The following is a 72,089-nucleotide window of genomic DNA, read 5'->3' as shown; positions in this document are numbered from 1 at the left end:
TATTATGTTCAAATTAAAGATACTTCTCCACACTATATGATGTCAAATATAGAAATTTTTTTATTCCCTTAATTACAGTTTACCACTTTCTGTATATGATACACTATTATGGGCACAAGTAATACATGAGTAAACAAAATAAACTGAAACTTCTGTCCTGTGGAGCTTGTATCCTTGTAGGCATGTTGCTAGTTAACAACAAAATATTCCCAGTCCTTCTCTCCCACAAAATAACATCTGTATTATAATGGAGGTTGAACATCCCCAAAACGGATGCTGACTTTTGTGATGGTAATTCCAGTAGTTCTGAGGAAGCACTTTTAGAAGCAGGTGTCATGGTGAGAAGTGGAGGGGATGCTACACTGAATATGATTATTCTCTGAAGAGATCTCATCCCATATTGAGAGTAAACTCTATTGCCTATAGTTAGTCTCTTTGCATTACTTCATTGAATCTAACACACCACAAATACAATATGGTTGCTCCTGTCTGTAATCCCAAGTACAAAGTAAGCAGAAGTAGGAAGTTTGTGGTCACCCAGAAAAGCAAGAGCTTATCTGAAAAATGAACTAAAACAAAAAGGGCTAGGTGCATGGCTCAAGTGGTAGAGTGCTTGCCTAGCAATTTCAAGGCCCTTAGTACATATGTTTATACTTTCTCTTAAGGAATCAGGAAGCTACAGTGGCACTTGTATTACTGAGTCTCATGAGCCCCTTCAAATCAGTTGAGTCTTCCTTGAAACAGGAACCAAGATGAAGTTAAAAGTGGGAGAAAATATTGTTCATAGTATCTATAAAAGAAAAGAGTATGACTGAGCAAGTTTAAGCAAGAAAACTGCGGAAAAAATGCAGGTCTAACATCTGTGAAAAGAAAATGAGGAAAAGGAGGTTTGAGCTTTAGGTAGCAGTGTTGCCCAAGTGAGTGTTTGACCTGCCTAACAATGAGCTCTGAAGATAAAATTGCCAGAAAAAAGTCCCACAGAGGGAGAACCACTAGGCTCTGGCTTCATTGTCCTAGGTAGTCACTGCTGTGGCTGCTGGGAGCAGCAGAGTCACAGTTTAAACACTGCAACATTTTGCAAAGGTTTAGTAAGTTTTTGAGGGCTGTCAGCTAAACGCACAACTTGTACTTACTTGCAAAGTTGTATCTTATAACCAGGTTCTCACAATGCATGCCCAAATGCCAAATCTGTCACATTTATCCTGTGTTTCTTGGATTTCTTTTTTGGGAACAAGTCCTGTATCTCAATCTAATTGCTTTCCTTTTCAGTAGCTGATACTTACAACCCTATCTGTACCATTGTTTTTGCATTTCTTTCTTCTCTTAAACCATTCAAATCTTGAGGAAATGTATACACTTCTCTTAATTCTTGCTTTCTAAACTTTGTTAGAAAGGAATACATGCAAATTTTTGTTTATATTTTTTCCATTATAAGCATTTTTCTTTATCTGTACAAACATGCAATTATAACAATACCAAGTGCAAGTGGTAACAGAAGTTTTAGGATATTTAAATAATCTAAAAGTAGAAATATTTAGTTCATAGTCCTTAACAGAGTATCATTATCTTTTAAACTGCATATCCTTTTATTTTTCTTTGTTGGTGATTCCCATCTAGCTCTGTACCAATGTAAGCTCATTTTATGTTTTCATCACTTGTAATCCCATCTTTAATGAAAAGCAAATCGTAATGTCCTCTCTACAGGACCTCATTCTCAGAAGTATAACTAAAACTTCATTATCAGAGTACTCTTCTTTCAGGCAGTGGTGACAAGATGGTAATTCGATTCTACAGAGCAAATTAGTCTTTTGAATTGGTACCAAAATTATCATTTCCCTAATTTCTTCATTTCTAAAATTCCACAGTTTAATTGAATTTTTCTTCAATATTGATATAATTTTGAAAAAAAATTGGGGGGGAGCAGTGTGCAGTACTATTGTCTTCTTCTGTTATTGACAGGGCTTGCCAATTCTTGTTTTTTCATCACAACTACACTCTTATTTACCTAAGAAAGCCTCCTGGATTTTTTTCTGATCCCCATTTTTATCACTCTTTCATTAGGCTGTCTTTTATTCTTACAAGTTTCTAGGATCTAAATGTGTGGCCCTACTCCCCAATGGATATGTTAAAATTAACTGTAAGGTGATGGGGTTAAGAAGTGGGGCCTTAGAAAGGTGAGTCATGAGGATTGAGCCCTTATGAATAGAATTCGTATCCTTATAAAAGAAGCCTGTAGGAGCTGGCAAGCCCCTTTGCCCTTGCCATGTGAGGACATAGCAAGGAGGCAGAGAATGAGCCCTCACAAGACAAATCTACTGGTATCTTGATTTTGGACTCACGAGCCTCCAGAATTTCTGTTGTTTATAATATACCCTAAGGCGTTTTATTAAAGCAGCCCAAACAAACCTATCTTCCTCATGATTTAATGCATTGCTTTTTTTTGTGTGTGTGTTACTGGGATTTGAACTCAGGGCCTCATTCTTGCTTGGCAGGCACTCTACTACTGGACCAACTCCACCAGCCCAGCATTTTTTTTTTTTAAAAATTTATTAAGTTGTTTTGTTATGCATTTCTTTAATCTTTCTGATGGTAATGAAACAATTACATTTTAACCCTGTGTTAGGTTTTTATATTTTAGAGAATGCTCTTTTTTATGGTTACTTTCAACTTCAAGATGAAATGTTTGCTAAGGACACAGAAATGACTGTTTACTTGGTTATAGTGTTTATCTGGAATTGTCTTACATAGGCTGAATACAAACAAACCAGGTCTTAAAAAACTATATTGTTTTCTCTTTTTCTTTTTCTCTTTTCTTATTTGGTTATCACATGTATTCCTTCATTCTATTAATATATGGTCTATTTCTGAAGTTTACTGTGCTTTCCAAAGTGGTTTCTTTTTCAGAGTAGATTAAAATGGGTTACTTGTAAGCACAACACCAGCCTAACTGAAGTATTCACAAAACATGGGTGCAATGGACATATTAATGCTTGCTTCTTAACATTGAAACTCAGTGATATTGATTAAAGTACCAGTGATATTGATTAAGTACAATCAACTAATTATATAATCAATAGATAAATCACAGCACAGTCATGGATTCTCTAAGTAATGTTTTGATTAGTTTGGTCTATTGAGTGATACAGCTATGCCAATAAATAACTCATACACTTCCACAGCAGATTCGGGGCATTTCAATGTAGTGTTACTATAGAGATGGATACAGTTCAATATGAAATTCTGCAGACCCAAAAGTGATTGGGAAAGTCAGAGCTGGTCAAATTGAGATATGGTATCATTGCAGCAAACATTAGACGATTCTGGAAATAAATTACAGAGAATAAATGCATAGCTTCTATTTTAATACAAACATGAAATTACTTTTTTGTATTAATCTATTATTTTATTCTATATAATATTGGTAAGCAAATAAAATCCATTATAAGAAAAGAAATTAAAAATTAAAGTCTGAATGTTATCAGATCTGAAAAATGTGGTCACTTAGTGAAAAACAGAGTCTTCATTATTATAAAGTTCTGCTTTAAATTCTGAATATAAAAGTTATTTCACCTCTAGAAAGTAAAATTTTCATGTATAAAATATAAATAATTGTACCACCAGTTACAAGTGCAGAAAAAATATCTGTTACAATTAGTGACAAATATTAAATTCTCATGAATGAATATTACAAAACAAGAAAAATAAGGAGACAACATAAAAATCTCCTAATTATAAAGGAATAATTATATTAAACTCATAATAATTAAATAAAATATCATTTGTAATTATCATTTTATGTTTCTATTAACCTTATTTTGGCTAAAAAATTTGCACATAAAAGTTATTCCATGACCTATTTTAGTCCAAGAAATATTTAGTGTAATAGCATAATATAAAACTCAATTGAGAAGTAAACCTAAAGTAAGAGATTCCCTGGTAACTTTTAATTTGATGTGTGTCTTTGAAACCTCCCATGTCTCTTTCCTTTCTCCAGCTAGACAGTTATATCTTAATATACCTGCCAGCCTTTGTAGGCTGATGGATATACAGAAGACCTAACTGATGAAAATACTTTAAAATTGAAATGAATGGCGCATACGGTATTAGACAGAGTTGACTCTGCGAAGGAACATGCAGTGTGCATACCATTCTTCTAGCAGGCTGCTTTCTCTGCTCAGAGCTCTCTGTTGTGATTCACTTGTCTAGTATTTACAGCACAGTGTAAGCAATGAATTGTGCAATACAGAGTGCTGTTGTCTAAAATGGTATAAAGCTCTCAGCTGTCTTTGCAGATATAATGATGTACTAATAAAAACTCAAGAAGGCCCATTGTCTTTGTAGTTTCATTATCTTGTTGCCTGATAGTACTTGACTCAGAGGTGAAAATACTGGCACAGAACAGCAGTTTAGTAGAGTGAGGCAGTAGTTTGCTTTGCTTCTTCTGGAATGGAAGTCTTAGCATAGTCTTAGAAGCCCAGAAAGATACAAAGTTACCCCACAAGTTTCTGCACACTAAATGATTAATCATTTATTACGCCATTTATCATAAAAAGCTAAGATGTTATGACTGTACTCAAAATTAAGCTATGCGTTAAACTTTTGTATTTAACCATATTTGAGAGCAACTCATAAAACCACAAACAGATGATGAGGACAGGCCACCCCAAAACCTGCAAAGACAACGATTGTATTTTATCAGCTCATACTTGAATCTTCTTTCAAAAAACAGATTTTTATTACTACAGACTCTCTTTCTGCCAAAAGTACTTTAAATTTGGATGATGAATATGAAATTCAATGATACCACCTCAGCATGGAGTAGCAGAAAACTACCACTAGTCTTACCGAACTAGACAGGTTTAGTTTAATCAAATTTCAAACCCAAACACACAAACATCTTATTAGAAAAATAAGATTTTTTAAAGTGATATGTTTGTTGCCATGATTTGTTTGCCTGGATGAATTACATACTTATTTTGAATATTATTGGCATAAGAAATCTTATATAATTGAAAGAGCAAGGGCATTAGGATCCATCAGAACTAGGCAGGAAACGAAACCAACACTGAAAGGTTTTTTGGGTTTTGTTTGGTTGGTTTTTTAACCAGAAGTAATCCATCTACTTTCCTCAGCCAAAATTCCTTAAGGTGTAGAATTGTGAAAAAAACACCTGTTTTCCAGAGAGTTTATATATTTTAGAAATGTGTACATAATACTTCACTCATAAGAAATAATACATGGAAGTCATTATAACATGTTTAAGAGGGAAGTTTGACTATAAGGATGGTTACACAGGTACATAATTGGCAAAACCCATCTAATTTTACTTGTTATAAATTTTATAGTCGTTCAGAAAATTTACCCTATTGAAGCCATAAAAAATCTATTTCAAATGATCATTGCATTGTTATCTTTGTTTTTTGAATGGAAAACAAGAGCATAGAGTTGTTTCTCCTTACTTTTTAGTATATAGACAAAAATTAAAAGAATAATATTTATAATACTTTGCTATATTTTTAGAAAATCACTATTTATAGGAAACTCATGAGATAAGGCAGATTTTAAAATGAGAAAATACCCTAAAGATCAGGTAGTTAAAAATTTCTAGAGTCAAGAAACTCCTGGGAATGCCTGTAATTACTGTCAAATTGCCAGCAACAGATTCTCACCAAATGCCTGCAATGTGTCTTCATAGAGATGTCCAGTAAATCTTGAACTATTATTTAATGTTCTGAAATAACAATGTCATAATATTAACAAACATTGTGTGGAAAATGTATATGAAATATATGGTAATTATGTCACAAAAATATAATAATAAAAAACTATAAAGCATTAAATTGTATTTATGCAACATCAAGGACCAAAATCCTATTCTTCCTCTTGTTATATTTTCATTTTCTCTGGCTTCCTTTCCTTCCTCTTTCTTTCTTTCCTTTCTTTCTTCCTACTTTCATTTATTTTGAAGAAATTCATAAAAATGTTTGTTTGTTTATTGTTTATTTACCCCATATTGCCCTCTCTTCACGTGCAGCACTCACTGATTCCCTTCTGCTTCTAAATAGTCCCTGTTCTGATTTCATGTCTTCTATTTTAACGTTTAGATTCCACATATGAGAGAAAACTTGTAATATTTGTCTGAGTTTGGCTCATTTTGCTGAATGTGATGATCTCTAGTTCCATTCATTTTCCAGAAAACAACATAATATTTTCTTCTTTATGGATGAAAAATCACTCCATTGTGTCATGTAATTTAACTTGCACTACCAAATTCCATTGTGACCACACAGCTTATTTTTATCACATTCTTAAGTATAAATTACAATATCAGTTTCTCTAGGTTTTAAATTGATATGGATAGAATTGGCATTTTTAACAAACTGCATTCATTTATCAACTTTACATGTTCATTTACTCATTTTCAGTCTGTAATAATATTTGAACATTTATCAGTGAAGAACTTACATGATTTTTGTAAAATGAATATATATCTTCCTTTTTTAAGTTGAATTTGATTTTATTTTAATATATGTATCCATTGCTGATTTATTTTTCATAATCTTTAAGTGTTAATGAGCTAAGACATTAGTGAATTATAATATCAGTATTATACATTTGCTTACTTTATTCAAATTAAAAATAAAAGCAGAATGCTAAATATCAGCAGTTACTACCTTCAGGTGGTAGACTTACTTAAGTTTTTGCTGCTTTTTCTTTGTAATGTTTAGCTATATTTTCTGAAAGTGATTAAAGTTACATAATATTAAATAATTTAAAAAATGGATGTCCTATAGTAATTACAATACATTATTTTCAGATTTCATCTTGAAAATATTCCACATCTATATGGTACCTGTCAGAAATAGTAGCAATGCTTCATTTCCGTTTTCTTGAGATGAAGTCAGGTTTCTCAAACAAAATAATTAATTTAATTCACATGTTACTGTCATGCTTAAAATTATTAAGCATTTTTCGAGGGAGCAGTACTGGGGTTTGAACTCAGGGCTTCGCGCTTGCTAGGCAAACCCTTTTGATTTGGCCACACCCACAGCCCTTTTGTAAGTTATTTTTCATGGAGGGTCTCTCTTTTATTGCCTAGTTCTGGCCTCAGACTGTAATCTTCCTACCTATGCCCTCCTCTGTAGCTGAAATCACAGGTGACTGCCAGGATGCCCCCTTTTTTTGATCGACATGGGATCTTGCTAACATATTTCCCTGGGCTGGCCTCACACTGCAGTCCTCCCAATCAGCCTTCAAAGTAATTGAAATTACAGGAATGAGGCACAGCATCTCACCATAAGGATATTCTTTAAAGGAAATGCTAAGCAAAATGCATCAGAACTATTAACCCAAAACTTTATTTGGTATGTACACTTTGAAATGGCAAACAGTGATTCACAGTAAAATCAAGTAACTATACGTCTTTCACAATACACCAAAAAAGAGATTATTCACGTTCAAAATTTGAAACAATTAAAAATAATTTTTGCTTCTTGTGTTAAAAATGTGGACAAAACATTCATGGCAGGGAGAAACGAAGCTGAAATGCAGTTTTTTTTAAAAAATTAATTGATCACATGTTGTTTGGAAGTATCAATAGCTGTTAGAATCAAAATTAGGTCTGTTCAATTCAGTTGTGCATCAAATATTATATGATCTTTTCCATGCCCCCCACATTATGCTGATAACATCTTACTTTGTGCAAAACAGAAATGAATTGTATAACATTGTTTAACATTAAACTTTGTGCTGTCAACATTTTACTGACATAAATAAATGTTCCACAAGTGTCTTCTTTTATTTCAGATGTATCAAATCAGCATCCAAAGTTCCTCTTGAGTATTCCATCAACACTTCTGCAATAACTTTTTTTATGCTGAAGCTTCTATTTTCTAGGAGATATGTGTTTTTCCTGGGGAATAATGTCTGTTCTTATGTTGTAGCCTAGACATATTGTAAATTAATATGTTTCTAGAGTTTTGAAAACAACACTTAACTACTTTGTGTTGTATCTAACAACAAAAACATATTGATTTGAACTAGAGGCCACGCTCTCCCTGCTGCCTGATGATGGTAGATATTTGATGGATACATCAGGCATTCATCAATCCTCACTCAAATGTGATTTTTCTATCTTGGTAAAACTTTCAAAATTTCTGTACATTCAAATGAATAACAAATATAGCACATTTTGTGCAATCCTTGTTCATATTAGTGCATTCTTAAATTCCATTCACTTTAGATACATCACCTCAAAATTTGAAGTTAACATCATTGTAGAACTGAAGGTAGATAAGTGTTCAGTCATCTCAAGGCTAATTCCACAACTAATATGAATGTAAAATAATGCCAAGCTATTTTTTTAAATTGTTCAATAAGCTGAGTTAAGACTCAGTGTCACTTTGTACTTTGGGTGACAAATTATTTCTCTGGTGGTTTCTACATAGCTACTTCTATTTTATATCATAAACTTAAATAAAATAGTTCAGTTAAACATACTTTATTGTTTCATATATTTGTTCCACTATGCTTACTGTTGAGAATACAAAGATAAATAAATCTCAGTTACTTTATTCGATAGCATATAAACTACTTCAAAAAGGCGTATAGGTAAGAAAATAACTTTCCCACAGACATTGATAGCAAGACAAGTAAATAATGCCCCCAAAAAGAGGTGATTGAAAATATTTCATTTGAATTTTTCTGTTTCTCAACTGAATTTCCACCCTTTAAAATTAATATGTTTCTATGGCTGGTAGAGTGACTCGTGTGTTAGAGCACATGCTTAGCAAGCGTGAGATTCTGAGTTCAGACCCCAGTGCAGCCAAAAAAAAGAAAATTAATGTGGCTTGTAATTAGAAAAGAACCAAAGAATGGGAAATTGGTTTTGGGTTGGTATTTTGTAAGTCACAACTGATATTACTGTGAGGATCTTATCTTCATATTACATAAAAAAACAGATAAAACAACACTTATATAACAATATTGATAAAGAAAATTATCATGGGTATATTAAGTACAGTAAACCATGAAAAAATTTAAGGCTATGGTTTCCACATTAAAAAATATGTTTTATGTGTAGAGACATTCATCGAAGAAAATCAAACATGTAACTCTCAACCTTTTAGATTAAGTATAAGAAATAATTTGAAAACTAAATTTGTTTTGCTGGAAATCTACATATTTTCTTCTAATTTCCAATTTTCCAGAATATCAATCTGATTTGAAAGCATTACCTTTGTTTTCATCTACTAAAGTTATAATTGATAGAGCATCAATTAGTATTTATTTTTCTCTACTCAAATATAATAGGGGTCTTCATAAGGATCAGTAAATGGAGAAAAATTTGCATGCCCTGGGTGATATAAAGATTTTCCTTATGAAATGACAGTTTTATTTTCTTAACGTAATTATTTGATTTTCAGGAAAACAATTTGGTGAAATGTAAATCTTAATATCTTAGTTTCATAACCTGTTTTGAGCTAAATTATGATGAACTTAAAATATTTTCAGAATTTTTTGATACTTTACAATGTAAAACAAACATGTTGAAATGTTCAAAATTAGCATGCTATTAACTTTTAATGAATGTAAAACTCTTTGCTTACAGATTTTTGCTTTTATTTTATGAAACAGGATCTGACTATGTAGCCCAGGTTGGCCTTGAACTCATGGGATTATAGACCTATACCATAGTCAGGGTCATATAGAACACTTTTTAAGTGTTTAATACAGTTCTAACACTTAAAAATGCCTAATTACAAATATTATTTCAGGAGAGTAAAAACACCTGAGGCTAGTCCTTTTAAACAAGAATTTACAATCCTTTCCTAAAGAAAGGGTAGATAGAAATAGCAACACTGATTTCTGGAATTTGTTGTAGTCATTAAGAGGAGTGGTATGCAATCAACCATCATGTATTTGAATCACCATGACAATTGATAAGTTATAGAATTCTGTTCACATGTGTAGTCACAAATTTGAACCTAGGGTGGCTTTGTGCCACTGAATTTCCCCTCCATAGAGCTGCCTACAACTTAACAGTTGAGGAAATCTTGCCTTGTAGACTAGAGAGCCTTGACTCTACTGATAACTGTATCCATTCTGATTGATGGATGCCCATTGTATACCACGAGTTATTATTTTTTTAATTTTACTCCTGCATTAACAGCATATCACTATGATAAAGTGAAAAATGTATGAGAATTAGAAAGCATGTTTTGAGTTTTATTCTACTCATAACTGGACAGAATTAAAACATTATTTTATTCACCAGTGGCAAGGTTCTTATTTCATGTACCATTGAGATTGTGAAAATAAAAATAAAATTCAGTGTATCAAATAAGCTATGAAGTGGGACTCTGTAAATACAATAAATTTCATCTTAAAGTTCTAGTAATAATTTTTATTCTTCAATTTATGTGAAACTTTCAACTTTTCAGATGGGTTTGGTGAAAGAAATCTTAATAATAAACTTATTTGTTTGCCTAATATTTACAGTTACTATACCAAGGAATGAACTACCACTACTGAGTCACCATACAAAAGAACAAAACAAATTAAATGAAAGAGTGGGGGTATTTTAATATTATGAGCCCTGTATTTTCATTGGGTAAGCAGATAAAGTATTACATCAATTAATTAGTAAGATAATACAATGTTCTGTCCATGTCTACAGGATTTGTATCTATGGATTCAGTCAACCACACAAGATTATACCTTGCTGCTGACATGTATTATGTAGTTAGACCTAAAATGATTGCATGCTGCAGAATTTTTTTCTTGTCATTTTTTAAACAATTACTTAGATATTATTTATATTGTATTGCATGGAAAAACTAATCTTGGGATGATTTCAAGTATGCCAGAGGATGTATGTAGGTTATATGTAAATATTATGACAATTGATATAAGGAACTTGAACATCTGCAGTGTTTGGTATCCATGGGGAAATCCTGAAACCAATCTCCTGGAAATACCAAGAGATAAATGCATTGTCATTGAATGACCTCTGATGGCAGTGAAACTAATATTTCTGCATGGTCATAATGAATTCACATTTACACAAATGCAGCTCTTTTCCATACCTCCACTTAAATTATTTCAGATAATAAGTACAAAGAATTTAATAAATTTGAATATGGAGTTAATAAATCATTGTTTTCCTTAAAAGACAAAGGAAAAAATGAGTGAAGTTTGTATTGATCTAGAGATTTCCAAGAGAACGTATAGCTTCAAAGATATACAAGAGACTGGGTCTTGTAACTACACGAAGAAACAGAGTATAGAAGAGGAATGGCATAATAAAGCTTTTTGCCCAATAAACCTTTTTGTGTAACAAGAAGGTTCCTTTCCACAGTAGACAAAACAACCCCTAAAAAAAACAAAAAACAATCAACTGTACAAACAAACAAAACACTAAAAAATCATTTTAGGGTGACTTTCTTCTTGGGCTAAGTAGAAAATAATTTTTAAAGGTTGCTTTATATTATGTTAGACATCCCAATAGGTGGTGTTTACATCTGTTTACTTAAACTTTTGACTCAATCTATGACAGAGAATATCAAATCAGCCCTTGATATGCTCAACCACCATTTAACTCAGCTGTCTTCCATGATCGATTCCAATCATACTTTGTGTTTCTGTCTCAACTTTGCCCTGATCATTTCAAAATAAGGATGAATAAAACTAAGTGCCCAATTCAAGGGAAGTTTCACTGTTCTTAGATTTGCAAATCTTACTGGCTCACAGAAACTAAAGAAAACCTAATTTCTAGAGATCCTCTAAACTAGCCTTCTATAAATGTCGCTAAACTCCTTACAACAGTTCAGTTACTGAATTAAAGGGTCTATGGAGGTTGTATGAAATTTATTTTCAGGTTTACTGCATTCATTGAGGAAGTACTGGATGACATTATGATTTACAGGTTTAGATTCAGTTTCATTATCATAGAATTACAAGAAAATCTTTTTATCATATACACACATATACAGAGGTACATTTATATGTATATATAATATTAAAACCAATATAGTATTTGTTTGTATAATGTGTGTATATTTATTTATTTATTTATTTATTTTTTGGTGAAAATAAGTGAATTCAGCTTTTATTTTGGACTCAACTAGGTAAGAAACTTCAGAGTTAGAAAGATCTTAAGCAAAAAATGAGATACTCGCTCCCTGTTTTTTTCTTTGTGAATAGCCCATGAAAAATACTTAAAATATCCTTTATATATATTAAACCTTATCTAGGATATTTTATTTTATTTATTTTTTTTCATTTTTCTTTTATTATTCATATGTGCATACAAGGCTTGGTTTATTTCTCCCCCCTGCCCCCACCCCCTCCCTTACCACCCACTCCACCCCCTCCCACTCCCCCCCTCAATACCCAGCAGAAACTATTTTGCCCTTATCTCTAATTTTGTTGTAGAGAGAGTATAAGCAATAATAGGAAGGAACAAGGGGTTTTGCTGGTTGAGATAAGGATAGCTATACAGGGCATTGACTCACATTGATTTCCTGTGCGTGGGTGTTACCTTCTAGGTTAATTCTTTTTAATCTAATCTTTTCTCTAGTACCTGTTCCCCTTTTCCTATTGGCCTCAGTTGCTTTAAGGTATCTGCCAGCACTGACGAATGGATTAAGAAAATGTGGTATCTATACACAATGGAATTTTATGCAGCCATGAAGAAGAACGAAATGTTATCATTCGCTGGTAAATGGATGGAATTGGAGAACATCATTCTGAGTGAGGTTAGCCTGGCTCAAAAGACCAAAAATCGTATGTTCTCCCTCATATGTGGACATTAGATCAAGGGCAAACACAACAAGGGGATTGGACTATGAGCACATGATAAAAGCGAGAGCACACAAGGGAGGGGTGAGGATAGGTAAGACACCTAAAAAACTAGCTAGCATTTGTTGCCCTTAATGTGTGTATATTTATATCCGTTTACACATATGTTTTCTTAATCCATTTTTTGCTATTATATCAGAGTACCAAAACCCAGGTAAGTAAGTCTTTTCTGGGGTTCAGTACCAGTGGGATGGTGGTGGGCATAAAGAAAGGGTGAATGAGGGCAAATATGGTGGATGTGTTTTGTATTCATATGTGAAAACAGAAGAATGAAGCCTGTTGAAATTTTTCTAAAAAGCAGAGAAGGGGGATGAGGGAGAGTGACTAAGTGGGTAAGTCTAACTAAAACATACTGTAAGCACATATGTAAATATCACAATGTATCCCCCTATACAACTATTACATGCTAGTAACATTTAAAAATTGTAGATAATAGAAGTTCATTTGGCTCATAGTTCTGACAAAAGCCAGGAAATTCAAGATTGAGGGCCTGCATGTAGTTAAAGACTGTTTTGCTGTTCACAACAAGGTGGGAGGCAACACAAGGTAGCACAGAACCATGAGAAACAAAGGGGACTAAATTCGCTGCTTCTGTAGCAAACAGAAGTTCCAGCAATAACTACCCTATTCCTGTGCTAGTGACCTTCACCCACTCATGAGCGTGAGGCCCACCATGATGTAACTACCTACTAAATGTTCTACCACTTAATATTCTTGCATTGGCAATTAAATTTTAAAAAGAGTTTAGGAGGGGTCAATTGAATGATATTTATTTCTCCTTTTATTTTTAAAAATTTATATAATATTCATATGTCTTAAAATATCTTATAAACTATGAGAAGCACTTATTTTTTCATATAAAAGCAAACAAACACAAAAAATTACACTTGGATATTCCAAGTGGTTTCTCAGTTACATTGATAAATAGCATTATTTTTATTGCACTAAAGATTTTTGAAGACCTAAGTATAAATTTGATTTTTATCTACTATCATTGGAATATAAAAGAAAATAAAAAACACATTTTGCAGACTCACCAATATTGATTATTTCTGGGACAATAATAATATCTGAAAACTACCAGAAGGATGAATGCTGAAAGAAATGCTCTTTAAATCAATAAAAGCTCCAGTTGTCAAATTCATCTTTTCAGAATAAGGGTAATGGCTGCTGTGTTCAAAAGTCATTTATTTTGATGCAAAAGATATGGTTCTAGAGAGTACATGTATTTACATGATTATTAATCCAGTCAAGAGTATAGGGCATGCATACTCAACTTGAAGACTGGCAGAACACTTGGGGAGAATATAAAGCATTCTAAACAGGCATTCACGCTGAATAAGACTACTTCTAATCAAAACATTCTGGCAATTTTTGGGAAAAGTCAAAGCATTTAGAAGTGGCAGTTTTTAAAATCATAATTTAAAATCTGCTTAACATTTATATTTCATGAACAATTTACATTCTTATCAACAACAGAATCATCTGGTGCTCATTTTGAAAAATATTCTACTGAATTTAAATTTCATTTGATTAATGTTGGTATTTAATTTTCAGTCAGAATTATTAGAATATAGTCAATTATTTGCATGCATATATGTATATTTGAATGTAGTCAATTATTTGTGTATATGTATATATATATTATAAATTTTCATAATCATATAAACTAAGAATTTTATTCTTTGAAGCCAATCAAATTTTAATTATATAGTTTAAGGAATGTCATTTAATATATTTATAAGTGACCTTTCACCAGATTTTTAAACTGAACTCCTCCATTTTTAATAGCAAAAATAATAGTAAAATTTAATAGGAAAAAAATTTTCTATAACGGGTGAATGTGGGGAGAAATGAGATAAAAGGAAAAACATTTCTTGTTCCCCATGCAAGAAATAGGAATAGAGTCCTGAACTCACCCATTTTTGTTGCACACTTTTCTTGCCAATGCTTTCCAACAAAACCGGCTCTTATAATCCCTGGCCAAAAGCAGATGAGGACCACAGCAAATGTGATACCAATGTACAGTGCTTTTTTGTGAAATTAATTTTTTTTTATTGTTCTGGGATTACATTATGACATTTACAAAAGTTCTTACAATATATCAAATATACCATACTTGAATTCATCCCCTCCATTTACACAACACGTGGGGAAAGGATGTAGAAGTGTAAATATGGTGAAAATACTGTGTACACTTGTTTATAAAATAATAAGGAGAAATTAAATTTCTTGCTCTGAATTTTGTTTTGTATAGTGTTTATATTTAAAACTTAGCAGTGGTCTAGTACAACCACTCTGGAAAAAAATTTGGAGGCTACTTAAAAAGCTAGACATTGATCTACCATTTGATCCAGCAATACCACTCTTGGGGATATACCCAAAAGACTGTGACACAAGTTACTCCAGAAGCACCTGCACACCCATGTTTATTGCGGCACTATTCACAATAACCAAGTTATGGAAACAGCCAAAATGCCCCACCACCGACGAATGGATTAAGAAAATGTGGTATCTATACACAATGGAATTTTATGCAGCCATGAAGAAGAATGAAATGTTATCATTCGCTGGTAAATGGATGGAATTGGAGAACATCATTCTGAGTGAGGTTAGCCTAGCTCAAAAGACCAAAAATTGTATGTTCTTCCTCATATGTGGACACTAGATCAAGGGCAAACACAACAATGGGATTGGACTTTGAGCACATGATAAAAGCAAGAGCACACAAGGGGAGGGGTGAGGATAGGTAAGACACCTAAAAATTAGCTAGAATTTGTTGCTCTTAATGCAGAGAAACTAAAGCAGATACCTTAAAAGCAACTGAGGCCAATAGGAAAAGAGGATCAGGAACTAGAGAAAAGGTTAGATCAAAAAGAATTAACCTAAAAGGTAACACACAAGCACAGGAAATTAATGTGAGTCAATGCCCTGTATAGCTATCCTTATCTCAGCTAGCAAAAACCCTTGTTCCTTCCTATTATTGCTTATACTCTCTCTACAACAAAATTAGAGATAAGGGCAAAATAGTTTCTGCTGGTTATTGAGGGGGTAGAGGGGAGAGGAAGGGAGTGGAGTAGGTGGTAAGGGAGGGGATGGTGGGAGGGGGGAGAAATGACCCAAGCCTTGTATGCACATATGAATAATAAAATAAATAAATAAATAAATAAAACTTAGAAGTGGTCTACCTATCATTTTATATGTAAACTTGAAAAACCAAGAATATTAAAGCTGGATTGTTGTTAGAGGGTCTGTGAATTTTCCTACTCTGTTTGCAAAACCTATGTGCACTTCAGAAAGTGGGAGATGTTTTATAGTTTTCATCCCTACAATATATTTTTCCTATGTGACAGTAAAATAGACTTTTAACATAGCATTGATCTGGGCTTTTATCCAAAGTTATCATTTACCCAAATGTGCCCTGTGGATTACTACTCTATGTATATGTTCTTTGCTCCCCTGAAAAATTCTCTCATCAAATAAATTTGGGACATTATCCATAATGTATTTTCATCTTAAAGACTAACTTTGTAGCAATTTTTGAAAGTGTTTTTTATCCTTTTTTATAATCTTTGAGTCTCTTTGCAAATAGGTATTTTAAAATACATATTTTGCTACACACTCCATTAGAGAAACTAAGAAATGATTCTGAAATTGAATTTTGAGGTCAAATCCTAAAATGCTTAAATGATGAGGTACAGTTTGGATGTGATTATAGCATACCACTTGAAGGCAGAGGAAGTGATAAAAGTGACGTTTAGCATTAACCTGCAGAGAGAAGTGCCAGGGAAAAGACTGATCTAGGGTAAGGCTAGGAGGTGGTTATCATAACAGAAGTCCTTTGCAGTATCAACTTAATACAATCTGGAGTTAAATGCATACATTTGAAAGGGTATCTCCTGGATGATGAAGTTTAAGAGATTAATTCCCTTATGAGATTAATTCCCTTATGTGATATTCTTTGGCATTTCACATGCACACACACAGATACCACACCAGCACCACACACACACCACCACAGCTCTACTGCTCTAGCAGGCTCAGTTTCAGTTAAAATTTATCTCTAATCTGGTGATTATTTCTAATCACCAGTTTCCCAATTTCAAAATTGTTTTCTCCTCTATTGACTTTTAGACTGGACGTAAGAATTTATTACAAACAATTTTATTTATGACTTTAAGATTTCTGTGACTTCAATAGGGTCAAAAAAGGCTAATGGTTCTTTATTAAAATGAATAAGTCCAATTTCCTCAAACTTTTCTCTCAAATAACATCAATGATTCTGAAACACTGTCTGCTTTTCTCCCTCAAAGGTAATTATGCTCTTAAGTGGCTATGTGCCAATTGATATTTTACAACATGTTCCAGACATATCCAGAATCACACAAAAATTGTCCTGGTTTAAGTGGAATTGCTCTAGTGGGGGATCTGTTAGCTTTTCTGCCACATATTCATCACGAAGACCGTAAGTACTGAAGTAAATATAATATATTTTTATTCTGTCAAGTCCTTTAGTTTAACTCCTATTTTTTTGAAATTAGCAGATTTATTTTTCTGCTCTCTCTGGTATTGATTGTCTTTTCTTTTATTCACTGCTATAAAAAATATAAAATAAAGTTAGTAGAGAGAAAATTGCAATAAAATAAAAATGTGACATAATAGGAGACAGCAAATATAGACAGTAACAACTCAAAGAAACATTTTAAATTTCATGCAATGTTACCATGTTTTTCATTGTGTAATAGGTCTTTCGTGTCTAGCTTTTCCAGAGATTTCCTTCTCTTCATCTTAGCTCTTCTGTAAAGAGTGCAGGATGAATCTTCTGTGTCTTTTCCTATTTCCCTCCTCCTCTCTAGTCCTTTTGCTTTGTGCTTATCAAGTTTCTTTAATCTGCTAACTATGTTCCTCTTCAAATTAGGAGCACTTTTTTGCCATCAGTTCTTAAATAGTTTTATTTGTCCTCCTTACTCTGTTTTTCTCCTGGGATTCAATAACATTTGGCATTTTTCAACAACCATTGATATTCTGTTGTTTTTCCCTTCAGTCCTTTAATTTTCTAGGATTCATTTTTCCATAGGTTTTTAAAACTAGACCTTTAAATTCTCTGATTTCTTTCTAAGCATCTAATCTTTTGATTGCAACAAGTATATTTTTATTTCAACAATTTTAATTTTTAGTTCTGTAAGTACTATATGGAATTTAGTATCATTAATTTTTTCCTCACCATGTTTTTATTTTCCTTTGCATCCTTCTTTGATCCTAACACATAATTATTGTTGTTTCAATAGCTTGCTCTGATAATCCCATTCCCTTTGTCATTCTTGGTTCTGTTCGATTCTATCATATTTCTACTTATTAGAAATTGCATTTTAACTCATTTATTGTCAATGTCCTATTAAAACAGTTATATTATGTTTTTGGCATTCATGTAGGTTATTTGCAAATTAAAAAATATTATTTCAAGGTTTTTTAAAGTAGTTTTAAGGTATGAAATAACCTTACTTTAACATTTTTTCCCATTTTTATTAGGATATATTCATTGTACAGAGGGGATTCATTGTGAAAATTCTGAATAATCTTGAATCATATATTAGATTGCCCCCACCATCTCTCCCCACCCAACTCCCTCCATCCCATTTAAAGAAATTGCAAGAAGTTTTATTGTTCTATTTTGTATATGAATATGAAGCCCATCAACCATTTTCTTGAACCTTCGTCTCTTCCATTCATCTCCCTCCCTCCCACAAATAACTCCCCCATACACTATACCCATTTTATAGCCTTTTCATTCATTGTTAGTTACAAGTCAGTGTTCAAGGGGTTTCTCCACGTTTCTGCACTGTGAGTATAGCTTACTTTGGTCAGTTCAACCCCTTCTATTCCTCTCCCTTACCTCTTCCCTTCCACTCCATTATTCAACAGCTTCCAATACACAGTGTTATAGCCTCTACCAGCACAGATATAATGTATTTCAATGTTGTTGACTCTCTATCATTCTCTTTTCCTTTACCTCCTCCCTGAGTTCCATAGAATAATTTCACTATTTCAAACATGTTCTACATATAAGTTTGTAGATGACCATGTTTATTTTGTGTATTTGCTTAACTTTTAAATAGGATGCTTTTATGAGATCCTTTTTCATCCTTCTTCCCGTGACAAAAGATAATCCTTCTTCCTTTGAAGAAAATGCATTTCAAATTTAGAAGGTTTAAAAGCTGAAATAAATTATGTTGATAAATGTATGAAGATAACAAAGTATGCGAACAAGACAAGTTGAAATGGTGAAGATGGAGTAAGTGTTATTGTATCTAGTTTTCAGTCTAAGTCATTGTGCATTTGATTAATATTTTTATTTTTTATTTTACATTTATATTAGATAGCTGTATGTTATTTTTAATATTACACTTTTGAGTATCCGTGTCACCATTGCCATTGCTCATGTGAAGTGATTTTAACCCTAGCAGGTTAGATATTAGGACACTTCTCTTTGTGTCACTTATGTCATTGAAAGCAGACATTTATCACATGATGTAATTCCTACTAGAGAGAGTCAATGAGTAATAGTGGGCATGAACAAGTAAATGAAAGTATTTGACAATGATGGTTTGTATAAAAATTTGTCAAAACAATGAATTTTATTTCTAATTTTTACTGAATTAAAAGGATATTTTTATACATGTATTCATATGTACTTATACATTCCTATGATGTTTTATTGAATACAAGAATTGTCTTCTAGCTTTCTGTGACAATATATTTAATTAAGATATTTTCTTATTATGATTATTTTTCTTTTTTTCATTACTAAAACCTTTCAATGTCCTCAACTTAAGGATGACATATGAGATACCCGATTTTCATAATTTATTTTCTATTCAGTTTTACTTTTCTAACTGGTTTTTATCTTTTGATTTTTTTTCATTTAAACTGTGTAGTGAGAGATTGAAGAAGAAATTTAGAGCAATAAACTAGTCTCTCAAGAAACGAGAGGCCTTGGTAGTAAAGTGCACATTGTTCCTTTTAGGATTATATTCAATGAGTCACAATGTTTCTCTTCTTTGGGAAATATTTTTGTCTTTGATTCAAGTGGTTATTAGAGCATCAAATGTGTATCACTTCATATCCACATCTCTGTTTTCATTTTCTTCCTAAGATTAGCCACCTTTCAATAAACTTGATTCATCCAGACACACAAATAACTAGACCTATTTCTGCATCCTACTAGCTGAGTCTGATCTCATGTTTATCCAAAAAGTAATGAGACCTACAATTACAGAATAAGTCATGTTAATAGCATGGTATTCCTCTGTGTCATTTCCTTTCCTTTAAACATACTTTTACCTCTGCCAGACATGATTCATGCTATCCATAACTTATCATAAAAGGATAAACATAATTTTCAGCTTCCTAAAAGAAAAATAACATCATCATGACCAAGCTGAAGTTATATACTATCAATATAATGAGGGAATGAAATAATCAAAGTGTAGTAATTATGGAAAGATAAAATATACAGATATAAAATTCTTAGCAACATCAATTTATATCACCACATGGCCTCAGGAAACTTCTTAATATTATTAATTATATTACCATTTCTGTATATGCTCAGATTTTATGGCTTGCTCTGACATTGTAAGTAATGAGTAAGGTTCTGTCCTTCAAGGAGATGTCTGGTTACGTTGTAAATATGGTAGGACTGCTCTTTGCAGGTCTTGGAGAGGCAGGGGAGGAAAGAGAATGTAGAGAGTGAGTAATGTCAAAATACATTGTATCTGTATATGAAGATAATACAACAAAACACACTAAAAGTTCTCGAATAATACCAGATATGTGGGATAGAGAAAGAGAGAGAAGGGTTAATCTGATAAAAGTGTAATGTATACGTGTGTGGAACACCATGATGAAATTATTTTGAATGATTAAGATACACCTTAAAAATGAAGGACAGAATGGTAAAACAAGCTCTGCTGGGGGATGAGTTCCAATGGGAAGGTGGAAGGAGAACGAAGAGGATGAATACGGCTGATCTATTTTATATAACTGCATGGAAGCAGAATACTTTGGAAATTGCTTTAAGAAGGGGGAAGGTGATGAGAAAGAATGATGGAGGGGGTGAATCTAATCACAATGAACCCCTTTCCCCATATAACTAATATATGTTAATACAAATGTTAAAAATTGGGAATGAGTCAACATCTGGAAAAAATAATCCAAAAATGCCTCTACTCCCTACTGCAAATGTTGATTCATGCTCACCATTAACTCAGAAATATTTTTATCTAGTTACAGGTAGTAAATAAGCAGTTTTCTGTCCTTAGGCAATCATTCTGAAACTGATTATGTTTTCTGTGTGACTCATCCTGTAGCAGCAGTTGAATGAACTCAGTAGATTCCTATGAGCATCTTTGCTCTTAGCATTGAGAGTTGAGCATAAAATAGTCCCATTGAAGAGACTATGTCTGATTAATGTAGCTTTGGGGCTCTGAATAAGTCATTTTCTTCAGAGTGTGTGATCTTCGAAGCCAGGAATACATATCAGAAGAGAGAAGGACATGTTCAGATATCACAGAGAAATAATTGAGATTCTGACAGTTTTTCATGTTTTTTTCCTCTGTGCTAAAATTTGTCTAGATTCCTCCTTTCTTAATGTTAAAATCAATATTCTAAAATGTTTTAATAATTATTAATGTGTACTTTAAATTCTCCTTTCTTTATTAAATAAAATTATTTATTTACTTATTTGTTTTTTGTGTGTGTGTTTTTGTTTTTGCATTTTCCAGGACTGGTGTTTGAATTCAGGGCCTTCTATTTCCCAGACAAATGATTTTCCACCTGAACCATGTTGTTCCCAGACCATTTCTTGCATTAGTTTAATCATTACATAGTGTCTGTTACTTTTTACTCAGGACAGCCTCCAACCAGGATCCTCCTTCTTCTCTCTCCTGCATAGCTGGAACAACAGGAGTGTACCATCATCACTGGCTGGGTGTTTTTTGAGACAGAGTTGCATTGTGTTGTAGCCCAGGCTGACACTGAACTCACAATCTTCCTGCCTCAGCCTCCCTAATTATTTGTTGTTTTACAGTAATATTTGCATCTGATCTAAGCAAAAGTATATTGTGGTAGGAGGTTTCTGTAATTTATCACTTTTATTTGTCCTTTGAAAGTTACTTAATAGCTATATGTCCTTGAAAATAAAGGAAGAAAATAGGCATACCATCCTCTTCTGGTTCTTATGAATAGTACCTGAGTTAATGTTTGTAAAATATTTAGGAATTATAGCTCCTATTATACATATCTTATTTAAATCCAAGAGAAAGACTTATGTGGAAGGTAAGGAAGATTATATAAGGTTGTATTTACCAAAGAGGAAATCTCCTGACAGTTATATTAAGGATTTCATTGTTAATGATATTAAAAAGGGTAGTTTCTAATATTTTTAAAACTCATGTTCCTAATTTTAGAGCGAATGGTTTCGGTTTTTCACCATAAAGTATGATATTGGCTGTAGGTATGTCATAAATAGCCTTTACGGTGTTGAGGTACATTACTTCTAGTCCTAGTTTTCTTAGCACTTTTATCATGAAGTGGTGTTGGATCTTGTCGAAGGCTTTTTCTGCGTCTATTGAGATGATCAAGTGGTTTTTGTCTTTGCTTCTATTGATGTACTGTATTACATTTATAGATTTGCGTATGTTGAACCACCCCTGCATCCCTGGGATGAAGCCAACTTGGTCATGATGAATGATCTTTCTGATGTGTTGTTGGATTTGGTTTGCCATTATTTTATTATGGATTTTAGCATCAATATTCATTAAGGAAATTGGCCTATAATTCTCCTTTCTGGATGTGTCTTTGCCTGGTTTTGGGATGAGAGCAATATTGGCTTCATAGAATGAGTTAGGCAGTGTTCCTTCCCTTTCTATTTTGTGGAACGGTTTTAGGAAGGTTGGTATTAAACATCTGATAGAATTCAGCAGTGAATTCATCGGGTCGAGGACTTTTCTTTTTTGGGAGACTCTTGATTGCTGCTTCAATTTCTTTTTGTGTTATAGATCTATTCAGGTGACTAATATCTTCTTGGTTCAGTTGTGGGTGGTTGTAAGTTTCTAGAAATCTGTCCATTTCTTCAAGATTTTCAAGTTTATTTGAGTCATTTCCCTTAAAATCAGGAATGAGACAAGGGTGCCCACTATCACCACTCCTATTCAACATAGTACTGGAATTCCTAGCCAGAGCAATTAGGCAAGAAGAAATAAAAGGAATACAAAATTTTAAAGAAATAGTTGACCTATCTGTATTTGCAGATGACATGATCCTTAAAAATCTAAACATAAATCTGCCATATGATCCAGCAATCCCACTCCTAGGGATATACCCAAAGAAATACAACAGAGATTACTCAAGAGGCACCTGCACACCCATGTTTATTGCGGCACTATTCACAATAGCCAAGTTATGGAAACAACCAAGATGCCTCACTATTGATGAATGGATCAAGAAAATGTGGTACTTGTACACAATGAAACTTTACTCAGCCATGAAGAAGAATGAAATCTTATCATTTGCAGGTAAATGGATGGAACTAGAGCACATCATTCTGAGTAAGGTCAGCTAAGCTCAGAAGTCCAAAAATCATATGTTCTCCCTCATATGTGGACTTTAGATCTAGGGCAAATGCAGCAATGTGGTTGGAGTTGGATCACACAATAAGGGGAGAGCACATTTGGGTGATATAGAAATAGGCAGAAAACCCAAAACATGAAAATGTTTGATGTCCCCACTCCAGAGGAGCTAATACAGAAACTTTAAAGCAACAGAGGTCAATATGAGACGGGGATCAGTAACCAGGGTGAAGATCAGTTAGAGTTGAATCAACATGGGTCTTAACACGTGTACACGAAAGCAATGCTAGGAATATTTTTGTATAGCTATCCTCAACTCAACTAGCAAAAATGCTTTGTCTTGCTTATTAGGCTTGTCTCTTTTCTTCAACAAAACTACTGATAAAGGCAGAACAGGACCTGCCTGGAACTGAAAGGGGAAGGGGGAAGAGGGTGGAGGAGGGGGGGCAGGAGGGAGAAATGACCCAAACAATGTATGCACATGTGTGAATAAATGAATAAAAAAACTATGAGAAATAAAAAAAACTCATGTTGACTATAAATTATTTACTAATGGAGTTGAATCAATTTTCCTATGAATCTACATATGGTCATAGCATACAACTTGTTCTTGGTTTCCTTGACTTACAATGTTTCAGGTATTGTTGATGTCTGTAATTTGTGGTCTCATGGCCAGACAGGTGCTGGTAATTGTCACTCCTAAACATTTCAAGTCAAAGTGGCTCCATATGGTGATGAATAGAAATCTCACGTCTCTGAGAAAATCACATTATTGACAGTGCAAATGTCCATGTATTGATCTAACTTAGATATGTTAGATATGTTACTACCTGTCACTGTGGGCAGCTTTGATTCCTTACCATTTTGTCTCATGAACTGAAACATGACATTATTTATAAACAGTTTCCTCATTTCTATAGGTATTATATTGGGATGCAATATTGGAGGCAGTTCTTACAGAAACTTAACACTTCATTTGAAATTGAGCTTTACACACTCTGTCATTTTTCCTATAGCAATTTCATGTTCCCATATTCAGCTCATCATCAGCTAGATAGCTATTCATTTTTCTACTGTCTTTCTGTCACATTGCATATTTAAGCAAAATTGAGCTTTCCTTTTTATTTTGAAATCATACTTTCAATGTGAATGACTTAAATGATGAGGAGTTTTGTTTTTCATTTATATAATATCTTGGAAGAAGTAAGAAATGTTGAAAATCTCTATAAATTTCTTCTCAGATATTTCATCATATTAAAAATATGTACAATGGATTCCAATTAATTTTAACTGATTTAAGATGCTCTCATCATTGATAATGTATTTTGAATTCTGAGGTATCATTGCACATATGCTATTGGCAGTCAATTTCTATATACATTTTGAGTAGTTAAGTTACTAGTAAGGAAGAGAGAAAGAGAGCAGGAGGGAAGGAAGGAAGGGAGGAAGGAAAAAAGGAAAGAAAAGAGGAAGGGAGAGCGGGAGGGAGGATCAGAGAGAAGAAGAGAGGAAAGGAAGAAAGGAGAAAAGGAGGGAAGGAAAAGAGTTTTCCTTTTGATAGTTGACATGGAAATAAGAACATTAGCAGAATTTTAAGTAGAAGTCACTATACATACGTAAAAACTTTGTGGAAAGGAAAGGTAAGAGGGGCAATGTTGGCACACCCTTAAACCCAGCTATTTGGGAGGCAGAGATTGGGAGGATTCCATGTTGAGGCCAACTTGGACAAAAGTTATCAATATTCCATTTATACCAACAAGTAGGGTGTGCTTCTGTGCACCTATGGTCGAATCTAAAGGGAGTTGTATATAGGACAACAAGAGATGAGACTTACCCTTGGCAAAAACACAAAACCCTACCAGAAAAATAACTAAAGTAAAAACGGCTGGGGATGTGGTTCTAATGGTAGACTGCCTGTCTAGCAATGACGCCCTTCAAATCATGGCACTACTAAAAAAAAGAAATAACAGGGTAAACATATTTCACAGTAATAAACAGGGTCAGTTGTCTTGAATCATATAAAACATAAAGATTTAGTTTAAATTCACAGCTGAAATATGAATTGTACATCAATTTATGGATTGTTTTGAATAGTCCAATTTTAATTTGAAGCTTTGTTTCAGTTTGTTTTCCTCATTACGGAAATCTAACACAAGAGACTTTGTACAAATGGAGGTAAAAATAAATGTATTGGTTGAGGTAGCATTATGATTGAATGTGTATTTCCCAATTTCTACAAATAATTCCCCATGTGGTACTTTGCTGGAACCCATGTCACTCCATAGAAGAAGCATCCAGCAGCCTCAGCTTTAGTGTTTATAGGGCCTTGAAGTGTTTCTGAGTAAAATTAAGACAGGGCAATGGCTACATGGAAGATCAAAATGGTCTTCACTGCACAATGTAGATATTGTTTTTGCATATGTGTGCTTAGAGCTAAGGCAGAGATGAGTTTGTGTACAATTTGTAGAAACATATGACAATTTTAATCATAGCCTTTCACATATTTGAACACTTGCATCTGGACTTGTTCATAGTATTAAAGGTGACTGTTTTTCAGCATTTCATCATTCAATTGAAAATGAGTAACTATAATGCCAATAGAGTTGATATAACTGTCTGATGGATTAGGCAGTAACTTTATAATCACTGTCAATGCCTTTGTAATATTATTACTCCTTTATACTCTCAGAATCAAAATTAGTTATTCAATCACTATTTCTGGGTGAAAAAATTCACCCACAAATAACTATTGATTAAAATACATGTCAAATCAAACATATTAATGAATAGACAATACATATAAACTTTGACCTTAAATTTGTGAAGGGAAGTGAGGAGAGGGGATATGAGTAAAAGTGGGCGAAGAAAACAATGATGCTGATTGGCTGTAGATGCAAAAGTTGAAGGCATATCATTGATATAAACAACAAGTAGGGAAGTAATTATAGGCTTTATATCAAGTAAATGAAGTTAAAATGTGAAATTAGAAATATTCTTCTTAATTAAAAAAGGAGATGTATACTATAAACATTTCTAACATATATTATAAGACAAGACTTAGACAAAAAGAGTACTTTACAACAGCTATGTGAATATATTATATATGCATAAAATAAATACCTATTCATGAATTACTATATGTATATAAAAGAATGAGAAAGTGTTTAAAATTCTTTAGGTTTTCTGTGTTTATCTATATACTTTATATTAGTTTGTTGTTATTAAATTGAGTGAAACTTTAATTTAGTTGGAAACATCATCTAGGAACCCGTCTTAATATTGCAATGTTACCAGTTTTTGATACATAAATTCAATATAAGTTATTTTTTCCAGAAGCCCAAACTATAAAATTGGACCATACATGCACATATATAATTTTTCTTGATTTCTAGGCACACATATGCCAAATATTGTACCAACAATTTTGATGTCAATTAAATTCAGTTGATATGTGTGAGAGTTGTTGCATGCAAGCAAATTTTAATTTTCTTTAAGCTACATAGAAACCACTTTTAGTTTTTGCTACGTAAATGGAAGCATGAATCTCTTAATCTCTGTCAGTACAGGTTTTTCATGATAAAATGGGGGAAATAATAATAATAACAGAATTAAATAATGATGTTTTAGACACTTTTCATTTATATCCTTCATGTTTTAATCCTTACCATAACTCTGTGAGTTCATACAATGACTCATTTTGCAGCACAAATGCCGATGTGAGAGGGCAAGTTTTCTCACTCTTGTTTTACCCACTGGCTTATAAGTCTGAGTTCATCAGAATCTCACTAAAATGGTGACCATCACACAAAACTTTATATTGAGAAACTGTGTCATAGGGTAAACAATTGAATCTCTATGTGTGTCAGTAACCTAGTCTGTGAAATGGAAACAGAAATGTTACCTATCATGTGGTCATGAAGATGAATGAGACAATGTAATGATAGCATGTAATAAGTACTAGCCCCTAATGTATTACTTTTAGCCTTAGATTATAAGGTGCGTTCATGAAACATACTGCAGACTAATTTCATTGCAACATGAAATTAAGATAGCAACATGTAAAAAAAAAAGCAGTATTGCTAAAAAAATGCTTCCAAGATGTAATTGAATCCTTAGTGAATATTTGCTTTTTCTACTTTAGGTCCCTTGTAACTGAGCATGAAGAGTCTGACTCAAGTGGAAATCAGTGTAAGTAAATTTTTAATTTTTCAAAATAAAAAGTCCTTGAAGCAATATGATAGTGAGTAGGACGAAAGGAATTGTTATCCTTTGTTCTGCTGCAGTCATGTATTTATTTATCATTTCTCTCCCTTTTCACCTTCACGACCCTCTCAGAAAAGAAGGATGGAAATGTTGTTTCTAAACATTGGTGTTCCTATAGCCATTATAAAAAAGATTAATAGTTTCTGTTCTAGTAACTAATTTTACAATCTGGATGTGATGCTCTAGGGATTACCCTCAAGACACCTACAGGTTTCCAAGTTGGAAGTCTGTAAAAGTAATTAAACTGATTTTAAAGAAAGACAGTAAGTGATGGCTGGCAATTTGAAAGGAAGAGTTAAGTGAATTAATCCTGGAGGAAGAAGATGTCCACAAACAGTGAGTAGTAAGGAGAACATGTATTGAATGTCTATTGATTCCTGAATACTAAACACCCAAGATTTAGAGACATAAGCAAAAGCCATGAAGGGAAAAAATAAGCAGAGTGATTGGTTCATTTTAAATAGCTTAAAACACTCATCCTAATTTAACTCACAGGTAATTTCCTATTGTAGTGTAACAAATTAGCACAAATGTGATACATTGGGCACACTTGGATAATCCATTTAATCTACTTTCAGATCCATTTATTAGCTACCTCAATTCCCTCACATGTAGAAGAATATGTTCATGGGTACCTGGGTATCCAAAGCAGGGTGTAGGGCACTATTCTGCCTACCATATTAGGCACTATAGTGTTGCACAACCTCCTCCACAAACATTACGTCTTTCCACTAAGGAACAGGGTGCTTCCTGTTTTCTCTTGGATCACTTAATCCCTGGTTTTAAGTAAAGAACAAAGAAAGAGGAGTATGCCTCAAAATTTGTTTGAAACTTTGATGTGTGTGGCTTCAATTCAGACCTAATTTATTATAGATAAAAATAAAGACATGAAATTTTTTCCTGTAAGTGTGGTAGAGAAATTCAAACCTGCTTATAAATACAAGCTTGGTGAACTTATTTTTACCTTCACTTCTTTTTCACTTACAATACAATGGATAAAGTCCAGATGCATTGCATGGACTATCTAGATTTTAAAAGAATTAAGAATCTTTTTTTATTCTGAACTTTTGAGAATGAAGTATTTTTGGTTCGTGTCTTGCACCAAAATCAGCTTCCTTGAAATGATGTAGAAATGGAAAATTTTCTGTATATATGCTTTTGACAGGGAGAACTGGGATTAGGAAGTATTAAGTACTTTCCTGATGTCAATGAGTAGTAAATTGCAGGAATGAATATCCTTGCCAAAAATGACCATCTGTTTCTATCAAAATCCATATTTTTAAGTACTACACTAATATTTTCCCTCAAATCACCTTATTATAAATAATTTAGTATATGTATTTTTAAAATATGGTTCATCCCTTAGAGAGAGAGACTTCAGATGGGAACCTATGAATCCCTGTTTTAACAATCACCTCTGGGAGTGTTACTCACAGGTGGCTTGAGACACCTGACATCATTCAGTAACATCCTTGTCATTCCTAGGAAGTACAATTCCACAGGCATCCATCTCTAGGCAACTGCATGTAGAAGCAAAGCTGTCATAGAATCAGGGCATTTGAAAATTCCAGCTGAATCCATCATTTTCATTGTTTCTAATTCTCCAAATTCCAATGAAAAACCCATTTAGATGTAAAAAGTTAAGACTAGAGATATGGCTTAAATGATAGCTTGTTTGTTTTGTAAGTGTGAAGTCCTGAATTCAAACCCCAGTCCCATCAAAACAAACAAACAAACAAAAAACCAGAAAACAAATAAAATAAAAAAAAACAATACTGGAACACTCCTGGGAGAAATTTATTCATGAGGATGGCATCCTTGCTATTGGAGAAGTCTATTCCCTATCATGATTATCTTTTAATACATGGGGCATCAATCCAGGCATATCAAAGTTGTAGGAAGCCTATTTTTCAGTCTCTCTGAGAGCCCTCTTTCTGAGAGACTGCCAGCAGGCTTGTCAGGTTTGCTCTTTCCCCACTGTCATCTACAATGTTACATTGGCCACTGAGGAAAACAATTCCCAAAGTACTAAAATTAATGTTCTCTTTACACTGCTGTCACAAATGAATGGATTTTCAAATAGAAATTATACAAGGAAAATTCCTTTCAGAACAAGACCACATTCTGCAAGAAAAATGTCATGCCACTGTTTATTTGTCTGACCAAAGCATAGGCTTCTAGGAAATAAGAGTTTATAATACAGAAGTATGATGGGCCTTTGACAGACACTGAAGCAAGAGCACTGTGAGAAAAATGTTGTATGGTCAACATAAAGCAATTATTCTGTCAGGGAGATGACTGTAGATGAAATGACATCCTCCTGTTAACCTCCATTTTATGACTAAGTTTTGAAGCATTTTATTCTTTATTACCACCAGTCAAATGTAAGTCAGATTGTTAAATTATATTAATTCTACATGTCAGAATCCACAGGTATCCACTAATGTACATTCCTCAAAAATGTCAACAGCCTATTTATTTCCTCATGTAAAATGTCTTCAATATCAATATTATTCTAAAATTCATAAAGTGACAATTATTACAGTGGTTCTTCACATCAGGAAGAATTTTGTTATTCAGGCATCTTTTTACCAGACATTAATCAGATAAACTTCTTTTGGGCTCAACACCAAGTTGTATCCTGGTGAGCTTAAAAAAAAATCACCAAATATGGAAAGTAAAGGCCAAATAAAAGGATGAGGCAGAAACTGTGAAAATATCGTGTTTGAACTGTTGAAGAAACTTATATCCAGCTCTCTACATACAGGTGGCCCTTGATTTACCATGAGGTCATGTCGTAATAATCCAAAATTCTATAAATTGAAAATATCATCAGTTGAAAATGCACTAATAGTTCTTTTTTATTACGATTGTGTGATTGATGGAATGGTGGCTCCTTGTCACTGTCTTGGATCAGTAGTGGGTACCATACTGAATGTCACCAGCCTGGGGAAAGATCAGAATTCAAGATATGATTCTTACTAATTGCCTGTAAGTTTCATACCACTGTGAAGCTGAAAAAAACAGCTAGGTCTGGTGGTATGTACCTGTAATCACAGTACTTGGGAAGCAGAGACTAAACAATCATAAGTTTCAGGCTAGCCTGGCCTACAATGAGAGTTGTAGGTCAGCCAGCCTGGGCTGCATTTTGAAATCCCATCTCAAAAAACAAAATAAGACATACAAACAAAAAAACAACAACAAAAAAGCAGACAAATTGCAAGTTGTATACCATAGCTCAGGTATTATCCATAGTTAATTATTGGTCCATTTGGTGGTGCTGAATCCTCAAGAGTATTTTTTTATTGACCACTGTCACCCCTATATCTGGTCCTATTTCCAACACTTATTAAATATTCAGTATGTGACAGCTGCTGTGCTAAATGCCATAAATGTTTTATTTCATCTACATAAGCAACTGATGAGGTAAATTCTTACCAAATATCTATGACACCTAAAAAGAAAGTTTTATTTTAAGGAATTAAACAATTTACTTAAAATCTCACATTTTGAAAATGGCAAAGCAGTCCTCATTTAATTGCCTCCTGTCTCTTACCCTTGATCAACAATCAATTCCTGTGGCATAAATTACTTCTCTACATCAAGAATATCATCTTTCGTCTGAATGCCAACAATGACCTCTTACATGTTCTCTCAAAACTAACCTGGTTCTTTTCCATCCATTCACCCATTCACTGCATCTTTCCTGTCAGAAAATGCAAACAAAAAACCTAAGCTCTTATCCTATGTCACATATTTAGAGTCTTCAATGACTCCTCACTCAGCACAGGATGATGCCCAAGCTAGTGAACTCTGTTTACCTATGTATTGTTCGGGCTGGGTCTGACCACTGGCCAACCCATCAATCCTACCTTCGTATCAGCATACACTTCCGAAGTATTCCATTCATTCTCCCAACGCAAAGTCCAAACTGAGAATTCAGGAGATCATATTCAAGGGAGTTACTCAGGATATGCTCTCAGGAGATAACACTAAAACATGGAACAGTAAGAATTGGAAGCAGAAAAAGCCAAGCAAGACATTAAGTTCACACAAAGTCCTATGGAGGGGTGTGTGGCTATAACCTTTCAAGTGAACAGTTGGAGTACATTATGCTTTCCATTTGTTACAACCTGAGACAAAACTAGTAAACACTGATGCCCCAAAATAGAAATCAGGGGATAAACGCCTTTGCAGTGAGATGAAATCATCAAACCCCAGAAGATCCTGTAAGTATGTACAATAGTGCTAGGACAACAATTGAAGGTATAGGCTTTAGAGGTACAAATTTCAGAAAAAAGAAGGAAGAGTGATAATTCTAAAAGTATCCTGGAGAATACCCACAGTGTCCTCATACAGATTAGTTATCATTCAATTTATATAAAATTATCCAGACTTGGTGGCACTTACCCCTACTGCCTGACTCAGGGGCCGAGTCAGGGGGATCATTATTATTATGTGGTCCAGGCTACAAAATAATACCCCAAGTCAAAAGAATCTCAATAAAAATCTAAAAAAAAAAATTATTTAATAATGGCAAAATCTTTATTTTTTAATTTTTAACTTCCTTTTTATCAGCATATGTTAATTGTACAAAGGGGTCTCATTGTGATATTTCCATAGAAGTTGATAATATACTTTGATCAGATTCACTTCCTGTAGTATACTCTCTTAATATCCCTCCCTTCTCCTCCCCTTTTTTCAAGCAGTATTTAGAAGGTTGCATTATGTTAAATTCATATATATATGTAATATATCCACAAACATATGTACACATACATGTACATTTACATATATATACATAGTATTTCAATCATATTCAACTCTCAGAACCCTCTCTTTTCACCCTTCACTCTCCTGCTGGTCCCTTCTACCAGAAAGTCCCCTTTTTACACTCCTGTGCCATTATTATTCTTACTGTTATTCTTCTTGTTATTTTGCATATGTGGGGAAACATGAGATGTTTGGATTTTTGAGATTGACTTATTTTATTCAACATGGTGATCTCCAGTTCCATTTATTTTCCAGTAAGCAGCACAATTTTTCTCCTTTATGACTGAGTAATATTCCACTGTGTATATTGGCCACATTTTCTTTATTCATATATTAGTTATTGGACAACTAGACTGATTTTACCACATGGATATTTTAAATAGTGCTGTGTGCAGTTATCTGCGTTGTATGTTCATTGACAGTCCTTTGGAAATACGCTGGAGAGTGGAATAGCTGTGTCATAAGGTACTTTGATTTTTAGTGTCTCTGAAGAGCTTCCATATTTAATGTCATTTCTGGTCTGTTGAATTGAGGATATAAATATATGTGAACATGAAATTGGTGTTATTGGCAATATGTTATCAAATCTAATTACCCACCATTACTTGCAAAAGTAATTTATTATGTTGATTTGTTTTCCTACTGGCTTCTGACAAGTATAAACCAACTAGAGCCACTGGTGAGCAACTGGAGAAAAACAAGTAAGAGGGAGCTTCAGGTCTGTTTCTCACTCTGTCAGAGCTTTCAGAGTGTGGCTGCATCTTCTTCCAGGCTCCATTGTCCAACAAAATAGTCTTTTCGTCTGTAACTCCAGCTCCTAGAGGTGTAGTTTCTGTAATCTCATTCTTTCTGTGGCCATTCATCCTGTGAAATAATCATTTCTTCTTTTTCTTCTGAATTGTTTAATAATCATTGTTTGACTTCCAAGTTCATTTATCATCTATGTAACCAATTTCCTCTGTAGAAATAATTCTGTTTGAAATACCTGTGTCTTTACTTTTCTGACTGAATGATAACCACAATACAAATATAAATGTTCAATATTTTAGGAACACATTTTTTATTTTTCTTTATTTATATATATATTTTTTTCTAACTTACCAGAACTCAGAAAAAGATAACACCATTCCATCCATTCATTATCTGTAATTTTTGTTATTTTTTTATACCAGTTGTAGTTTTAAAACTGTTATATGATAGTGCTTTGCATATTAAGCTACTATAGTTTGTTTTTTATTAAGTACATATATAACTAAATTAGAGTAATTTTCTCATTTATTTTGCTCTGAAATCTAATGTGCATGGTTCTAATATTACAATTTATGATTTATTTCTTAGCGTTATTATCATATATTCATGGAAATTCTCTCCCCTTAACCATTTAGCATAATGCAGTTGGGTGAATGCAGCACAAAATATATGACTTTAGGTATTGTATTTCACTAACGTCAAGAAGGTATTTTACTTAATTTTAAGATAATTTTGTTTTTTTAAGAAGTTTCCTTATTTGTAAACACTGTGTGTAGAATACAAAATTTGCCAAAAGTAAGAAATTATTTTAGAGACCTTACTGTAAAAAAAGCACAGAATTGATTCAAATGTCACAATTTGTTTTCAATAGGGTACTTACTATTTTTCAGGGTCCAATCTGAGTTCCCATATGATTGTCAGCTGTCATATCTTGTTTCGTAATTTTATTTTTCGAAAAATATAAGTCACATGATCTTCTTAATGTTATTCATTTGCATTAGGTATTCTTTCAATTAAGCTATTTCAAGGATCCTATGTACCTTAATAAAAATTTTCAAATTTTTCAAATGTCCTTTTTCCCATAAAATTTGTTGAGAAATTGTTATTTTTCTTAAAATTGAAATAAAAAATAGTAGGATATCTATATGGCTTTATTCCTAATTTTTTTTCTCTTATCTGATTGTCTACATGTATCATCTGAAAAGTATGTAATAAGATTTTCTAAGCTAATTCCAGGCCTTTTCTTTTTGATGTTCTGATTTGATTTGCTTATTATAGTATCAGTATGAGAAAGTTTCCAGCTACAGTTACATCATTTTTTCCTTTAGTTAGATGTTCAGAATTGGTTGTTCACACTCAGAAAAAATGAGAAAAAGAGAGACAGAGAGCAGGAGGAAGAAGAAGGGAAGGAAAGGGAAAAAGGGCACAGAAAGCATGTGGAGTCATGTATTAGCTATATATTGTTATACTGAGTAAGAGTGCAGAGGCTAAAATCTATTTTTTTTCTTTTTGAAACAATGTTCTTACACCTCTCACAGAGTGCAGATCTGACCTTGCTGAACACAAGTTTGGAATTTGGAGATCTAAAATTTGTGTCAGCTTACTTTTTTCTATAGCCATCACCACTCCCAACCCCAATTCAAATAGTTCTTTCATCTTTCAGGAACAATTTTAAAAAAGAGAATCAGCAGCTGATTTTTGTTAGATTTAGAAGGAAAACTGTATTGGCCTTATTGATTATGTTGTATCTTTCTCCAGTATGATGCACTAGTTTGACAAAGTACATCATATTTCAAGGGGAATATTCTAGTACTATTGCTATGTGAGATATTTGGTTTTATAAACAAAATAATATATAATAAACAAACATTATTCCTCCTGCATCCACAGTCTTTCAATCTGATGTTACGATTCTCCCCTCTTGTTTGATTATGTGTCTTGTATTGGAAATATCTGAATTGTGCTCTCACACTGGGGTTTGCACATCACTGCACTTAGAAACATGAGGCTGCTTTGTGCAAACACTAACTTGCCTTCTGGAGGATTGCAGAAGTGAGTGACCAAGAACTGTCAGAAAACAAACAACTACGTTGGAGTTCATCAATTGATAGACATAGGATAAGACGTCTTATACGTTCTGCTACCAGTCAACCTTCCAGGAAACTCACAGGATCAGAAGCTAACAAGGTAGTCATGGGTTTTTGACCATTAAATGCAGTAGATTAATTTGTTATGACACAGGAGATTACTAATACATTTACTAACTATAAAATTTAACCCATGTTAACGTGTTTCTTTTTTGGTTCTGGGGATACAAACCATGCACATGTTAGTTGAGCACTGTGGTACTGAGCTACATCCCCAGGAGGAAGAATATTGGATTTTCACGTATTACAAATCATAATTCTATTCTTTTAAACTATAGTCTCTGCAGAGACTATATTTTTTCTAACATTTATTATAATAATCTTCTTATTTCTTTTTTAAATTTTGCATATCTCCCTTCACAACTTCCTTTAATTTATTTTTGTTCAGATTGTTTCTTATTAACTACCATCATGATTTTCATTAATTTTATTGAGGAAATAATCTTTTTTCTTGAATTATGAGTCAAGTAGCAAAAGTTGTTCTTCTTATAAAGTGTACATTTGATGTAAAAACTGAATATTTATAGGTGGATTTCATAAAATCCAATACTTTATCTCCACTATTTTCTTTCTATGCTCCATATTCAACCACATTTTCTTTGAGTAACACCCTTATTCGCCATTACAGTCTTATATAAGAAGGATATTTTAAGTAGATGCTATTTCATCGGAACTTGTAGAATAAAATTATGGGTATACTGGTAATAAAGAAAAACATGTGAAAGAAATGTTTCCTTGAGTTTTTTAGCTATTTTAAATCTCATTGCTCTAATCACCAATTTCTCATCTTTAACCTGCATGTTAGCCTTCAGATGCTAATTATTGTTATTGTTCACTTAATTGTGATGGTATGAATAGAACCTGAGGACTCAGAGATGCTAAGCAGGCACTGTATTATTGAGCTGCATCTCCATGATGAGCTGCAGCCTCCATGACGATATTTTAATCCCATTTGGAATGATGGCTATGACTGATTTCTTTCATGTTTCAATTTCTCAATCAATGGGTAGTCTTTCTTTGCATTATAGTGAAACACTACATTCAATACCATTTATATTATATTATTTTAAATGCAGGCAAATTTGCTACAGACAGCAGTTCTAAATAAATAGATGCACATATATCTGTGTACCATATATACTTATATGTTCTTAAGTTACACTGACTAACAATATTTAACATTAGGGGTCCTCATCTTTTCCATGGTTTACTTTACTTTCCAAAATTAGGAATAATAATACATTTGTTGCAGATTTACAAATATTTTTCTGTCTTTATGCTACTTTATTAAAAAAGAAAATTTGCACTCGATTTGTTTGTAAGTCTATTTTTTTCTGTATTACAAATAACAGGTGTGTAGCAAAACCTAAAGAGGACTCAGTGCCCACACTACAGATTTAAATTATGTGTCAAAGGAGAAACTTGAGTTGCAGCATTCTGTGAAGTAGATATCAATTTTTCTTCAACAAAATACTAGAGAAAAATGTTTCAAAAAGGGTTCTGCAATACAAAAACATGAATTGCTCAGGTCAAGCATGACTGTCAGAGAGTGAGAAATAACATCTGCAGGTTCATTATTTAGTATTCCTTACTTTTATTTTCCTCCCACTCATGCTTGGAAGCAAATGCAGATATCTCAAATTTTGAGTTAATATCATATATATTCCACATGCTAAGCATAAAATGATAGGTGGTATTTTTGGAGGCTGATTGCTTTTAACAAATCCCTGAATATTATAGCAAATTTAAAGGCATATTAATTAATTAAATTATCATTACTTCTTAGATTGATTAACCCATGAAACATCACAGAAATATTGTTAGGATCTCAGAACATAATAAGGAATTCAGTCCCGTAAACAAGCAGTTAAAAGAAAAAAAAAAACCAGAAAACAATGGTGATGGAAAAAATGCACAATGCTTTGATGAATTATAGGATAGGTAACTAATGCAGCCAGCATCTGTAAAAAGAGGGATTCTAGTCAAACATGGTAGATTTGTGGAATTTGCTTAATGAGAGTGTATATGTTCTTGGGGTACAGAAAATGCTACATTGAAAGCAGAGCAAGCCATGTGCAATTCTCAGAAAAAAAATTGGAGTCTGAGTGCACATAGTACAGCTGCAATGCTGAGGTTATAGTTTTGATGCTTGCAAGAAATACCTTAAGAAGTCTCAGATTTCACTCAGGTGAGTGAAATGATACAAACATCTTTTCATTTATGGAACACTGTCATTGATAAAATGCTCATACAAGAAAATAGCTATTTCAAGAAGAAAATTGGACATTGCTTCAGGGTCCATGTATGAGTCTAGTGAAATCTAAAGTAAGAATTTAGAAAAGTTTTTGGAGAATTGGGAAGCTCAAATAATATTAAGAATTCATAAATTCATAGCTGATAGGGTGTTATTGTAGGTTAGAGGAATAGTAATAGCCCAGGATAAAATCCTGAATTTTTAATTAGGAATCTGGTTAGATAGAGGGTCATTTCCATATGATAGGGGATAAGGTAATGGATAGGGGAAGCAAGATAAAAATATTTTGATGCAATGAATTTTTTGTGCTTATGGGATATTTGGGATCATATATTTAATATGCTTAAATGAATAAAGTCAGCTTGATTATAGTAATGGAGAAAAAAGACAAAACAATAGTTTGGGGAGGGGAAATATAGGAGAAAGATGGAACTCAACTATGATATATTTGATATATTGTAAAATTTTTGTAAATGCCACAATGTACCCCTAGCACAATAATAAAAAATGGTATCTTTTGGAAAATTGCCAAAACAAAATATAGAAATTAAACTTGCATTGGATAAAATAATTTTAAAAATCTCAGTGGATGGATTAATCAGCAGACATAGCTGGACTGAATTAGAAATCTGAAAATTAGATCCTATAAATTACCCAGAAAGCAAGAACTAAAGAATGAAATCATTGAGGAAAGATCATTAGAGGACCAAGGGAAAGGGCTGGCTGAGGTTTTAGAATGAGATAATACAAAGATTACCAAATAATTTTTAATTCAAGCAATGAGGTAAAAGAAACTTCTAGAATTGCTGAATTGACTAATTATCAAATATTAAAAATCCAATGATTCCAAGCAGGAAAATATAACAAAAATTTGTAAAACTATTAATAATTTGTGGAAATACAAATGATCAAAACAGAACAAAATAAAAATGGAAGAATTTTTAAAGTTTCCAGAAAAAATACACAGAATATTTCAAGTGAGTGATAAATACCCTGACTGATAAATTTCCAACTGAAATAATGCAGACTGGAATAGAAAAGAGTACATGATGCAGAGGAATAACATCCTTACCAGACTGAGGGAAAGGAAAATATCAGCCTAGAATTCCATAATCAGGAATTTTATGGATGAATGCAAAAATAATAATTTCAGAAGATGAAAACAGAGTTTGTTTGTAATGGAAAACCTGAAACAGGACTCCACAAAAATAATCATCCCTAGTTTGACAATGGAGGAGAAGGATTGGGAGAATGATGCAAAGTAGATCTAAAGGTGCAAAATTCTTGTCCTATCAATTTTTAAAAATGTAAAATTTAATTAAATTTTTAGAACATGGTAGAAAATGATGCTTGAAATTTCAAGTAATTTGATTATTGGACATTACAACAAAATGTTAAGGAAATTTGATAGAGCCCATGTAGTAACGTACATAATTGATGTACATTTCTTTAGAAGCCACAAATATAGCTGAATGCATTTCATGCTAAATGCAGTATGATAAATAATTAAAAGCAAACATATCTGCTTGGTTTTTCCATAAATCTCAAAGTAACTAACCATAAAGGAGTCCCTATGGGTTAATGCTCCAACACTAAGTATGGTTAGCTAGCATCTAAAGTCTAGTCAATCCTTTTTCGTCCAATGAGATGATATCAAAATGCTACCTATGTTGGCTATGACCACTGTCTTACTCTTACTGCTAGGTGCACTATGCTTACATGGGGCCTGGCATGTAAGATAGTCACAGTCCTTGTTTTTTTTTTTTATTATTCATATGTGCATACAATGTTTGGATCATTTCTCCCCCCTGCTCCCACCCCTTCCCTTACCCCTCACTCCGCCCCCTCTCTCTCCCCCGCACCTCCTCAATATTTGGCAGAAACTATTTTGCCCTTATCTCTAGTTTTGTTGAAGAGAGTGTATAAGCAATAATAGGAAGGAACAAGGGTTTTTGCTAGTTGAGATAAGGATAGCTATACAGGGCATTGACTCACATTGATTTCCTGTGCATGTGTCTTACCTTCTAGATCAATTCTTTTTGATCTAACCTTTTCTCTAGTTCCTGGTCCCCTTCTTCTGTTGGCTTCAGTTGCTTTTAAGGCATCTGCTTTAGTTTCTCTGCATTGAGGGCAACAAATGCTATCTAGTTTTTTAGGCGTCTTACCTATCCTCATATCTCCCTTGTGTGCTCTCACTTTTATCTTGTGATCAAAGTCCAGTTACCTTGTTGTATTTGCTCTTGATCTAATGTCCGCATATGAGGGAGAACATATGATTTTTGGTCTTTTAGGCCAGGCTAGCCTCACTCAGATTGATGGTCTCCAATTCCATCCATTTACCAGCAAATGATAACATTTTGTTCTTCTTCATGGCTGCATAAAATTCCATTGTGTATAGATAATACATTTTCTTGATCCATTCATCAGTAGTGGGGCATCTTGGCTGTTTCCATAACTGGGCATGGGTGTGCAGGTGCCTCTGGAGTAACCTGTGTCACAGTCTTTTGGGTATATCCCCAAAGGTGGTATTGCTGGATCATATGGTAGATCAATGTTTAGCTTTTTAAATAGACTCAATTTTTTTTCCAGAGTGGTTGAACTAGTTTACATTCCCACCAACAGTGTAAGAGGGTTCCTTTTTCCCTGCATCCTCGCCAACACCTGTTGTTGGTGGTGTTGCTAATGATGGCTATTCTAACAAGGGTGAGGTGGAATCTTAGTGTGGTTTTAATTTGCATTTCCTTTATTTCTAGAGGTGGTGAGCATTTTTTCATGTGTTTTTTGGCCATTTGAATTTCTTGTTTTGAGAAAGTTCTGTGTAGTTCACTTGCCCATTTCTTTATTGGTTCATTAGTTTTGGGAGAATTTAATTTTTTAAGTTCCCTATATATTCTGGATATCAGTCCTTTGTCTGATGTGTAGCTGGCAAATATTTTCTCCCACTCTGTGGGTGTTCTCTTCAGTTTAGAGACCATTTCTTTTGTTGAACGGAAGGTTTTTAATTTTATGAAGTTCCATTTATCTATGCTATCTCTTAGTTGCTATTCTGGTTGGGTTCCTTGTTCTTTAAGGTAAAAGCAGACTCTTAAAAGCCATTGGATTACATTGCTGGGCACCAAAAAGAATGAATGAAATACAACCCTAAACCTGAAAAATCTATGAAAATGACTGATATTATAATGTTATGGTGCCCAGTAGTCTCTCAATATGTCTAGAATGGCACAAATATACATTGAAAATATGTTGGGCATGCCTCCACAACATATTGAATATACAAAAATGTTTTTGATTAGACTGATCTGTGTACCCCAAATAAAGATAGATTTTTTTTGACAGGAGAGATTTCATCATATGAGCTTTCTGTTAGACCAATAATATCTACTTTCTTCCTACCTCATTGGCTACTTAACAAGTTTTATTGAAAATAACTGAGATTTCTGCATTTGAGAACTATTGAATGGTTATAAGTTCAGGGTTTTGGCTTTCAGTCTCAAGGACAAGGTGGTAAATATGTTTTTGCAATTTAATTTCATCAACATCAGAAGAGGAAGTGGGAATCTTCACAATAATCCAACCTAAGATTAAAGATAATAGATCACTATTTCAGGTAACCGTCTTACTCATTTATTGATAATAAGCAATGAAAAAACATTGCAAGTGTGTGCAAACTACAATCCAGTATGGGTCTGTCAATCTCACTCCTAAAATGTATATCAAGAATATTCATAGAACTTGACCAGTATATTTTTTAAACAAATACTCTGAAATACAACATTTCTGTATCAGTTATCTAGAACTTTCATAACAAAATGCAATAGACTGAGTGGCAAAAATAATGCCAATTTGTTTTCACACTGTTTTTGAGGCTAGAAATCTTAATATTGACACAACAAATATGGTTTCTTCAGTTAACTCTCCCTTGGTTTCCACATGGCTGGCTTGCTTGGTTGTTGCTCTTCTTCTACCAAGGATTCCAGGCATTTTGGAGTGGGCTCCCTCCCTGATCTCATGTAACTTAGAAAACTACTTAAAGTGCTTTGTCTCCAAATACAGACACATTGGGGATTTGGAGAATTTTTTCCATAAAAATTTGTTATAATTTTTCCTCTTTAATATCTGTGACAAAGAGCTGTAATGAGCTATTGTATAATATTTAAAGACATGCAGTGTGTTTTTTCTTTTTTTGTCTAGGAAGAAAGCATCTGGCCAAGTACAACTGAAGATGACCTAACTAATCATGCACTAATCGAGAACACCCAGGCACTCAGTTGGAAGCATTAGATTGGTGTTGCATAACCTAGCAAAGAAAAGTTTCTGCTTTCATTGTATACACATCTGTGGGGGGTAATTATTTTAGGAGGTCAGCTTGTCTCTGCAATACAGTGTCAGTGTACTTAGACTCTGTAACCTCTATGTGTATCTCTAACTGGTGGAGGAGTCAGAGATAAATGAAACATAATGAAAAGCACAGGAATATGTGAAGTTTTTCAATTAAAATAAATGAGATTGCTTTGAAATAAACTGCATTTCTGATGACAGCAGGAGTGATGTAATACAAAGTGGTGGTTTTATTCTCACATCAGGATAGACAGGAAGAGCCGAGGAGAGTAGCCACAAAGTCTGCAACATGGACTTTGTGGTTTGATGTTACACAGTCGTAAGTGAAGTCAAAGCAAAGTGAGATTGAAGGATGCCATTCAAACTAAGTAGGCACTAAAGTAATGAGTCACTATCAAACTGAAAATTATTCTTCAACTACAGATAAATTAGAAGTTTCCTCAACAGTCTGAGGATACCTGTGTGAATTCAGTTCACTGATTTTATCTGAGCTTCCTCTCTCTAATGAACACATCATTCTCATCCAGTGGTCTGTATTGTACCCAACTCTACTCTGTCCGACAATGCATAATCAGATGTATAGCTCAGAAAATTAAAATCTACAAACTATATTCCTCACCTTGTCAAAATCAGTCACTTTCTACCACCCAGGGTTTTGTACTTACACCTGACCTTTCATCCCATACCTGCCAGCCGCCAACTAGAGGACTGCATCTGAACACACAGAAGTCTCACTTCTGCTGTTAAACACCATACACCTAGGTACAGGACTCACTCTGGAGCACTAATGTATGGTAAATTGGGAAAAACATTAATTGTAAAAGATATAATAGAAAGTTACCCAAGGAGAGATGAGGTATCAATGATGATAATTACACAGAATAGACCTTGGAACCAAAAGTATTCCTAAAAATAACCAGATATAATTCATACTGATAAGAAATGTAATCAGGGACCATAAAAATCTATACTTTTATGAACTTACCATAGCCACAAAGGACATAATATAAATATAGAACTCCAAGGAGAAGCTGATACAGAAATTTGTAATGGGGGTTTGTAGCATGTTTTTTCTAGATAACTAACTGAACAACAGATCAAACTCAATAAGGATTCACATAATTTGGATAGCACAAATAACGGGTTTGAACAAATGAATACACAATAATTGAAGAATATGCAGAAAATGTACATGAAAATTGAGTATTTGCCTAGCAAAAGCTACCTTCAACAAATTTGAAAGATTGGATTTAAATTGCCTATAATTTTTGAGTACAATGAAAGAATTTTAGAATGAGATGGAAACAGATGAAAAAAGATGAAAGTCACGATATGGTAAGAAATATTCAAAAAAATCATATAAGGTGTGAAAAATTGCTATATTAGGAAGTAATTACAATTCTCTAAATTAATTTAATAAATGGATAAAATCTTCATTCTTCCTCAAAGTTTTTTTTTTAATTTTGTATTCACTTCACAAAAAGTTAAAAAACAAAATAAATAAACCCCAAAACCCTTTTAATGCCAAACAAGAATGGTTTTCTTTTCTTTCTGGGAGGTGTGGGGAGAGCATGGTGTGCCAGAGCATGTGTTCTATCACTGAGCTGTACCATCAGCCACAAGCATGTGTTTTCTAAATTCAGAGGAAGGGCACCTAATGAATAATGCTGGAAACATAATTTTAATGGGTAAAGAAGGTCAAGCATGTTCTTCTGTTCTTCTATGAATGTTATTATGTATTGTGGTGCTACAACAAAGTAAATGAAAAAATATATACAGGAAGAGACAGAAAAGCTTAATCACGTCTAGGTGGTATAATAGTATATATAAAATTGGAATCTCAGATTAATGATTATTGATAAATATTAGCATTGTACCTGGATAAAAAAAACTACTATTATCTATTTTTATGTAACAGTAGCCACCAACTGAGAAATATATGGCTAACAATTACATCTAAAATAAAAATGATATATGTGGAACAAATCTAACTGAACATGTATAATTGTTTCATGAAAAGAATACTGAAATAAATTAAAGTATCTACATAAAAACAAATTATTTCCCTTCTGTATATGTACATATGCATTCCAGAAATTCTTTTGTATGAATGAATGATATATAAAAATTTTTGGAAAGGAAAAACATAAATAGAACTGTTGAATGACTGATATCATTGAATTAAGTATTACTTAATATTACTGTATTTATTCAGATGATCCCAGAGTTAGCTGGTTCCAAAGAGGTGACTATGGGATAAGACAGTACATTATTTTAATAAAATCTTTGTAAATCATTATTTTAACTATTTCCCTCAAGAAAGTACAAAATGAAGGAAGGAAAAAATTGTATTGCTCATGAAATTAGATATTACAAATTCTCTTTATGTTGCATGTTTGGAACAAAACTGAGCATTATTTTCCTTTTATAACCTTCAGAACTGAAAAATGAGAGTCTAAGTAATACATTACTTTGAAATGTATAGTCTGAAATAAGAGTAAAGAGTTGCATTTCTTTTACACATTTTTAAAAAGAGCTGATTTATTGTAATAAATTAGTGATTTTATTTTGCATCACTACACCTTAAGAAAAGTACACAAATAATTAAGATATTAGTAAAATGTATCAGGTCATAGAAGAAATATCTGAATTGCTGTAGGAATTCATGGAAAGAAAGAACTCCATGGGAAGGCTTGAGCCACGGAATTTCATCATGTGACTATTTCACTTCAGTACCTAACAGCTTCTTTATATTCCAGTTACACAGGAGTGGAACCATCTTTCTAACTTCCCACATTGCCACCTAAGGTTAATGTCTTAAAACCTTAGTTCCTGCTTATATCAAACTCTTTCTTTTGGCCAATGTTCCATTTTTCAAAAATTGTTTAGAAAAGACAGGCAAGATTATGCTACCCTAAAAATTGAAAAAAAACACAAAAATGAATAAATAAGAATAAATAAATAAAACAGTCATATTCTATCATCTCATAAACACTTAATCTCGCCAGAGTACATTAAATATTCTCCTGTTTGTTCATCTTTCATTTAGCCCTTCACTTTTTGTGGGGCATAACTATAACATCCTGCCCAGCACCAAACTCAGCCATGTAACCACCACCCACCTGCTTCATCTAGGTTGCTATGCAGTGATATTGAAGTTTGGAGCCATGAAGTTTGGAACCAAATTCTATGAAAGGTCACCATTCATTGGTCTAAGCACTTGATCTCTTAGGTCAATGACAGTAAAAAAACAGGCCATTAGGGATATGCCATGAGCGTGTCTTATCATAATATATTTAAAAGTAGAATGCAATATGATATGACCACTGTCTATCCTTCTTGTGAGATTTTTTTTTTTTTTGGTCTCAGTATGAGGGTTTGAATTCAGGACCTTGTACTTGCTAGGCAAGTACACTTGAGCCTCACCCCTTCCCCCTTTTACCTTAGTTATTTTTCAAAGATAGTCTTGTGATTTTTGTGCAGAATGGCCATACCTGGCTTTTTCTTTGAGATAGGGTATTGTTAAACATTTTGTCCTGGTTGATCTTGAACTGTGATCCTCCTCTCTCTATCTCCTGTGTAGCTGGAATTACAGATGTGAGCAACCATGCCTGATTTCTTCACTGGTTTTCAAGCACAATGCATTCAGATTTGTTCTTGACCACTCCCCATCCCATAAAATACCTTCAATACAAAGGCCATGCACCTTTGTTATGTCTCATATCTTCTATGTTTTTGTCCTTTCCTTATCTCCTTCTCTGTAGCTTACTATTACGTTAAATTTCCTCTAAGTTACGGAGTTAAAAAATCCACATCCTGAAGCATGTGTATCTATCCAGCTGTTGCTCAAAATGTCCTTATCTGGTTTGTTTGTCATAGTGTTCTCAAATCATAGAAACATAATTGGTACCCGAAAATTATTCTCCAAACATTTGCTATTGATCATTTCTTCAAAGTTGTGGCTTCCCTCCTTCTTTTCCCACTCACTCCCACTCAATATTGTTACTGTCTTCTGTAACCAAAATATTTTTGTTGCCTTTGTCATCATAGGGAGTGGTCCCACATACAGCCACAAATTGACCTTTCACCTATGACCTTTATTTTCAGTTATGACACATCAAGATGAACCTTTCTCTTTTGTATTTTCTGTATATATTGCCTCGCATTTCCAGATTACAAATTTTGTATTTTTTTACCTAGGACATTGCCAACTGTACTGACTCATTTTATAATTTTTTTCAAATTACACAAAGCTGTGAGACTGAAGTTACATTCAAATTATTCTTAACAGATCAAGTAATAAAACCTAAGCTATTTAGTATGTTTTATAATATTGTTTATTAGTTAACCCTGTCCCATTTTCTCTAGATATATATCCACTTCTTTTTTTAGTGTAATTAATTTGAATAAATATGATCTATAGTTATGAATGTTTTTGAATGTAGAATACTCTCTTCTTTTCCCATATTCTTAATTTGTCTAGAATAAATGTTTGCTTTGTTGTTGTTTTACAGAACTGGGGCTTGAATTTAAGGCCATGCATTTGCTAGGCAGGTGATCTAGTGTTTGAGCCACACCCATGTCGTTTTTGCATTTGGTTGTTTTCAAGTAAGGTGTGGCTTTTAACTCTGACCCACCTCAGACCATTTTAGGCTTATTGAGTGAGACAGGGTATCACTTTCTTTTGAGATGGACTGGTTACAAACAATTCCCTTCCCAACTTCCTCCTTTCAAGTAGCTTAGATTGCAGGTATGACCACTGTACCTGGAATGTTCACCTTTTGTTTAAATCAGTAAAACATCTTAACCTATTTCTAGAATATGGTTAAGTCTCTGGGGAACATTTTCTTGTAGTAGCCATTTTTTACTTCTCTTTCGTCTAGTCAAAGTTGCCATTCTCTAATTTGTGCACTTGCTCTCCATGAAAGCAGGTGGATAAACATTTGTAGAGTCAGTGATTAAATGGAGACTCAAGTAAATTTTGGTAAAAGAAAGTATCAGCAATGACTTGGAGATCAAAGAAGTTCAGTTTACCTCACATATATATGAAAGAAGAGAAAATGAAAGCTAAGATGAAACAATACTGAGGAATAAGTAGACAAATTGCTAAGATTTTATTAATATGATGATGTAATGTAGGACAAGGAAGCTGATTCACTGAGACTCTAGGTGGAAAGGTAAAGATAAGAAACATGGACAATGACCTTGAAGTATAGAGGTCACCTCTGGTACATGAAGAAAAAAAATCTAAAAAGCTGTGAGAAAATAGTGTCCAGGAATTTTTGAACAAGAAAGGCTGGGGATATTCAAAGAGATTGCATATATAAAGTATGTTGAAGATGACATACTACAAATTCCAGGCCACATATAGAAACACTTCAATAAGGTGAGGTAGAAAGTGATTTGATGACCTGTGTATGATTTGCTTCTTGTGGTGACTGTCTTAGCTAGGATAAAGGGATACTGTTATCCGTTTGTCTCAAAGTAATCAGGATGCAGAGCCCGTGAATCATGGGATTCCCAGAAGTAAAAAACTCAGGTGTCTCTTATCTAATGTTTATAAACCACACCTAAATAAGAATAAAGAAAATTATGGATCAATTTCTGCTTTATGTGATGTCAGAGACAAGGCTTCCTTTGTGAGCCATTTTATCTTGACCTTGCCCTGGAACATTTGCGGTTACTTATCTTCCTGGAACATCCTCTCGGAACATCTTGCACATCCTGTGCTTATGCAAATATCCTGCAGCATCGCATCACAACACTGCAAAAAGCACCACCCGCCCAACTTCTCCTTCAGCACAAGATGGCGCCGTCCCCGCTTCTCTTCCGGGAGTTTACCTTGCCGCTGATGCGAACGTGCACCCTATCAGAAGTCCTATAGCAGAACCAGCCAACCAGCCTGCACCTGGTCATACCCCTCACTCCCTCAGCACATAAATACCGCTGTGTGAACAATAAAATTTTGCAGCTTGATCAGATTTCCTGTCTTGCTGTCTCCTTCGTGTCTCTTGTCCCTTCATTCTCCCCCTTTCTGGGTTCGCTACCCACGCTGATGTGTCCTGCTGGACAGGACAATGTGACTCCCAAATGCTCCATATAACCAATGTAAACTTTAACTTCCTTGACAATATGATGACTAGAGTGGCTGATTACTAAGTTACTTCTGAAAGTTATTTTTCTAAACAATATTTTGAAAATTCTATAATCTACAATTTTCCTAAATAAGAACACATGCCTTTCAAAAATGATGGTTTAAACAATGAAAATCACTTGAATATACTGAACCCTTAATGCAAACTGGGCATTATGCTTAGTATTTTGCATTGGCTATCTTCACGCACTTTAATGGAGTATACTGTAATGTTCTGCATTCTAAAAATGAACAAACCAAAATGGAAAGAAAAAACATTTGTTCAAGTTTACTCAGCTGTAAAGTTTTGGATGCAGAATTCAAATCCAGGAAATTTTACAGTATGTTATGACTTCTTAATGCTGTGAATTATTCTTTCTCTGATAGAAAACTATCATACCACCTAAAATGAACAATAAAATAGGAAGACATTTACAGATTTTAGTATTTCCCACTTACAGTTTAATATTTAAGTCAAATCTTAGCCCTATTAGAGAAAAAAATTTCACTCAATTTGCCTAATAAATAACTAATACTTTGATTAAGTTACTCTAAAAATAAACCACAATATTAATATATTTTGTTTCAATATATCATGTAAATTGCCATAGAAACATGGTGACATATGGTTGAATGTATCCAGAACAATTATTTAAGACAATTGAAGCTATGATAAGTGTTGAATTTTATCTTGCCTACACTCAACATTTTGAGATCTAATTAAGAACTATTATTCTAATTCACAGTTTTAAATGAAATATTAATGCCTATAGAAGCCTTCCAAGGAAGATATCCAGAAAGATGTTTCCTGCAGCAAATTACTATGTTCGTCTTCTTTCTTCTATTAGCATTCTTGCATCCCTTTATTTTCCAAATACATTTCTGTATCAATATCCCTCACCTTAATAGATGCATATCTGAAAAATTGACAGGGAAGCAAATTTCTTCCCCTTAAATATCCCTGTTATTACCAACTTCATTTTTAAAAAAAGTAGGATTATTTACAGTACAACAGTGCTTCATATACACCATGTATTTTTAGCATGTTCACTCCCTCTTTTATATTCCCTGACCCTCTTCACTTCCCTTGCCCTTTTGAAAACTTTGGTGGGTTCTTTATGCTTTCTCCAGACTTATATTAGTAACGTACTTTGATCTGCCTGACATCACAGTACTCTCTCCATTTCCCTTCCCATTGTCCTGATTCTCCTATCCCACCCCTGGCAGTGTCTCTGTTGCACTTGAGTCCCATTTTTATTGTTATTTTTATCATTTAGTCTTAGATTTTGCATATGAGTAAAACGTGAAATTTGGCTTTTGGGGCTTGGCTTATTTCACTAAATATGATGATATACAGTCCCACCCATTTTCTGACAAAGTGGCATGATTTCATTTTTTTATGGATTGGTTCTTGGGTACCTAGGCTGAGTCCACAACTTGACTATTGTAAACTTGGACTTGCGAATATCCCTCTCATATATTCATTTACACTCCAGATATTTGCCCAAGAATGGTATATCAGGGTCATAAGGTATCTTTTAAAGATGAGAAAAAGGTGACTTGTGAGAGATAATTGTATGCATTTTCAATAAAAGTTTTAAGTAGTACTTTTCAGACTTTGAGATTTTACAGAAGATTAAATTTTGAAAAGAATTTGGCATTAAAATTTCCCTAACTGGGCACAGTGGCTCACATCTGTAATCCTAGCTGAACCAGAAGCAGAGATCAGAAGGCTGTGGTTCCAGAATAGCTGACAGTAAATTCCTGAGACTCCATCTAAACCAATAAAAACCTGGGTGTGGTAGTGCCTACCTATCATCCCAGCTATGTGGGAAGTGTAAATCTGAGAATCAGGGCCCAGGCCCACCAAGTCATAAAGGTGATTCTCTAGTAGGAAAAAAAAATGAAAGCAAAAAGGACTGGGGGCATGGCTCTAGTGGTAGAATGCCTGAGTATTAAGTATAAGGCCCTGAGTTCAAAACCCAATACCATCAAAAATAAGTTTTTTTAAAAGATAATATTCATCAAATAACCAGTTTAATCTATAAACAATAAATATAACATATATTAAAGTTAAAATTCATAAAGTAATTACATTTTAATATGACTAAATTATGTAGTATCACTTCAAATTTAAGTAATTGCCACAGACTTATTTCCCACTTAATTCTTTTTTTTTAAGTTAATTTTATCATTTTTGCATTTACTTACATGCATGTACATTATTTGGGCCACCTCCCCTCTCCCCCACTCTCTTGTTCTTTGATTTTTGTGGAAGAAAAGCCATAAATATAATAAGAAAAACATGGCTTTTTTGGTAGTTTGAGGTAAGGAAAGCTATACAGGAAGATGCCTTGTGTAATACATATGTGTATATACATGTGTATTATAACCCAAATTGATTCATCTCTACCAGACCTCTTCACTGCTTCCTAGTCCTCTTCCCATAGTGGCCTCTGTCAGTTTAAATTTACTATATTTGCTCCTCTACAGTGAGCACATCAACCACATTCAAGTTTTTGGTTTTCTTCCTTGTCCCAATTCCTCCAGTGCATGGTTTCCTCTTAGTGTGTGACCCACATCCAATAATACTACTTCATTTATTTTAGGTCTATAATCCACATATGAGGGAGAACATGAGATTTTTGGCCTTCTGAGCCTGACTAACTTCACTTAAGATGATGTTTTCCAGTTCCATCCATTTACTTGAGAATGACAAAATTTCATTCTTTGTTGTGGGCTGAATAAAATTCCATTGTATATAAATACCATATTTTTTTCAGTTTTTAATTGTTTATTCATTTTTCATATGTATATATACTTTGGGGACCATCTCTCCTTCTTCCCCCCATCCCCTCCCTCTCTTTCCCACCCTCCTCGCTTCCAGGCAGAACCTGTTCTTCCCTCTTCTCCAATTTTGTTGAAGAGAAGACATAAGCCATAATAAGAAAGACATAGTGTTTTTGCTAATTTGAGATATAGTTATACAGAGAGATTCTTAGCATTGTTGCCATGCATGTGTGTTTAAAACCCAAATTGGTTAATCTCTACCAGACCTCATCAATACTTTCCAGTCACCTTCCCATAGTGGTCTCTGTCAGTTTAAGAATACTTTATTCACTCCTCTACAGCAGGCACCTCCATATTGTTTTCCAAAGTGGTTGTACTAGCATACAATCCCACCAGCAGTGTTTGAGGGTTCCTTTTTCCCCCTGCATCCTTGCCAATATTTATTGTTGATGGTGTTCTTGATGGTGAGGTGGAATCTTAGTGTGATTTTGATTTGCATTTCCTTTATGGCCAGGGATGGTGAATATTAGGTCCCTGGCATTCTTGGGGTGGGTGGAAGGTCCCGAGGCTAACACCAAAACCAGACCCCATGATTTATGACTGCTTGTTTCTCCCCTGCTTGTTTCTCTGCCCGATTGTTTCTCAGCTTGCAAAATAACTCAGGAACTTCTAGTTACTCACCTAGCCAGGCATGTCAATGTGTTCCATCTGGTGACTGCAGATAATCAGAGACCAGAGACTCTCTCCCTCCCCCATGGCTTGGCCCCTCCTATAAAACCCACTACTCATTTCAGCCAAGCTGCTGCACTCTGATCCTGAGAGTGATAGTCCTGTGGTCTAGTTCCAATAAATATTTCTTTTCCACACTTGGCGTGATCTTTATTCAGCAGCTCCTTACATCTGGTGCCGAAACCTAGGACAGGTTAACAGGATGCTCTAGCCCAGGGCTGGTTCCTTGGCCTTCGTGTCCTGCCCTCTCCCAAACCCAGAATGCTGAATTGACCCCATGTACCTCTGGACTTTGGATTTTGGACCTCACTGCCTTGCTGGCTTTCCCATCTATCATTAGCCTTTCTCTTCCACTGCTCTCCACCTAACCTACTCCTCTCCTCAGACTTGTTAAGTGTCACCCTCTTTGGGACTGCCTGCTCTCTCTCTCTCTCTGGTCTCAGAAGTTGTGGGTGCCATGCCAGGCACACCTCTTACCCCTGCTTGGGGCACCCACCACAAGAAACACCTGGCTAACCAGTTGGGCATTCTCTGTCAGATGGCAACCCAGGCTGGGTACCCCTACCCTTGGGAATCTGTTCAAGTGACACTCTGCTTCCCTCTTTCTCTCTCTTGCTCTTCCTCTCTGTTTTCCTTTCTCAGCCTAAGGTGAGAACTTGACAGCCCCTCCAACTTAGTATGACCAAACAGCAATGGGACAATTCTGCTCTCCTTGCCTGAATCATGTAAGGGAGGCTAGAGCTTGACCTAGGTCTATATTGGCATGAAGAGTAAACTCACTAAGGCACCTTTCTCTTTCTTACTCTCTCTCTCTCCTTTTCTTCTACATTATGGGGACCACATACTCTAAATTAGACATGTCCATGCCCATGGGATGCCTTCTCTGCTCCTTGGAGAAACTTGGTCTCCAAGATGATATAAAACCTAAGCAACTGATTTATTATTGCAACACAATGTGGCCCCAATACAAGCTAGACAATCAATCACAATGGCTTGAAAATGGAACTTTTGATTTTCACACACTTCTAGATCTTGACAATTTCTGCCACCACGATGGCAGGTGGTCCAAGATTCCATACGTCCAAGCTTTTCTTTCTCTCTGCTCTTGACCCTCCCTGTTCTAATCCTGCAATGCTGTTCAAATCCTCCTTGCCAGCAACAAACCCCCTCTCAAAGTCCAAAACTCCACCTGACCCCTCTCCTGAAGACTCTTCTCTTACTTGTGACCTCACGGGCTCTGTCTGCCAACCTCCCAACTCCTCCCACCAGTCCTCTACTTCAATCTCGTCTCCCAGTCCATCCTCTCATGACTCAGACCCTACTTCTTCCACCCCTGCTGGCTCTCCCAAACATCTGCCACCCTATTCCCTTTTTACAGTAGTCACTATTGACCCTGAGCCATTAGCTCCTCAGGAACCAACACTGCCAGCTTTGCCCTCAGCTCCTGCTACACTCTCACCCTTCTCCTCCTCACCTGTATCCCATACCGACTCCCATACCTCTTCTCAAGCACTCCCAGCCCATCTATACCCATTCTGGGAGGTGGCAAGAGCTGACGGCATTATTAGAGTTCATGTGCCCTTTTTCCATGACTGATCTCTCTCAAATTGAAAAGAGACTTAACTCCTTCTCTAATGACTCAGACTTCTATATTAAAAATTTTAAATACCTAAACCAAGCATATGATATGACTTGGCATGAGACCCATCTTCCAAGGATGGAATAATTATTCTCAACTCTCATTTTATTTCCTAATCCTTCCCTGATATTCAAAGAAAACTTAAACAGGCAGAGGGTGGCCCTCAAACCCACCATGGAGATCTTGTGAAAATGGCATTTAAAGTATTTAATAACTGAGATGAGACTTGAGACCAGTGAAAGGCTTAGCTCTTGACGGCTGCCCTGAGGCCACCTCTTCTGACTTCAAGATAGGCCAGAAAACAATGCACACCTCCAGGGACCTGCAATCAGACAAGACATGGGCAAAACACTGCCCTTCACCTCGCCCACCACCAGGACCCTGTCCACGATGTCGCCAGAGTGGACATTGGAAGGATGACTGCCCCTCTTTGTCTCTGTGAGGTAGGTCAGTCTCCTATTCCCACTCTCAACAGAGTGAAGGCCTCACAAACCACTTGGGCCTGGCAGCAGAAGATTGACACAGCCCTGTGACCTTGGCCCCCTTCAAGATCACCTCAGAGGAGCCCAGGGTAACCGTCCAAGTAGCAGGTGGGCCTCAATCACCTACCAGACTTCTCAGGTAAGCTTTATCCTTCCCAGATCTCCATGGTGGAGGTGGACAGTCCCTTCCACCAGCCAAAAGGGAAAGACAGTTTTATTTAAAATTCAAGTTCTTATATAAATTAATTTTAAAATACAAGTTACAAAGTAAACTACTAAAAAGGATATAGATAGGTAAACTTCAATGTATGACAAAGTTAAAGCTGACAATAATCTAAGATGTGCCTTAAAGATTTTTAAGGTCATGCCAAACTAAAATCAAATTCTCTATTTCTATAAAATAAAAAGGTTATCTTAATATTTCTCTGCTCTAAGTAACATCTACAAAAACTATTATAGGGAAAGATTTTCTCAAAGAAATTATTTGTACTTTCTGCTGATCTTGTCAAGCTTTAAGTACTACTAAATCAGAGATCATTTACATATTTGCTTATGTGTCTTAAATGACCATCTTGTAACAGTATTGTGTCTATACTTTATCTAAATATGTTATAAATATTCACAACGTTAAAAATGCAGATTTTTATAAAATAATGAACTAAAGCTCTCTTTTATCCAAAGTGTTACATTTAACCTGCATTCTGACAGTCAGACCCTATTTACCTTTAAAGATTCCACAAACCCTTCACAGCAACTAACCTGGACAGTTTTGCTACAAGTTTAAAGATAGCCTTCAACTTTTTGAATAGAGCCTAACCAGAGACTTACTAGATTGGCACTACCCAGAGGCCACCCTTCTTCAATATGTTGATGATGTACTTCACTGCAGAGCTACAGTGCCCTTCATCTGCAGGGCAACTGAGTCCTTTTCAAAACTTTCTGGTCTCCGGGGATACAAAATCTCTAAGAAGAAAGCTCAGTTATGTCTCCATCAGGTCACCTACCTAGGTTTGGTCTTAAAGGAACAGACTTCTCAAAGCCCTTCCTTTTTGAGCCCCTTTGAAATAATGTATGGCCACCCATTTCTCGTAGGAAACTTGCCTCCAACAGACACTGCTCATTTGGCTGACTATCTACCTTATCTTAACCTCCTCTGGGAACTTCTCAGAGAACATGCAGACCAGATCCTGCCCCACCCTATAACAATTTCCATTAAACCAGGGATCTTGTTCTCATTAAGGATCTTCCACCCTCTCTGTTGGGACCTCGGTGAACTGGACCTCATCTGGTCATCCTCACAATGCCCACCACTGTCAAGCTCAATGGTATCCCCCAGTGGCAGCACCTCTCAAGGATAAAATATTGCCCACCAACATCAGACTCTTCCACTATAGCAAAGGATGAGTACTCTTGCATACTGCTGGGCCCCACATGGCTATGCCTCTCCAGCAAGCTCTCTCTCTCTTCCACTCCTACAAAAGTTTTTTGTCCTCATCTAGCTCTCGATTTTTTGCCATAGATGGATTTAAAACACTGGTAGGGGAAGTGGGCCTAATTCTGGGAGCATGCATAATATTTCCCTGCTTCCTTCCCTTGGTTATATGATCTGTTAGGTCCATTACAGAGGCTACTATAGAAAGAAAAACAGCTGCACATGTAATGATGCTATGGAAATACAAACCCTTAAACCAGGAAAATACTCTTTAACCTTAGATGCCTACAGGGTCATTTAGGGAATTCAGCAGACAGACTTCCCACCAAGTGCTACTACAACCTTCTCCCAACAATTGGCCTTGTCTGTAAATGAAGGCTGGGAAAAAACATCAGCCTCCACCCCTGGGGACCCCACAACTTTCCAAATTCCAGCTGAACCCCTTTTAATGATGCCCCCATTCAGCATGAAGCAACTAGATCGATTGGCACCCATAATACCAACAAAAGGCTGGAATGTTAGGTCCCTGGCATTCTTGGGGTGGGTGGAAGTTCCCAAGGCTAGCACTAAAACCAGCTTCCCTGATTTATGGCCACTTGTTTCTCCTTGCCTGATTGTTTCTCAGTTTGCAAAACAACTCAGGAACTTCCACTTACTCACCTAGCCAGGTATGTTGACCTGTTCCATCTGGTGATTGCAGATACTCGGAGACCAGAGACTCTGTCCCTCCCCCATGGCTTGGGCCCTCCTATAAAACACACTTCTCATTTCAGCCAAGCCACTGCACTCTGAACCCAAGAGTGACAGTCTTGCGGTCTGGTTCCAGTAAATCTTTCTTTTCTTTTCCATACATGGCATGGTCTTTATTCGGTAATTCCTTACAGTGCACATTTTTTCATGTGTTCTTTAGCCATTTGGACCTCTTCCTTTGAAAAAGTTCTGTTTAGTTCAGTTGCCCAATTCTTTATCAGGTTGTTGATTTCGGGGGAGTTTAGTATTTTGAGCTGCCTGCATATTCTGCTTATCAGTCCCTTGTTTGATGTATAGCTAGCAAAGATTTTTCTCCCATTCTGTGTTTGGCCACTTCAATTTTTGATTGTTAAATATAGGTTTGTCCAAAATGCAAAAAAAAATCTTTCTTTTTGTATTTATAAATCATAATTTTTTTCTGTTCTTTCAAATCCTGTTTGTAATTACACAAATAGAGCTAAGACATATTCACTTCCTTAGCCTACATTTTATACCTGAACCACGAATAAAATAAATAAATATTTTGATTAACATTTCTGTCTGGTTACAACAAAACACTATGAATTTTAACTAATTTTAAAAACATATAAAACAAATATTTAACATTTAGTAATTTAGACATCATTATTTTCCTTTTACAAAGCAGTGATTTTGAAATAATGTGATTTAGGAAAATACATGAATTAGAAATGGGTCACTACATAATTTTTTATTCCACTTCCTTTATTTGATACTTTCTCTTTATAAAGTATGTTGGTAAAATTGTGAAAACTTATATTTGAATATAATATTTTAATTTTTGTTGTTGTTTGCACTACTGAGGATTGAGTCCTAGCCTTATGCCTGCAAGGAAAACAATGTACCACCAGAATTATGCACCAAGACCTTGTTTTTATTTTGCCTAGTAACTTTGCATGGACTGCTCTGGATCTCACTGGCCTCTTGTGTCTACATTCGGAGGAGCTGGGGTTAGAGGTATAAGCCATTACACCTAGCTAAATCTTAATTCTCAATGGGAGAATTAAATGGAAGAATGTCATGGCAGTGTTACTTTTCTTTTTACTGAATTTTTTGTAGTGTGATTTAAAAAATATGATTAAATGATTGGCTTTTTTATTCAATGTATATTAATCTGCAGAAAATGATTAAGGATGCAGAATATTTTGTAGAATACTCCTGTGGGATGTAAAACAGTTCTCACTCTAAGAAAACATGTGACTTTATATGCATAAACATGAAAAATTATCATTAATACTCACTTGTGAAATATCATCTATAAAGGTGATTGATATCTAATACTTCCAAAAAAACAAATCACCTGTTCTTAGTGTTTTCCAGTAAGAACAAAACTAGAGACAAATTTGTGAACAGTTAAATTGAAAGGAATAATTTCATGAAGAATAAGAAGACCTCACCAATCAATAGCAAGAATCAAGCACTTAGACAAATATTGGACAATTTGAACCACAGATGGGAGCATTGTTTGATTATGAAATTTGCATTATAAGAATTGAAATGCATCTGGAAATATTCCATCTACCTTGAGTTGAAAACCAAGAGTGACATTGAGAATCAAAGTGCACAAATTTTCCCCTCTGTTCTTACATACAAACACTTTCTTAGTCCTGCTTAGTTTGTAAAACATTTTAAACCATTGCTTATCAACCAGTGGTAGCAATTCCATTTACAGTACATTTGGCTAAGTCTGAAAATTTTTGCTTGTTGGAACTGGGGTAGGGTCTGCTCCTGACACCTCATCTGTATCCTATAAGATAATATCATACAACAAAAGAATTTTTAATAGCAGAAACTCTCAAGTTGAGAAAGCTGCCGTAATTTTTTTTCTGAAAATATTAGTAAATAGGTAAATGGGAGGCCTAGGAACAATTCATTGCACTTTGCTAATGCAAAGAAAATTACTCTACTGTGTTAATTTTGCTTTTTCTCTTAACAGCTGCATTTAAAAGATTTATTGTGTTATACCTTATTTTCAACCAAAGGATACATGTTTTTATATCAATATAAATATATTTGTATTTAAAAGAAGTTAATCACCATTTAAGGCACATTATTCATAAATCTCTGCTAGAATCTTACTCCAATCTATATTCTTTTAAGAAAATTTATGATTTTTCTTTAATTGGGCTGGATAAGTATTAGTATTCAGGGTCATTTCATTTACTTGGAATCTTGCAATCTGTGATCTTTCATGTTGGCTTTTCTCACTCAGCATATTATTTAAATACATAGTGTTTCTATGGCTAACAAAAATACATTCCATTCTCTTGTGATTATTATCTTATGATATGAATATGCCATATTTTATCTATTCTCCTATTTATGTAAATTTAGCTTATTTCCAATTTGGAGATATAGAAGAAAGCTTCAGTGAGTATTCTTGCATATGTGTTCAATAGAGCACATCTGTTTAATTTTCTTCAGGAAATACCTAAAGGAGGATTTGGAAAATTTTATAGTGAGTTTATCTTTTACCTGAACTCTCTCTCTGTCTCTTCTCTCTCTCTCTCACACACTCTCTCTCTCTCTCACGCACACACACACACACACACACACACACACACACATGGTTCTCTTCTTAATTGCCTTATTCTGCCTCATTAATATATATGTGTACTCTTACAACAGTACTATGAGTCATAATAGTATACCCAAACTAGAATTTGAACTCTGGGGCTAATTTGTAAACATTCAATTTGAAAATATGATTTGTTCTTCTGGGTCTTGTTTATTTTGATATAGGTTGTAGAGTACTTTTTTAAAAATATCCTACTAGTGTTTTTTTATGTGTTGAATTAATTAATTTTTGTGATCTTACTGTATTAACAATCTTGAGTTTTCCAACTTATAATACATATGCATTTCTTATTTTGGCTTTTCATAGTAGGTTTATGAAAATGTGTCTTCTTTTTCATTTGTTCATTTTGGGGTGTTGTGTTGTTTAGATTAGAAATCATCTAATTGTTTGTCACATTTACCTAAAAACTATTTTCTGACTTTCACGGCTATTGTTAGTACATTGATTTAAACTGTATGTTGCTGTTTACAATTCACTATTTATATTGACTCTATATACTTTTCATCTATTCTAAACTGAATATTACTTTCATTTGATGTTTGAAAATATTTCTTAGGATTTTACCTTAATGATTCATACTGTTTATGAATAAATACATTTCATGTTTTCTTGCAAAACTATATTCCTTTTATGATTTTTTTCTCTATCCTATCACACTAAGTATTTAATATAATCAGGAGAACTATTATACTCTGTAACCTTAACTTCTTTGGATTAACTCTGTTTTATCACAATACCTAATTCTTTTGATACACTGCCACATTGTATTTGCTACTATGTTGTTGAGGATTTTAATCTTATGTTTGTGATTGAAATATATTTTCGTTTGAGGGGATACACTTTTTTGTGGTGTAACATTAGTGTAATTGATGGTGGATTATTGAGATGCCTTTTGAATTTGTTCTGTTTTCTTTGAGGACAAGTACCATCCAAAGATTAGTGCATTTCATTTTCTTTTAAGATTATTTAAGCTTTCATTTATATTAATACAAATATTAAATATAAAGCTATTAATATAAATTTTATAAATACATATAATATATAAATACATTTAATATGTAATATATAAATATATTTGTATTAATATAGATAAAAAGTATAATATTTCCTAATTTTCATTATATTTAAGAACTTTCTCTAAGACCCATATCTATCTTTAATGTATCTAAGATCTGAAGTGTTGCCCTTCATTTATTGTAAATATTTCTAAGCTAAACTTTTCACTCTCTTTAATAAATATATTTAAGAATTTGTCAATTTGATTACTTTCCCATAAACTCTTCATTTCATTTTTCTTTAAATTTCATATTAGAATTAATGATGATTAATATCTTTGCTATAATATGTTTTATCTTTTGTTTTTATTTCCTTTTACAGATCTAAAATTTTATTTGACATAATAGTCCTTCAGCCCAAAAACCTTCTTTTAACCTTTCCATTATGCCAGTCCTTTGTCTAGAAATTATTCAGGGTTTGTTTATCTTCATTTTTAGTTTTTATATTTCACTGAATATAGAATGTTACATTCACATTACTTTTTCAGCACTCTTGCAATTTCATCCCATCGTCTTCTGGTTCACAATGGTTCTTCTGTTTAAGTCGATGTCATTTTTTGCTGTTTATGTCTTCTTTTAACTTTCTTTCCACAATTAGTAGTTTTAAATAACCTGATCACAAGGAGTCTAAAATCATTTTCCTTATATTTATTATACAAGATTTTTTGAGCTTTATGAATATATTAGTTTGGATTTTTCATTAAAATTGACTTATTTTCGTTATTATTTCTTTGAATATTCTCCTGTTTCCCCCCTCCCCCCACTTGGGTGGCATTGTTCATTTGGTAGATTGCCTTTATCTCTCACAGGTTACTAATGTTCTGGAAAGTTTTCTTTTCTTTTTTTATTGTAGTTTTCTGTGTTTCATTTTGTGTATTTTCTCTTATATTATATTGTACTTTCCCTATTTTTTGTTTTATAGTATCTAGTCTGTTAATCCAAATATTGATTTTTTTCTCTTCAGATATATTTTCAGTTTAAGAATTTCAATTGTTTCACTTCTGTATTTGCTACATTTTTTTCATTATGCTCAAGTTATTCCTATAATAGTTGAATGCACTTGTATCTCCTATGTCAAAATTATACCCTAATTAGATCATTTTTGCCACATTAGGATCTTTTTTCTCAACTCAGGGTTTTTCTTACTGTAGATCAAATATCATACTAAATAACAAGTATGATAAAGTTGAATTGGTAATGAATATTGTGAACTTTATGCTTTTCTTGTCTTTTTTTAAAAGTGCTGACTTTTTCCTCAAAAACTTTGCCTAGGAATAGAGTAAGGATCTTGCTCTGGGTTTTTTGTTGTTGTTTGTGGTTGTTATTATTAGCTCTACTGCTAAGAAATGTCCTATATTATGTTTGTTGTAAATGTGTTACATATTAGTGAAATATTTTTGTCTTCAGAAGTCAGAATCTAAATATCTCTGAGTCATGTGTGAGCTTAGGTAGCTCTTTGGCTTTCTGCTCTTTGGTAGATGTCTTCCACGTGTTTGCTGGTTTATTGGATTTTCACCTATGTAAGAGTGGCATCATAGTCATCCAGAAATTCAAAGGGATTCTTATACATCTGTTAGGAGGTCTTTCTCTGGAATTTTATATAAAATGCTTTTCACTACTATACCATGAAAATTCCCCTTACCTTAATCTTCCCTCCTAGTATGGCCCTCTAGGCTTCCCTCTGAAACAAGGCTGCAGGATCCACTTAGCTTTTAATTGACTGCATTAGGGTCTTGAAATTTTCTCCACACAGAGCCCAGGTTTTTTTCACAGGACTTACCTACTTGTTTTCCTTCCTCATTGTCACTGTCCTGCTTTCCTTCTTTTCAAATTTCTGAAGAAGTTTCACATATCTTGTCCAATTATTTATTTGTTTTAATGACAGTCTGCTTTACTTAATCTATTTTTACCTGAACTGTCAATTAAACTGTGATTATGGCAGACCTCTTGTACTTGTAATTTTAGGTACGAAGAAAGATCTAAGGTCATTTTTTAGAGGGTTTCCTAAGGTATTTAAAGAAATTCTCTCATTTTGGTCTGAAGAACACATTATCTTTTCAATAAAGGAGTTGAGAAAAAAGAAGGAGGCTTATTGATAAAGATGTTTGAAAAAGTCAGAAAGGCTTTATTCAGTATTAGAGCTTTGGAAGGAAAAGGAAAAGAACAGGGACAAACAAAAGTGCTGTAGAACATTACTTAGAGTTTTGAAGCATTAACCTTATTTGCTCCAAAAAAAGGTTTCAAAAAATGAGTGCTACAATCTCAGAAGTATTTAAACTATAGAAATCACTAAATATCAATTTAGGAATATGTATTTTGTATTTTGAGTAATGAAAAAATAACCTAGCTTTTTGATATTTGTCTGAATGACTTAATACATACATTTGAATGACTATAGATATGCTTAGGTAGATCATAGATTTCATATCCATCCCTTCAGCACTGAGGCAGGGAAATGCACATCTCCAGTGTGGGCTTTGAACATTATGGAAATGTGTTATTTATTGGCTGATTCACAGATAATTCTGACAAGAGTAGTTTGAAAGATAGACAGCCATGTCCAAATAAGAAGTTTTATATCCCTGGAGTAGAAAGCCTCTGGCATTGTTATTTACAACCATAAAAGCTGACAAATGGCAAGCAGGTAACATTTTGGAATTAAACTATGTAGACTGGTGAAACAGGCCAATTTTCCTCAAACCATTAGAAATATAACATCAGAGTAGACAAAATATTTGTTTTTCAATGTAATACACTGATTCTACATATTATCAAATCAGAAGATATTTTAACAATTAAAGGGAAGGAGAAATTAAATTCCTTCATGGCCTCTTACCTTATCAAAGGACAAAAACACATCACTTCCAATCATGAGGCAATGCAGACACTGAGTGAGCACAGCAATCACTGGAAACCTGTTTTATTTGTGAAACTGAATGTTGTCCTGAGTACTAGGTAAAATCCCAACTCTGCTACTCTTCTGGTGTTTAACACAAATGAGTTTCATTACCAATTCTGATAAGCATAAAAGATAGAGAATTTATTACCTCTCTGGGGGTGTTTGTATCCCAAAATAATCCCATAAAAACAATGATTATGGCCAAGAAGTGACATAAACTCTTAAAAAATTTTTTTACTGTAAATATATGTGCAGTTTTATAAATTTATTTTGGAGGAATAAATCACTTAGACAATGAAAGCACCCAAGATGTGCTGGCATTGCAAAGTTTAACTTTGTTCATTAAATATCTTGTTTGTTATTTTATGTGTTAAAATACCCACTTCCCTTATAGCTCTCTTACAACATTTAACATAGTTATATCCCTAGTTTTTCTCAATTAGTTCAATTATTCTCAATATGTCTCAATTCTTAGAAATGATATCTATTTTCATAGAAGAAAAATAACAAATCAACTCTTAGCTACAAAGGAGTAACCAATTACTGAATAGGCTGATAGATTTTTTTTGGTTTTTTTACTAAAATTGTCAATATGACCTCAGTGGAAAATAATTCATTTTGCTTTATAAACAAGACACACAAAATTGATTAGTTGCTTTGCAATGGCCTTTGTGCTCTGAATACTGTCAGTAACTGATCATTTTAGACAGCATGATAAACCACAAGGCACTTTCATTTGTTTGCTTAGTTGATCCTTGAACAACTGGAGTGCATTTTAGTGATTCTTGTTTTTCTGGAACAGCATAGCAGTGTAACCTCATTTTCTGGGTCCAATTTAAATAATCAAGTTTTAATTTTAAAAGGCTAATAATTTGGTTACATAGATTAGGCAACTGTTACTGTCTTAGCAGTACATTTTTAAATCAAGCGATCATAGCTTCAAATTTCCTTGATGTCTGGGACTTTGCATTACCATGTGCTAACATCAACTTTATTATTATTTGACATTATCTTAATTTCATTCTATCTCAAAAACAAGGTGCTTTTGGAATCAAGAATTTAAAGCAAAAATGTGGCAAATTAAAATTTCCACCATGAGAAATATACGGTTTTGAATTTATTATTCTTTTTAAAAAACATTTTTCGTTCTATCTTCAGTGAAGTCAATGATTTTACGCATGTCTTGGGCCTAGTATAATGAGATCTGAACACGGCCTCCTGGTCAGATGACATCATTTTAAGTGGGTGAGATGAGAGATGCTCGTTTTTAGTTGCACTAGAACTTCGTGGTGACCTTGAACAAGCTACTTAACCTCTCATTGACTTATTTTTATCACCCACAAATTGAATATAGCAGGTTAAGTCTCCCTTTTGATGGTATTGAAAGTATAGTTCACATAATATTTTAAAATGCTTTAAGCCCTTGGGATTCCATGCTCTAAAACAGCATGTATATTGGAAATCAGATCCTAGACCATGCTATCAACCCTTAAAATGCATCATTTATGCATGTCTTTATGTCTAGTTTTTGCTTCTTAGGTTGACGCCAGTCCATATTAACTTTAAAAGAATCTTAAACAGTCTTGGTACATTTAAAATTACCTTACAGTGAAACACCAGTTTATGATGAGATCTGCAAACCCTGGAGAAATTCATTTTTTTATTAAAAATACCAAGTCTAGAGACTTTTTAAAAAGATTTTAAGCACTGAATTAAAATTAGATGAAGCAAAGTGGTAAAATTATTTGAACTCAATAAATAAAGTAAATAATAATAAGCTTTCCCTTCTAAGTTACAAGCTGTAAATGTCCCCCTTAGAATGCTTCAATTATTATTTGTATATTTAATTCTTTAAAATACATCTTTCTTATATCTTACTCATAACACACTTTTAAATGTAGCATAAATGTTTATACTTTTCACATATATAGTGTAATTTATTTCCCTCTTTTATATCACTGTCACATTTTTAAAATTATTATTCATTCATTCATATGTGCATACGTTACTTGGGTCATTTCTCCACCCTGCCCCCGCCCCCACCATCTCTTCCCCTACCGCCACCCCACTTCCAGGCAGATCCTGTTCTGGCCTTATCTCTAATTGTGTTGAAGAGAAGACATAAGCACAATAAGGAAGACAAAGCATTTTTGCTAGTTGAGTTAAGGATAGCTATACAGAGAGATTCCTAGCATTGTTTTCATGTACAAATGTGTTACAACCCAAATTGATTCATCTCTAACTGATCTTTACACTGGTTCCCGATCCCCTTCTCATGTTGACCTCTGTCACTTTAAGGTTTCTTTATTTGTTCCTCTAGAGTGGGGACATCAAACGCTTTCATGTTTTGGGTTTTCTACCTATTCCCATATTTCCTGTATGTGCTCTCCCCTTGTCATGTGATCCAAGTCCAATCACATTGATGTATTTGCCCTAGATCTAATTAAGTCCACATATGAGGGAGAACATACGATTTTTGGTCTTCTGAGCCTGGCTAACCTCGCTTAGAATTATGTTCTCCAGTTCCATCTGTTTATTTGCAAATGATAAGATTTCATTCTTCTTCATGGCTGAGCAAAATTACATTGTGTTTAAATACCACATTTTTTTGATCCATTCATCAGTCGTGGGGCATCTTGGTTGTTTCCATAACTTGGCTATTATAAATAGTGCTTCAATAAACATGGGTGTGCAGGTGACTCTGGAGTAACCTGTGTTGCATTCCTTTGGGTAGATCCCCAGGAGTGGGATTGCTGGATATATGGCAGATCTATGTTTAGATTTTTAAGAAGCCTCCAAGTTTTGTCCAGAGTGGTTGCACCAGCTTGCATTCCCACCAGTAGTGTACCAGGGTTCCTTTTCCCCCACATCCTTGCCAACATTTTTTTTGGTGGTGTTTTGATGATGGTTATTCTAACAGTGTTGAGGTGGGATCTTAGCATGGTTTTGATTTAGATTTCCTTTGGGGCTAGAGATGGTGAGCATTTTTTCATGTGTCTTTTGGCCATTTGAATTTCTTCTTTTAAGAAAGTTCTGTTTAGTTCAGTGGCCCATTTCTTAATTGGTTCATTGATTTTAGGAGAGTTTAGTTTCTTAAGTTCCCTGTATATTCTGGTTATCAGTCCTTTGTCTAATGTATAGCTGGTAAATATTTTCTCCCCCTCTGTGGGTGCACTCTTCAGTTAGAGACCATTTCTTTTGTTGTGCAGAACCTTTTTAATTTTATGAAGTACCATTTGTCTATCCTTTCTCTTAGTTGCTGAACTGCTGGGGTTCTATTGAGGAAGTCCTTGCCTATACCTATTAGTTCTAGAGTGTTTCCTGCTCCCCTCTACTAACTTCAGAGTTTTGGGTCTGATGTTAAGGTCCCTGAAACATTTGGAATTGATATTACTTCACTGTCACATTTTTTGCTAACTAAATGTGGTAGGATAAATCCAATACCCCAATTTCTTTGCAGATCATATCTGCTTTTTTGTTGTCAAAAGATATGTGTTTCTCTGATATTGTAGCAGCATGTTCACTGAAAACATTGATCAGATCAACAGGAGGTCTGTATTCTCCCACTTTCTTTATTCTCATTCTGTACATTTAGAATCTGAAGCACAATAATTTGGGTTGGGGCTACATCTCAGTTGTAGAGCGCTTGCTTATCGTGAGCAACAACTTGGGTTCAATTCCCCCACACAACGATAAAACTATAACACTAAACATAGTACACAAATTTGGTGTACTACAGAGTCATTTAATGGGTGATGTGTAAAAGTGGTGAAGAACAGCAATATTTCTTTGCCAGTTGGAGTGTGAGTTGACTTATTCAGCCACATTGAAGATGCTCTGTGGAAACAGCTTAGAGTTATTATTTGAAAGATCTAGTTATGGAAATGTGTCTTGTCTAACTTCTAAAGTAACATAAAACAATGCATATGCTTGTTTAGATTAGCTTTGGGTTACCTTGACAAATCAAATACACCCAACAAATTATCATGCTAGAACCTATTCAAGGGAATTTCCTAAAATGGTGTAAGAACAATTTTTAAAGAAATTCCTGAAAATCTTTTCTGAATAATTATGTTGAGGTCCACAACATGACAATTTAAAATTACAAGTTCTCAGGGATAATACTCTAAGCTATTCAGGAGTGTTATGGAAAATATCAGGGTTGAGAGCTTTAATATATTTCTTGCATTGCCTTTTGATCTGAAAACTTTCCTAATTACCAGGATTTGTTACAGAAGTCCAGATATGTTATGGATGTCCACTGGACTCCTGTACAAATTTCAGAAGTCTGTTTTAAGCATTAGGTGCCTGTGAAAAATATTCTACATAACATGCTAGAGAGGAAAATGTCCTTCAATTTATAGCACTACCTAAGTAGAAAATTAGAATAGGATTATTTAGAACTACAGAAGTCATTGGTAGAAGCAGTATACTGCAGAGACAGAATTTTTGGCAGATGATATAAAAATCTCTGGTTTACAGAAATATTGAATTCAACAAGTGATATTTTATATTTGATACAATAAGACAATAAAGAATGAATGACTATGACAGAGCTGTCAAAACATGCAATTTTCCTAGTTAACCCCTTTCATTATTCCCCTTCTATCTTATGTGACACAAGCAAGTCACATGCTCAACACTAGCAATAAATGATTTAAAACAACAGGCAAAACAGACAGGAAATAGGGTTTAATATTAAAGTACTTGTTATCATGTAAAAGTAATCTCCACTCACAGTCAAAGAATATTTTACATGAAATATGACTTTAGGCTTTCTCTTTAGGAATTCTGAACTAGAATCCCTTGAACCTGTACCTCAAATATGAATCATCAAACATATTTAGTAAGGATTAAATATACAGGGAAAAGAAGTATTAATAAGTGTTAATATAAATGCTTTCATTACCACTTCCTTATATGCATACATAGTATATTCTGGAAAATTACACCTACTTTTTTAGAGTTATAAAGAAAGTAAATGTGCAAATAATCTCATTTGACACCACCTATTGCTTAAGAAGTGTTTTTTAAATCTATTAACAACTAGTCAGATTGAATATGTTGAGTTTCAAGAAAACACTGTGTCAAATATTTTTTGAAACATTGAAAATTGCAACTTGGGTTGCAACACATTTGTACATGAAAGCAATGCTAGGAATCTCTCTGTATAGCTATCCTTAACTCAACTCAACTAGCAAAAATGCTTTGTCTTCCTTATTATTGTATGTCTTCTCTTCCACAAAGTGAGAGATAAGGGCAGAACAAGTTCTGCCTGAGAGAGAAGTGGGGAGGGGTGAGAGGTTGGGCAAGAGGGGGCAGGGAGGAGAATGAATCAAACAATGTATGCACTTGTGAATAAGTGAATAATTCAAAAAAAGAAAACTGCCATAATTTAAGAGAGGGTCAAACATAAGAACGACAATACTTATGCTTTAAAATGGAGGTAAAAAAGGAATGCAATTATTACAAATCCTGGAAAAATTCAAAAAGTACTTCTGATTTGCAGTGGTCTAGCACTTTTATAAAAATTGTAAAAAATACATGCAATAAAATGAAAGTGAGAAATTAAACATTCTAATATAAATGAATAGAATTATTTTAAGGATATTATGCTTGCACACTTGCTTTTAAAATTCAATATAATTACATGAGTTTTAGAACAATTATAATAGTATTTTTCTACTAACCCAAAGTGAGGAGGGGTTCGGAAGTAAAAAATTAATTAATAATTGTGACAATTAAAGAAAACTTTTCTAAAATACTGGTAGTAATAATAAAATATCATGAAACTAAGATTTGGCTGTAGACTGAAGTGAAGTTATTTTGTAAAGAAGTAATTAGCCTGGCCTGGTAGGCAGAACATGGGGAATGAGGCAGGGGCTAGTGAATTTTAGGCCAGCCAGGATTATACAGTGAGTTTCTGTCAAAAATAGAAAAGGAAGAAAAGATTATTGTTTAGATTTTATTTTAAATTGTGGGTTTTAATTTATATTCTTATAATCACTGAAATCACTAATACATAAAACCTTTCAGAAGCATTATCACTATATATACCATGAACTAAAACTCTAGATTTGTCATCAAGCCTCCATTATATAATTATTTACTTTATCTCTAATTACTGGTTAATTATTTATTAAAAAGTATTTGATTGGCATTACTCTATATGGCTAATTAATTTCTGTAGGAAAGATTTATTTAAAATACATTCAGGCAATCTGTTTAGATCGACTTTCTTTCAAACATAAGCTATATTAGAAAGACACCTTGTTTCTTAAATATAGATGTGATGTTACCATATGCTTATCATTATGACTTAGCAATGACTTAAGCTTCTCAATCATTTTTCTCTCATAATATCTTAATTAAAATACTGAAAACAGCAGAAAATTCTGGAGTAACTTATAGAATGCTAAATTACTCTGCAACATCTTTTGGAGAAAGTGAAAAATGTGAAAGACCAGGTTTCTTTTCATTCCATTTATTATGTGCAGAGTAAACATACTTCTGATTCCAATTGCTTCTGAAAAAATATTACTACTTAAATTTAAGGACATTCATTTACCTTCCTAGATGAAAAACTTGCTAATTGTTGTATAATTATTATGCCATAAACATGATATATATTTGTTTCCAAATCACAGGTTTTAATGGATATTTCCTCATAAAAACTGTGGTTTTTGCCATTCCATAACTTACCTCTTTTGTGCAGCACAGGTATTAAGTAAGGAAAGCAACAAATATTAGCTCTGTCTTGTTGTCTATTCAGGCCAACAGGCTTGAAATTGATAGTTCAACAATTTTCCTCTCATAGTTCTGCTGGTAAGTTTTGTATCTATCTTTGCTGAAACTTTACATTTATGATCCAATTTCTTTGACATCTTAAATTTTTAAATTTCTGAACATATAAGCTCTCTCTGAATCACTTTCCTGGATATTTTAAGCTCTCTATATTTTCTATAGACGTAATTTATACAACCAAAAGATGGCAGTACTTCATCAACTATTCTTTCACTCTAGCCCATACTACATATTTTCAAGATAGTCAAAATCTATTAGGTGCAATTTTATATTTCAAGAGTAAAACTATAGTCTATATTAACAGCTCCCTAATAAATTTTTCAACCTTTGAGCTCTAAATTATGATAGAGTTCTGTTAAAAAGAATTTAAAAAAATAAAAATTGTAATAATTTCAAATGGTGTATTTTGACTGGATATCTTAAAATTTCTTCTCTAGCACTTCACTTGGCTTTATTTGAATAGTTGCCTATGAATCTCACTGTATTCATACCTTAGGAGGCCAGTGGAAGTACTGTTCTATTAATGCAATGATCTTGCTTCACTTCAAAGAAGTTGATGCCTTTATCTGTGCTTTCATATATGCCTCATATAAGTGAGGCTCCACCTTAAAACTGTCCAATAGCTCAAGAGTTTTGACTACAACTCTAACAAAGTCATTCTAATTAACACACCATCAGTGTAAGGAAAGACAATTTCATGTTTAAATATACCAGTACTGAAACACCATAGATTGTTGAGTGCAGAATGAAATTCAGTGATTTTTCTTACAGCATGTTAAATTAAAAGCAAATTTTCTCTGACAGTCTTTATCACTTATCCTACCTCTTGATCACTTATATAGCTAAATACCACAAATAATCCATTTTAGAATTCAATTTTATATTTAATACTTTTGTTATATTACATAAATCATGAATGATTTTAACTCAACATACTACATTAAGTTTTTTTAATGTAATCTATAAATCTACCTGTTACATGAATGATTGCAAGTACTTATTACTATGTGATTTAGTGCAGAAGTTTAATCTACAAATATTGGGTACATTTTACAAGGTGCATAGGGACAAAGACAGCCTTAACACCCTTTTAAATTTTCTGAATTTCAACCAGTTTTCTTCCTCAGAATTGACCTCAGTCTTCTCTTTTTTTCTAGATTATTTACTTTATTAAATTTAAAATTGCAAGTTATCTTTGCAATTAAGTCTCCTCCCAACTTGGTTTGCAAAGCAAGGATGTGCTTGCAAAAGACATGGAAGATATCCATCTGAAGTATAATTAGGAAGAAAGGAGTGTTCCTTATCTCTGTGGCAGCACAGGTGCTTTGTGGTGGTAGCACCAAAGAGCACAAACACAGATGCTTAATCACATGGGCCACCATCACCATTTATTGCCACAGGTATTTTTTCACTAGCTCACTTTAGTGATTAAAAACTCCCCTGCCCTCGTTACAAAAGAATTAAGTTTGATCTCTCCCTGTGTTGCAGTAGCCTTGACCTCTACTGTACCACCCCAGAATTAGTCTTCCTTGTGAGTTTACCTCCATCCAATGCAGTTTTCCTCAACATTATTTTCTATTGTTGAAATTACTGTACAGAAACATGTCATAAAAATATTGAAGTGATTCTTCAACCCCCAATCCTCCCCACTAAAAAAGTGGGTTTGAGGTCGAAGGAACCAACAAAGGCCCTGTTGTTTAGTTTGAGCAATTATAGAACTTGGTTGGCAGTGTCTTAATGGGTCTTGGAAATTGTTTCTATGTTTTATATCATTTTTCAAGTTCTTCCATAGCTTCATGGACTCATGTTTCAACAAGAAGTAGTTGTGAATCCATGTGTAGTGGATGCCTGTAATACCACCTACTTGGGAGGCAAAGATCAGTAGGGTCATGGTTCTCAACCAGCCCAGGCAAAACATGAGACTCCATCTCAAAAAGTAAGCCAGCCAGTGGTGGTGCACACCTGTCTTTCCAGCTATACAGGAAGCTAAAGATAGGAAGATTACAGTGAAAGGCAGGCCTGGGCAAAAATGTGAGGTCCTATTTGAAAAATAACCAAAGTCAAAAAGGGCTGGGAATGTGACCTGTCATAGAGTTCCTGCCTAGAAAGCACAAGACTCTGACTTCAACCCCAATACCACCAAAAACAACGAAAATAGTTATGGTGAAGATTGACAATTATATTGGAAGAAAGCACTTTGCACAACAAAATCTATTCCAAACATAGGTAAATAACAATGACAGTGATAAGAAGTGTCTTATAGTGACAATAGCACATGCATGTACACACACATGCACACAAACACACATACATACACATGTGTACACACAAAACCACACATGCACACGTATACACACACAAGCATACTTGCACAGCACTCAATGAATCATGCACCTCAGAGAGAGTTGAGAATTTACAAAACATTTTGTTAAGATATAAACTAAGCTGAGAACTCAGAACCCAAAGCTCATTTCTTGCATTTAGTTTGTTTTTCATGTAGGCTCTCACACTTTGGCTCTGGCCAGCCATGACTCAGAAATCCTCCCACTTCCTCTTCCAGAATAGTTGGGATTAGAGGCATGAAATACCACGTATCGCTATTTTGTTTGAGGAGAAGATATCTCTAACTTTTGTCAGAACTGTCCTCCATCTACAATCTTCCTGTCTCTGCCTCCTGAGCATCTGGAATTACACATATTTGCCATATTTGTCCAGTCTGTTTCCTGGTTTGTGGTGAGTTTAAGAAACAAGTATGAGCTGATTAAT

The sequence above is a fragment of the Castor canadensis genome, chromosome 9 (assembly GCF_047511655.1).
Source record: "Castor canadensis chromosome 9, mCasCan1.hap1v2, whole genome shotgun sequence".
NCBI lineage: Eukaryota > Metazoa > Chordata > Mammalia > Rodentia > Castoridae > Castor > Castor canadensis.
Note: the sequence above shows the minus strand (reverse complement) of the source record.